Source organism: Vespa mandarinia, unplaced genomic scaffold (assembly GCF_050613455.1).
Source record: "Vespa mandarinia isolate Hongniang unplaced genomic scaffold, ASM5061345v1 scaffold_35, whole genome shotgun sequence".
In the NCBI taxonomy this organism is placed as follows: domain Eukaryota; kingdom Metazoa; phylum Arthropoda; class Insecta; order Hymenoptera; family Vespidae; genus Vespa; species Vespa mandarinia.
Genome location: NW_028197169.1, coordinates 1 through 54451, shown reverse-complemented (window position 1 = coordinate 54451; position 54451 = coordinate 1). Strand labels below are relative to the sequence as shown.

At 29.6% G+C, this 54451-nt stretch overlaps 4 protein-coding genes, 1 long non-coding RNA gene and 1 pseudogene across 9 annotated transcripts; 5 read left to right on the top strand and 1 right to left on the bottom strand.

Moving 5' to 3' along the window:
* Nucleotides 1-11727: 11727 nt before the first annotated feature.
* LOC146872156 (fatty acyl-CoA reductase wat-like) lies at nt 11728-14212 on the top strand (the record flags this gene model as incomplete). Its single annotated transcript, XM_085664303.1, has 8 exons — nt 11728-11958; nt 12192-12440; nt 12533-12678; nt 12789-12898; nt 12969-13164; nt 13259-13498; nt 13591-13848; nt 13935-14212. Coding segments are annotated over 8 exons (1536 nt in total), but the record flags the coding sequence as incomplete, so codon positions are not given.
* Nucleotides 14213-32237: 18025 nt separating this feature from the next.
* Nucleotides 32238-37380, bottom strand: LOC146872155 (fatty acyl-CoA reductase wat-like; annotated as a pseudogene).
* Nucleotides 37381-38845: 1465 nt separating this feature from the next.
* Nucleotides 38846-42604, top strand: LOC146872154 (putative fatty acyl-CoA reductase CG5065). 2 transcript variants are annotated; one of them, XM_085664306.1, is made up of 5 exons: nt 38846-39936; nt 40004-40391; nt 41567-41898; nt 42132-42372; nt 42465-42604. In XM_085664306.1, exons 2-4 carry the CDS (start codon nt 40373-40375, stop codon nt 42279-42281), a joined length of 501 nt encoding a protein of 166 aa, XP_085520432.1. In that variant the 5' UTR covers nt 38846-39936; nt 40004-40372; the 3' UTR covers nt 42282-42372; nt 42465-42604. The 2 variants fall into 2 exon arrangements, with proteins under 2 accessions (XP_085520432.1, XP_085520433.1); XM_085664307.1 differs by lacking the exons at nt 38846-39936; nt 40004-40391 and adding an exon at nt 40422-40563.
* A 120-nt stretch (nt 42605-42724) lies between these two features.
* LOC146872153 (fatty acyl-CoA reductase wat-like) lies at nt 42725-44080 on the top strand. Of its 2 annotated transcripts, none has more exons than XM_085664305.1 (5): nt 42725-42834; nt 42905-43090; nt 43192-43431; nt 43524-43781; nt 43868-44080. In XM_085664305.1, exons 2-5 carry the CDS (start codon nt 42936-42938, stop codon nt 43971-43973), a joined length of 759 nt encoding a protein of 252 aa, XP_085520431.1. In that variant the 5' UTR covers nt 42725-42834; nt 42905-42935; the 3' UTR covers nt 43974-44080. The 2 variants fall into 2 exon arrangements, with proteins under 2 accessions (XP_085520431.1, XP_085520430.1); XM_085664304.1 differs by having other exon boundaries at nt 43503-43781.
* Nucleotides 44081-44644: 564 nt separating this feature from the next.
* Nucleotides 44645-47145, top strand: LOC146872152 (uncharacterized). Of its 3 annotated transcripts, none has more exons than XR_014983647.1 (6): nt 44645-44871; nt 44979-45182; nt 45390-45549; nt 46085-46360; nt 46452-46533; nt 46760-47145. It is a non-coding gene; the product is annotated as an uncharacterized LOC146872152 (long non-coding RNA). The 3 variants fall into 3 exon arrangements; XR_014983645.1 differs by having other exon boundaries at nt 44645-44849; nt 46760-47142; XR_014983646.1 differs by having other exon boundaries at nt 44645-44849; nt 46203-46360; nt 46760-47138.
* A 3537-nt stretch (nt 47146-50682) lies between these two features.
* Nucleotides 50683-51527, top strand: LOC146872151 (histone-lysine N-methyltransferase SETMAR-like). Its single transcript, XM_085664302.1, has 3 exons — nt 50683-50713; nt 50752-50973; nt 51223-51527. The coding sequence occupies exons 1-3, from the start codon at nt 50683-50685 to the stop codon at nt 51525-51527; spliced, it is 558 nt and encodes a 185-aa protein (XP_085520428.1).
* Nucleotides 51528-54451: the final 2924 nt, after the last annotated feature.

Below are 54451 nucleotides of genomic sequence, written 5' to 3'. Positions count from 1 at the left end.
ACATCCGTGATTTGCTTCTCAAACGTCACGAAAATGATCCATTTTTAAAGCATACCATTACTGGCGACGAAAAATGAGTTGTATATAACAATGTCAAACGCAAGAGATCGTGTAGCAAAAAAGATGAACCGGCTCAAAGCATTTCCAAAGCCAATATCCATTAAAAAATGGAGATTCTATCTTTTTGGTGAGATTTTAAAGGAATCGTTCTTCTTCGAGACTTTACCGGATAATACAACAATTAATTCGCAAGTCTACTGTCATCAGCTGGACAATCTGAATGATGCACTTCAACAGAAAAGGCCAGAATTAATCAACAGAAAAGTAGTAGTGTTTCACCAAGATAATGCGAGACCTCATACCTCATTTGCTCACTCGCCAAATGCTTTTATAGCTTGAATGGGATACAATGCCATACCCACCATATTCTCAAGATCTGGCACCTTCGGATTATTATTTGCCCGATCACTGCAAAATTTTTTAGACGATAAAACCTTCACTTCGAATGAGGAAGTCAAAAACCACCTCGATCAGTTTTTTGCCAGCAAAGACCAAAAATTTTATGTGCCGATGGATACAGGCCTTATCAAGGCCATGCTTGATGAAAATCCACGATATAGTATGCGGGAGATAGTGAACGCCACTAGGATTCTCAAAACAACAGTACATAATCACCTAACTAAGATGGGATATGTTAATCTCTGCGAAGTTTGAGTTCCGCACTTACTAACGAAAACTAGTCTTATGAATCGCAACTCTACATGCGACTTGCTTCTCCAGCGACATGAAGAAGATCCGTTTCTAAAGAGGCTTGTCGCTTGAGACAAAACTTCGATTTTATATGAAAATGTCCATAGAAAACGCACTTGGTATAAGGACAATACAACTTCAACTGTCGCAAAGCAGGGATTACAGCCCAAAAAGTTCTTTTATCCATTTGGTGAGATTGGAAAGGTGTAATTTTCTACGAGCTCCTTCCTCAAGGTGAAACAATAAATTCTACGATTAACTGAATCAATTGAAAGCTGCTATAACAAGAAATAGCCATAATAAATGAACCGACGAGGCATTATTTTTCATTATGACAACGTGAGACCACATATTGCATTAGCGGTAAGAGAAAAGCTCTTACAATTTGATTGGGATGTTTTACCGCATCTGCATACTCTCAATAATTTCGCTCCATCTGATTATTACTTCTTTCTGTCCTCAAAAAATTCTCTTCGCGATAAGCATTTTAAATCCATTCAGCGAAAAAGTGCACCACCGGGATTATTTCTTGTCCAAAACACAACAATTTTGGAAAGAAGGCATAATGAGGCTTCCTGAGAGATGGAAAAAGGTAATAGAGCAAAAGGGTTCTTATATAACAAAATAAATAATAACTTAAACAGTAAACATTGTATATTCATTTCATATTAGAAAAAAGAAACAAACTTATGGGATACCCTAATATATGCAGAAACAGTGTAACGAAATGGCTTATCGCTTGGAAATTGACGATAGTAAAATGCGCGAGAATGATTCTTGCAAGTATGTGTGTGTAGGAGAGGTATGTGCAGGCGAGGACGCAGTAGAAAAAACTTAATCGTCAACACTTCATCGTCAGGACATCATCATCCACAGTCGTCTAGATAAATTCATCACAGTTAGCCGTTAAGATCATTTTGTTGGAGTCAGTCGCTAAGCACAGTTCTTTACAATTAGCAGTTACAATACTTAAGACTTATATTATTATTCATTGTAAATTTCCATCACCGATTTTATACTAAATAAATCAATTCGTAAAAGAGAAGAAAAGTGTGCGGAATACCAAGCATCGCTTAACCCTATTATTCCTCAGCTATCGTTAGCAAGAGAAAACCAATTCAAGGATCAGTACCAGAGTCAGGAACACACGAAAGAAGTATAGACGCGAGGAACGATATTCGGAGCCTCTATCATCGTTTCATCGAATAAGTAAGTTAAAGTAAATCTTTCCTGGCGTAGTTCGATTGCCCTATTGTGAAGAAAAAGAGGAAAAAAGAGCCTCGCTCCCGTGTAAGATTTCGAAACGATTGACCGAAAAAGAGGCGTGTGATTAGGTTGGTGTAATTGGAAGGCTGCAGGCACTTCGGTTACTCTACAGCCATTCAAGACACAACATCAAGTTGATGTCACAATAGCGAGACGAAGTTGAACTATCTTTTGAAAAGATTAAAATCTCTCGAAGTCGTTTTTCGTAACGACTACTTCTTGTCCATCCTCTTCTAAGAGTAATTCCATCATTTCTACTGTTCCAGATCAATCTGCGAACGTGTTCGTATAGATAAACTTGTAAGTCTTTTTTACTTCTTCATCGTACGAGAAAGGTTCTTTCACTTTTCTTTTGCTCGATTTTTTTCATCCGTATTATGCAGTTGTGGAGAATTCTGCGCGAGGAGAGATTGACCTATGTTTCATTTAGGTAATGTCCGTGTGACATAAATATAAATACAAATATAGATATCTCTCTCAACCTGGCAAATAACTGGAAAGCACTCATTCAAAGATATTCTAAACCTTTTCTGCACTGGACGTATATATTATAATTACATATTAATTCAAGAAATTAATACATAGCTTTTATATATTAGTTCAAAACATTATTTATCAATTTCTTTTTTTCTTTTATGTCTACAAAATACTAAATTTTTAATATTATAATAAACTAATAAATAATATATTTTACAATAAAATAATTACATTATATATAATTCATTATTACAAATAATTTCATATATTTTATACTATATTTAAACTAAATTATTAATTTTTAATATTCCTTTTTTTTTAATTCTAAAAATACTTCATATTTTTATTTCTCACTACCTCCAAAATTAATTTAAAAGAATTAATTTAAAAGAATTAATTTAAAAAAAAAGACTAATTTAAAAGAATAGAATCGTAGAAGAACCTGTTAAATTGGATAAGTTCTCATCTGTGATGGAATATCGAATATTTCTTATGAATTATATAATATTCGCTATTCCGGATAGTTTTGCTTTTTTTGTCTCCTTTGACATTGATTTTGAAAAACATAAATATTCATTAACAATTTGTACATATGTAGATTAAATATATTCCAAGCTGTAGTTGTTGCTGTACTTCGTGCAAGTAAATAAACAAGCCAATATATCGTCTGCGCGAGATAAATATAGATATATGTTTAGTTCTAGGAATATGTATAGGTATACGAATGTAAATGTTTCCATTGAAATGATTATTTTCCATTGCCGACGGACTATAAAATGGATTTATGGGAATATTATTCAAATAAGAGATCACTCAGCTTTCAATGCAGAGACTTTTGCGAGCAAAAACATGAATTATAATTCACACGTAAAGCATATGACTCGGTCGTGATGTATTAATTATTTTTTTTTTTTAGAATTTATAATCCTTCCTACTTTTCTTGATTTATTTTTGTTCAATATGATCAAACGGCACGAGATTCTGCAAATAATAGTCTGCTTCAGTAAATTTCAAATCGACTTAAGTAAACATTCAGACATTTTGATAAATAATTTACAGAAGAACAATAGTGAAATGGACTATCAGAGGTAAATAAAGTTTAGGTGATAAATTTAATTGAAAATGAGTGGGCGAATTTTGTCGAGTTATTTGATTTAGGTACAAACCAATTTCATTCGCTAGATCGATTAACTACATGAAACAAATTGTAAAGAAAATTGGTATAGTAACCTTATTTATTATTCAGAGGCAATGAAATTGTAGATCATTTAGTGGCGTTAAGCTTAATTATTTATTTTTAATTTAAAATTTATCTTTAATATAAAAATAATAAATTTTAATCAAGTCCATTGTCATGAAAATTTAAAAAGAATTCTATAGTAGAGTTAATCCTTATTGGCCTGTGAACAGATCACACAAGTTCATTGATACACTCATGCTATCGAAAGCAAATAATTTAATATTTTCCAATCTTGATTATTTATTCCATGTCCAGTCCTAACTGTTTTGTAATATAGAATATTTTGAAAAAAACTGTTTCCCGTAATATTGTACTTACTTCCCATTTTCACTTCTGTGAAATAATGATAATTTTTAAAAATAAATATCCATATAAATTTTTACTTACTTTTTGAAAATATATTCCATTTTGCACAATTAAAATTGATGCACTTTTATCGAAATCATAAACATTTGAAACAGCATTCTTTCCTTGTGCTCACGTAGTATAGATGTTGCTCTGACTGAAGGTTTCGATTTAACTGTAAAGTAGTTAACATTACAACCTCTTACATTTCAAAAGCTTAAACTAACGGAAATCAAAATGATAAAAGATTCTACATTCACAGATTAATTTTTGACGTTTTGGTCAAATTCTTGAAATATACTACGATGATGGCAGATATCATGGGTTGTTCCGGAAAATAATTTCGTTTTTTTTTTCGTGAAAATTATAGACAATTTTCGTATAATGAACAAATATTTTATTAAATTATATATTGGCCATTCTGGTCCAATACCTTTTGCCATCTTTCTGGTAATAGTATGATTCCACGCACATAAAATTTTTGGTCTTTGCTGGCAAAAAACTGATCGAGGTGGTTTTTGACTTCCTCATTCGAAGTGAAGGTTTTATCGTCTAAAAAATTTTGCAGTGATCGGGACAAATAATAATCCGAAGGTGCCAGATCTGGAGAATATGGTGGATGTGGCATTGTACCCCATTCAAGCTGTAAAAGGTTTTGGTGAGTGACCAAACTTGTATGAGGTCTCACATTATCTTGATGAAACACTACAACTTTTCTTTTGATTAATTCTAGCATTTTCTGTTGAAGTGCATCATTCAGTTTGTTCAGCTGATGACAGTAGACTTCCGAATTAATTGTTGTATTATCCCAGGTAAAATCACAAAAAAGACGATTCCTTTAAAATCCCGCCAAACGGACAGCATCACCTTTTTTTTAATGGATATTGACTTTGGAAATGCTTTGACCCGGTTCATCTTTTTTGCTCCATGATCTCTTGCGTTTTATGCAACATTTATGCACATTGTTATATGCAACCCATTTTTCGTTCCCAGTAATGATGCGCTTCAAAAATTGTAGTTATTTTCGTGACGTTTTAGAAGCGAATCACAGACATCAAAGCGACGACACAAATTTTCTCTCCGTGAGAACATGGGGAACCAATATATCGAGCTTCGAGGTTAAACTCAGGTCTTTCAAGTGATCATAAACAATTGAATTTGATAAATTTGACTCTCTTACGAATTTCACGTGTTGTTATTCGTCAGTTTGCATCAACTAATGCCTTTATCGTGTCTTTATCAGCTATAACCGGCCTTCCAGAACGTAGTGCACCTTCGACATCAAAATTGACGGATCGAAATTTTGCAAACCAGCTCTTGCACTGGCGTACTGTCGACACATCTTCTCCATACACATTGGTTAATTTCTTTTTATCTTGAACAGTATTTTTACCTTTTCTATAGTAAAAAAAGTAAAATATGACGAAAATGGTGCTTATTATTCTCCATATTTAAAGGAGCACCAACCAAAAACTACTGCGTAGAATCAATTGGACTTTTTCACTTACAATCCTTGCCATATCAGCTTTCTGATTTTTAATGATTATACGGCTTAAGTAGGTTGCAAAAAAAATACAATTAAATCTTTTGTCGGGAAAAAACAGAAATTACTTTCCGAATAACCCACATAACAGATAAATGTAAAACGAATTTATCAGAAAAAAGATACGGAATTTATGATAAGTACTTTATCTGCGAAACTAGTTGTTTATGACTTCAATGTATGTATGTGTCGTTACAACGGTGAATTATTGTATCATACCTTTCAAATTGCTTTGCAATAACTATCGAAGAACAAATCATATAATAGCGATAAATTTGCTTCGAAAAATATACATTTTTAAGGTTTATGAACTTAAACTTGCAATGAATCATTCGTACTCAATAACAAAAACAGTAATGGTAATATAAGTATATTTTCTATATCTAATAACAAACAATATATCCATATTTGTCAGAGATTTTACGAATAAAGTTCTCCAGAATCGTATTTTAATTCCTCTTTCACACCATGTTTCGATTTAGATACCTTGAATAAGAGAAAACATTGATTCGTAGATAGAGGAAATCATGATTATTATTTTTTTAGAGTAGCAAATGTAATTCCTTCCTGTTCATATGTTCATATTTTTGTTATCAATCTTTAATAAGTATTTGAAACATGAATATCTCTGGGAATAGAGATATATACTATAGTAATTAATATATACTATTTATTGTAAATATTTTTGAGACAATTTTATTCAATTATTTAAGTCGACCTTATCAATATTATTTAAATTGGTAAATGTTAAACTTCTAATTAGTGTGTGTATGTACATATATACATACATATATATATATATATATATATATATATATATATACATTGTAGAAAAGATAATTTCTGCCTAGAATTTAAACATAACGGTTCAGCGTTTATAAATCTTTCCTATTATTTGTACGCTAGTGTTTTTATTGGTATCATTTCATTTTTGCATTGAATAACCTTATCGACAAAACGTTGTAAAAAAAATTTATCCAATATCTGGTTGCATTTCTTTTCAGTTAAGTATATATGATCGTTCAGACTAACATATGGTAATAATAAAACAAGGTAGAATGAAAATATAATGACGTAATGATAAATAAAAAAATAATATACGCGAAATAGATCCGTATTTGTTTTGCATATTAAACTATGATAATTGTTTTTTTTGTATTCTCGCATTAAAACTCCATTTATTCATCGGGTATATATCGTGCTCAACGTATTAGATCATATGAAATTTGTCAAGTTTCAATTTTGAAATCTTCAATGGGTTTTTATCTGTCTATCTTTTTGTTAATGGTAACATTAAAATTAATATTGAATACATATTCTCTATTTAGTTATCTAATAATTCGCCTTGATGGAAGTGTTGTAAAAAATTTCAGTGAAATACATTTTCAAATTTACGAAGAATAATCAAAAGAATGGTTTAGGAAAAGTGTTCCAAAGTCGGATACACAGCTTCTCGTATATTAAAACATTCATGCCTAAATGTGTAAAGCGAGACGAATAGTTGGATACTACGTTTAATTTCCAAAAGACTATACTTGAATACCTCAATGTTCTGTTATTTCAATATGTATGAATATTGGAAATATTGTTTCTTGATATAATTTTTATAATAATTTTTTGTTTAAAATTTAAACAAGAAGTATCAAATATAGTTGAGAACAAAATATTACTGGAAATATTAAATTTAGAAAGAATTACTTAAGCTGATTAAATATATTTCTTGAAAACGAATATAATGAATTTACGGTATTAACTCACGTAAAACTAAATAACCTATTTACAGATTTGTTTTATGTAATAATTTTACGTTGTATCAAATAATAATTACAAATTTTGTATATGTTTTATAACAAAATTAAATCAAATTAAACGAAATTGAACGAACAAATTATCAATAGAAGTTTAATATTTTAATTGTAATGTTCATTTACATGCTATTCGATAAAATATTTATTTTTACATTTATGGTTCTCTACAAAATCTACAAATAAAAGTTGCGTCATTGCGTATCCAATTTTTTGCTCACAATCATGACATAAGATTAAGCTATCGAACTCGAATCATAAAAACTGCCTAATAGAAATGCATTTTTTATGAATAAATAAATCAGACTTTGATTATGTAAAAGAACGTAGGCATATTTGAAAACAAAAATATTTAAGCTTAATTGAGTATGATAATATTTATTAATTTTCTTATCATAAGCCAAATAAATATATACTGTTTTCCTCAGCGTTTATTATTGGATACGTGCATTAAAGTTATTTCAGGCACTGTATCAGATTTCTTGAATTACACTTTCTTTTTTCTCATTGATACTACCGTAATTGTTCTCCATTTATAAGACGGCGATTTTCTGTATCTCCCATTACTTATAATCTAAACATAATATGGAATAATTTCACAGGATGAAAATATTTAATGAAAAATGTCCTGATTTCTAGTGCGTTAGGATACAACCCTCATTCGCTGGCGAGAGAATTGATTTAGAAACACGTCGATGTTTATAATTACCTTTAAGACACAATAGAAACTGCGTATAAGTTTTCATTTGTAATTTATTTTTATAAATTAGAAATGGAAAATGAGTAATCATGAGTTTAAAAATCATGTAATACGGAAAAAAAGACGCATATACGTACGGAAAAATTTATAGATTTAACAATGTCCGCTTTCCACTTATTTTCCATGCTGTTAAAGATGCAATCAGAATTCTGAAAATTTATGCCTATTTCTAAACTAGTAGACTTTTTGGTGATCTAATACCTATCGAGAGCAACTGAAATTATAGATTTTAGATTGATACTAAAAAAAAATTTCAAACGGATTCTTAATCTGTCAGAGTTACTATCCACTATTAAAATCACTAAAATAAAAAATCAGCGAAATTTAAATCGAAAAAAATCAAACGCTCCATAGAAGATTCAATATCGATTTTAATAGAATTTTTCTACAGTTTGCTGATGTTCGAATTAAGAATTTACAAGAAGAAAGAAAACTGAGTCTAATCAATTCAAAAGGAATAAATAATAGATTTTAAATAAAGTAGAATAATTTTTAAATCGAACGGCGATACAACTTTTTTTTCTTTCCTTTTTCCATTTCCTTATCTTGATGAAAATATGTTATTGCAGCTTGTTATTTTTATTAATGTGATTCTATAATAGATGTATTTTTATTATTCCGGTTATTCTTATATTATATGTTATGAGTTTATATTTTTTTTGTGAATGAATTGCAATACTATGGAAACGATTAGATTGAAATTTATGTTAATTACGTTTGAAAACACAAATGATATATTTTTTCAGACGATCAATTGTTAAGCTTTTTTAATATGTAAAAATTGAAATGTTACAACTGCGTATGTGATAATTTTGCAAACCGTTTAGTATTAATGTTAAAAGATTATTGCCATTCGACAACATTAACAATTCTTCAGTAACTTTACTTAGATTGTTATTTACAATTAATAGAATGTTCAGCAATTTCCTGACTTTTATGAAGATTCCATTCGTCAAGTTCAATATAATCACGTAGAAGTTTTGAAAATATTAAGTACGAAGATTTTCAAAGTTTTAATCTTTTTGTATATTTAATATGTATATATAAAAATTTTTTTCATTTTATCGACACAAAATCTTAATTATTGCTTTACTTCGTATCAGAAATATTTATTGTTTTTTAAATATAGATTATGATTCTTATATTGTAATAATATTAATACAAATAATATTGAGATATTTTTCTATATAAACCCAGTACAAAATATTACACATTGCCCCTGGAAAGTAGGCTTTCCTCCCTTACACAATATTGAAAATTAGGATTATATACTCTATTATAATATGAGATTAAATAAAAAAATTATTAAATTTAAAAGATTTGGAGGTGCTTTTTTTTGTTAGGGGAATCGGTATAATAACTGATAATTCACAATAAGATGAACAATAAAATTTTAATTTATGTATGCTATTTTTGATATTTAATTAATATTAAATTAAATTAAATTTTTTTTTCATAAAACTAATTCAAGTCAAAAAATATATAGTATTAAAAGTTAAGATTTTTATACAAATTACATTTATATTAATTAATTGGATTATAAAGTTTCATTTTTAGATAAAACCAAATTAGACAGTAAAAATTAAATAAATTAATTAACTTAAATAAAAATTAAAATATGTGCGAATTACCTGTCAATTTTAATAAAGAATATTCTATCTAAGAAATTTTAAATAATTTCTATTGCAGGTAGGTATTACAAAATGTTTTCTAATTCAACATCGAGCTAACAATCATTAAGTTAATTTATTAAATTAATTAAACAGTTTTTATTTAATGCATTTAAGAATCCATTCATAAAAAAATAAAAAAAAACACGAAAAGGAGTAGAAAAAGAAATAATTGCAAAAGAAGTTGAAGTTTGCTCGCTGAAAGCCCTGTTTCCAGTTAGATACAAAGATTTATCCATACAAGATGGATAGAAAAATTCGCGTCTCGAACACATCGAAAAACTTAGCTTTGACCAATAGACTCTCGCCCAATCTCGAAAAAGATCAGTCATAAAGGCTTCCTCTATTCTATAATCGAGAAAGACGGCGAAGAAAAGCTTATAAAAACACAGCTAAAAAAGTTACACAACACACTCACTCTGCTGTGGTCCACAGGTGGGACTTTCCTCAAAACAAGTTGAGAGTTACTGACGAACTCCGCTAGTGGCTCCGAAGTGACGCACAAAGAAATTTTATTACTGTTAACCTTGGAAGTTTATTATATAGGAATAGCAGGCCATCTAAGCACTTGCGAGAAACATAACAGTGACTCTCGATTCCTACCTAACTTTGCATTTTATTCGAACAACCATAAAATATAAATTTTAATTTAATACAAAATGATTTATAATTTTAATATATTTCATTACTTATGACTGACTTTATAATATATATATATACTTTGTAAAATTTTAAATAACTATTTACAAATCACAAAACCCCTATTTTTTCTATATTCAGATACAAAATTAGAAATATTTCAAAGAACTTAATCAACAAATGTACGAGAAAATAAAGTAATACATTAATAATCATTAAGATACTTTTCAAATGACTTACATCGAAATATATCTGCACAGAAAAAATACAATTCGAATATAATTAGTATGAAATACTATAAAATAAAAGAAATTACCTGAAGGTTTGAAATAAAAAATTATTTACGCTTCTTTTCTGATAATCTAAACATTCTCATAGTTTATTTCTCTTCCTACATATTTGTAAGAAATAGAATAGGTCAATCGTTAGCAATTAATATAATTTAAGGAGTAAAAATTGATTAAATATGATACAAATATGTATATATTAATAGATTTACAGGGTTATGAACCGATTGGAAAGATTCATTTCAGACATTTTCTAATTAAGATTGCTGACAACTGAATTAAAACTGACTGCCTTTTCCTTCTTCTTCTTCTTCAGCGATAAAACACTATTCCTTTAAAAGAAGCAATTGCACAATAGAAACACAGAGGAAAAGTGTGAGATATATCAAGATGCGGCAATATCACATCAGTACCAAGAATTTATCGTAATATGGAAGAGCGTGTCAGCAGAGGTATAGATGCATATAACTGAAGATATTTACTAAGACTACAACGGAAATACTATCATATAATATTGTATTTAATAGTTTTCGAATTAACGAGGATACCAATTATCGAGCACTTTCTATCATAACGAAATTGTCTATTTTAAATTATAGAAATGTATTAGGATGAATAATAGGTGCCATGAATGCTTTTTAATAATCGATATTAAGATAGAAAGAGCAAACTCATCGGAATAAAAATTGTGTTAATGATAATCAAACGTTTGATTATAATATCTTCGACTGACTCATGAACTTGTTTACATTATCCTTTAAACGATTAAAATAAATAAATACGATAGAGAAACAGAAAAGATTTCTACATTTACGTTTATGTTTATGTTTTCAGATCAATTGAGAGAAGCAAATATGATAGACGTACTGCCAGAAATAGACGAACAAGAAACAGCCCTACCGGAAAGTTCTTTGAGAGATGCTAAATCTCTCTAAATAAACTAAATATGCACCTGTATATATTCAACCCATCGAGGATAATGACAAACTTACACCCATTCAAAAATTTTACAGTGGTCAAAGTATTTTTATAACTGGTGGAACAGGATTCATAGGAAAGTTATTGATCGAAAAATTGTTAAGAGAATGTCCCGATATCACTTGCATTTATCTTTTGATACGTACAAAAAAAGGAAAAAGTGTGCATCAACGCATGGAAGAACTAATCGAAAATTCTGTGAGTTATTACATCTATTACAGGGATTGGTAAATTATTATTTCACCTTTGACCCAACTTTAAAATTATCTCTTTCTATTAAATAATATAATTAGTATATAAAATAAAGAAAATTGAGAAACAAAGTACTGATCTATCATAACCAGTGGAAAAAATCGCAAAAAGTCGTTTTCCTGTCATTTATCATAATGAACGTGAGAGAGAAAATAATTACAACTCTGTCAACTTTCCAGTTATTTTCGACTTTGAGAGAGAAACAACCAACATTCCAGAATCGTATAGTCCCAATCAAGGGCGATTGTACTTTGCCGAATCTCGATATCTCAATGGTCGATAGAGCTACATTAATACGCGAGGTCTCAATTATTTTTCATGTCGCCGCAACCGTTAAGTTCAATGAGAAAATAAAATTGGCGACAGAAATCAACGTTCGAAGTGTAAAGGATATAATAAATTTGTCCAAAGAAATGTCAAAACTAAAGGTGCCAACTTTGTCCTTTGTATACGTATTAATAACAATCAGGGTTTTTCAAAATCTGACTGTAACAAATCTTTGTTATCCTTAAATTTTCAGAGTGTTGTGCATGTATCTACGGCTTATGCCAATTGTTTTCATATTCCACTCGAGGAGAAATTTTATGACCCACCGATAGATTCCGATAAGTTGATAAATTTAGTGAACTGTTTAAATGAAAAATTGCTCGACGATATTACCCCAGAGTACGTTTATATCTCGGAGTATCGATTGCTTAGTTTCATATTTAGTCACAGAAAATATGAAATGAATAGTTAGAGCACTTAGTTACACTTACACAATTGTTTAATTGTAGATTAATCGGAATATGTCCAAATACTTATGTTTATACGAAAACAGTCGCAGAGAATTTTATAAAAAAGCATGCTGACTCTATACCGATTGGAATATTTCGTCCAGGAATTGGTCGGTAGTAATGTAATCCTTACAGAATAAAACAATAAATGGTGTATGATAATCAATTTAATATTCCTAGTTACATCCACTTATCGAGAACCTATTCAAGGATGGATCGACAATGTGTACGGACCAACAGGAATTACAACAAGTATTCTAATGGGATTAATGCGAATTCTCTATTGCGATGGGTCGATAAATATGTACTTGGTACCTGGTGATTTAACCGCCAATGGAATAATCGCTAGCGCATGGGAGATTGCAAATAAACGAAAGTAACGACAAATACTCGAAACAATATTTTTAGGATCAAATTAAATAATGATATTAGAAAATATTGAATTAATTCGTCTGTATGAATCTTTTTAGATTCAACGAAGATATTCCCATTTACAATTACGTATCAAATGGCAATCCATTAACTTACGGCAGATATATAGAAATGATACTTACATATGGAGAATTGGTACCGTCTGAAAAGGCAATTTGGTGCCACATCTTTGAAGTAACAAAATATCGGCCGATCTATCTTTTCTACGTATATTTTTTACATTTACTACCAGCTCTTATAATTGATACACTCTCTTTTTGCAGAGGTAAAAACCCAAGGTAAATTTTTCTTATCTAATTTTCTGAAGGGAGCGTATTAGAACGATAAAGAAGCGGAAACTTTCATCTGGCGATAATCCTTTTCGTTCAAGGTTACTCAGAATGTATAATAAAATTCACGAAATGTCAGATCTACTTAGTTATTTTTGTATGAACGAAAAAAAATTTACGAATGAAAGATGGAACGAATTGTTGAGGAAGTTGACACCCGAAGATCGTGAATTATTCTTTTGTGATATGAAGGATCTCGTTTGGAATACTTATTTTGAAACATATTTCACAGGTATAAGAAAATATATCTTAAAGGATCCTATTGAGACACTTCCACAAGCTCGTATAAAATGGCGAAGGTATCTTTCTTATTGCATTTTTACTTCATTTTCCCTCTGTTATTGATAATCACTTTCAAATAATATTGATTTTTCAAATTTTCAAGGTTTTATTTGATGCATCAAACGTTGAAACTTCTTATCGCATGTGTTCTATTTATCATCACATGGGCTATGATTTCCAGACTGCTTGTAAAGTTTGGATCTCCGTAAAAGAAGCAAAAATAAGCAAAAGAATGAAGGATGTAAGAATCAATAATTTCTTGAATGAAAATAAATCGATATTAAACGGTTTTTATTCGTGAAATCTCGGACAGATGTTGGGGTTAGAACTTTTTCCTTATATACTATACCATCTTTTTCATATAATATATAATTATTTTTTTATATTTAATTTTTATTAAATGTTAAATTGTGGCCAAATGCTTAGCCATGAGTTTCATTGTTAATCTCCTTTGAAACAATGTATCACTTTTACTGGATACTCTCTTTCTTAGTGAAAATTAAGATAAGACGAATAAGACAATAATTCAAAGTTTGTTCGACAAATACGTATTTTGAAATCGTAACTACTGAGATTTGTTGCCGAAATACTTACTAATTCCGTATCATTTTTACTGGTATATTCATTACTTTTTTGTGAAATGTATTCGCCATACTGACCTCAAATCCCAAAAATTTAACCGAAACATTGAAAATTAATTTCTAAATGTATAGTTTTTGATGGTTATGGATTGCGTACACTGATAGTTTAAACCTTCCGTGATTGAGGGGAAAAGGCTATCTACTTCTACTAAACATTATAGTTCGGTGTTACAGTGAGTACATTCGATAACAATATCTGTATGTGACATGAGCATAAGGGAAGAATGTTTGCTTCAAACGTTTATAATTGCGATGAAAGTACATCAATTTGAATTATGCAAAATGGAAAATACTTCTACAAATAAGTAAAATATATATTGATTTACATACAGTAATATCATAATTGTATAATAAATATGTTATACAAATTTAGTCATATTCCTCTATGATAATATAAGTTACGAATTGTGTATACATTGTAAAAAGTATAAAAAAAATGCAATTAACTTCTCTTCAGAATTTTTACATAAGCTTTTCTTCAACGCTTATATTACATGAGCTTTCTTTTATCTTATTATCTATCATAGTATTTTTCAAAATGACAATTCGAAATGTCCGATTGCTCACTTAAGTCGACTTGTAATTTATCGATCATGATTATAATTTGCATACTCTCATGTTTCGTCATATTATTAAACAACGATAAATCAAGATGAGGAGGAAAGATTGTAAGTCAATTATTTCCCTTTCGAATTATATAATACTATATATATTTCCAAGCTACAAATACAAGAATTCGCGGATTTTTTTTTCTCAATTCCACTTTCCACATTTTTGACAAAGACAATTATTCTGTAATACAGTTTCGATTATAAATAACCATTTTAATTTCTATTGTCATTAGAAATTTTTATGCTTAACGTCGAAAAATAAACAAAGTAAAAAAAATTAAGGATAGGTTAGGCATCACCGTGCGCTACATAGCGAGTTGAATGTACTCATTTTTTTTTAATCGTTTTGTGTATAAATCTATTTAAACACAATAAATTATTTCATATTCATCCTGTTCCTTTACAAATGAGTGTAAAATAAGGTATATTTATATCTATTATAAATAGATTTTATCGAACGAAACTAATCAAGTACACCATCGACTTTCACTCGCCTCATTAAAACAAATCATGACAATTAATTTTACGATTAATTAAACGATGAACGCTTGCCATTGAAAATCATTGTTCTTATCCCGTAACAGATAAAAAAAAAATATAATTATTCAATGCAAATTTTTTCATTAATCTTCTAAATAATCTAAACTTCTCTTTGTTCCCCTAACTCATCACTATTCTTTATAACTAAAAATATCTGACTGTTTAATTAAGTCGATTTGTTATTTACCGATTCTAATTATTATTCGAATAATCCCACAGTTCATGATTTTCTTACACGAAGATAAGATAAAAGATAAAGTAAAAAGAAATTATAAGATATGCCAAAAAAGAATAATAAAAAAATAATAAACGCACATGATATTTTTGACCTTTTTTTCATGACCATTCATTTCGGAAGGCGACTTCATTATGACATTAATGCATAATGTTAATATCGACTTATTATTATATATGCGTTAGACTATATGGTTTATTAACAAGAAGTTATAAATTTGATTTTCTTAACAAAACATAATTACGTATTCTAGAATGGATATGACTTTAAAGTAAAGGAAAGGGCCTGAACCATAAGCCAAAAAGTTACGCTCCTTTTTACATTCGCACGAAACTGATCGACAAATATAATTTGAAATGTACATTTATGCATATACGTACAGCTTTCGAATGAATAATTATATTTTCACAATATGAACAACAAAGGGAAAAATAAAAGCAACGGAAAAGTGGAAGAGTGAATGTTTAGGTAAATGAATGACTGTTATCTAAACGACGTAACTAGACTAAATTCGTCCACTTATGCTCAACTAGTTATATTACATAAGCTTTCCTTCCTTCGTTGTTCTTTTCTGAATAACCATTGAAAATATTCGACTGCTTATTTAAATCGAAATGAAATTTATCGTATCTGATTATATGTAAATCACGTTATCTCATATTTCGTGATTGAATTAAATAACCTTAGTAATGTATGCGTCATTTTTTTTTAGATAATCATCAATTCTCAAAGATTAATTTATTATGGTATACATAAGATTACAATAAATCAGGTTATACGATATATTAGCAAGAACTTATAGAATATCATTTTCTTAATGAAACATATTTATTTAATTGGATGTTGGGAGAAGTGAGATAGAAAAGACGAAATAAGAATTTATAGTGCATCTGTTTTGTTTGAGACCCCTAATTCGAAATGTAAAAATGGGTCCTACATTGCAAGCTAAATGGTTTCTTATCTAAATGATATTTATATGTCTTGTCGTAGTTTGTCAATGATAAATATTCATTCTAAAAGCGATATTTATATACCGTAGGATAATGAGCTTTAGCCAAAAAAACAACAAATTCTTTTATTTAAATAAAAGATATAAATAGATTCTCTATTCTCTTGGATACTCGATAAAACTTAACTATTTTGTTCTCCTTTGCTCTTTTCTTTTATACTTTTCAGTGTATATTACTCTATTCTCTATTTTGATCTACTCTGTACTATTCTAATCTCTCCGCACTAATGCCTTATTCTTTATACTAATTATCGTTTCTTTCTTTCGTTCGCCCATTATTGTTTTCTTCTCATTATCGTATATCTTTTAGGATACGGATCTATGAACTATGTGTTTAGACAAAGTCCTAAACGTCACTTAATCTTCACACGTCACCACTCCATCGCTTATATACTCTCGCTTATAAATCGTTCGTAACACTCATATCTACATGTCTATCTTTTACCATATCTACATCAGGTCTACATCTCTATCTTACTAACATCATTCCCAGCACTTTTTCGACACTCGTACATATATACATGAATATTTTCTTAATTCTACAATACCTACAACTAAACCTATTGTATACATCTATATCGCACAAAGTTACATAAGCTTGTTTTTCTACTCGTATGAATTTTATCAATAACTTCAACTTGAAAATGCGAAGTCTACAGTTTACGTACAGTTATGTACAGAATGTACAGTTTACGAATGAACATGAATATTTTGCGATTTCAAGAGTAAAGAGAAAAATAAAAACAAAGAGATGTAGAAGAGCAAATGTTACATACAAAATTGGGGAGCATTATTCGATAGAGATCAAAACTGAAAATTTATCAAATTTAATAGGATTTAATTTCTTCTTCCACACATTTAAAAGAAAACAAACTATTGGTAATATTTACTATAGGTGATTTCAGTTATGATTTTCAAAATCATAACAATCTGCAACGAGAAAACGATTATTATGTACGAATGAAAGAGATATAACCAACACAAGTTTAAGAGGAAAGGATGATGAACTAATTTTTTTGGATCCGAGGTTACAACGATTTTATGTTTAATTCATCACTCGCCGTCTCATTTGTATACGATCTGTCGTATTCATGATCTACGTCACTATCGTCACACGATCTAATTAGCATTTTATCGAACGGCAGCTTAATTAATCAGTTTTTTGTCCTCAACACTTACCAAAGTGAATAATATAGTAAGAAAAAATTTGGTTTAACATTCCATGAATAAGAAATAGCATAATTAAGTATTCAGGCGCCACAATCTAAATCGAAGTCTGTTTTGATTTTGATAGAGAAGTATTTATGATCGAAATGAACGTATGTAGGACATTCAACCGCTAACAGTAGATAAAGTACGTGTGACTGCTTTGCGAAATAGAATTAAGAGGCAGTGTTTTCTTCTATTTTTATCAACTAAACTCGGTTTCCTTCCCTAAAAGTATATTCCAATTCTGCACGTACTGACTCTATCGAATTTTTTAAATAGTCGAAAAATAAACAAATATAGTGAACTCAATCGTAACATTTCATTTTTAAACTTTATATGAAAATATTTCAAATTGACGGAAAAATTAAAAGATAATTATAACAAATAACAAACTGTAGGTATCATTATCCATCGTTGTATATTAACTTACGGTGTAACGAATAATTTTTCTTTCACATTTTAAGATCATATATGACTTTTAAGCATTAAGAAGCAATATATTTTTACTACAATTTTTTTCTTTGACAAATCTGTATAATTATACAAATATAACTAAATTTAGTTATATTTTGGTGGAGGGAAGCTGGAAGTTTGAGGAGTATACAAAATGACTGAGTTAACATTTATCAATTCCAAACAATTTATTTATCAATTTAAAACAAATATTTTGAGCAAATGATAGAATCGAAATTTGAAACAAGTGTTTAATTATTGATAAAATCAGTGGAAGCCAAAATTTTATTGTGGTGAAATAAATTTTTTCAGTTGCATACTGCCAGTGGAATGTTATAAATTTTTAATAAGAAAACTAATTAACCTTTAAACTATAACATTACTATTAGAATGATATTTTAAAGCAAAATTCATTATTTTAATAGTTACAGTAGCTGACGCGTTATGTCTGTACTGTATGTGTATGAGTGTAACAACATGTGACAAGTTTCCTGAATATATTGGGTTATTCGAAATGTAATTTCGTTTTGTCCCGACAGAAGATTTTTATTTTCAAAGTGACCTAACTCCATTTATCTTCAAATTGAGATATTTAAGGGTTTGCGTTTCAATGAATTAAAAAATATACGTATAGGATACTAATGAGTCATACTACTTAAGTATATCTAAGGGTGTTAAATTTATAGTTCCTATTAAAATAGTGGCAATTATTAAGTGAATAATATCCGTTTTCTTATCAAGAGTGAAATTAGACAACTTTCAAAATTAACAATCAGATTCATTATAAAATTTAAAAGTGCCCAAGTCCATTCAACATAATTTAAGATGCTTCAAATTGAAAACAACAATACTTAATTTATTTTACATATCTTTAGAACACTTTGAAAACAAAATTTATGCGATTCAAAACATTTTTTAACTACATAACGTACAAAATTACAAATATAAATTTATTACAGAACAATTTACTACTCATCTAGATTTTGTGTGTGTGAAAGGGATTTGAAGAAATCATGATGTTCCGGTAATATACATCGTAATAGGTCAATCATGTCCTTGAATTTTGCTGTTGTAATTTGTCTGATATTTTTATACAGTGGTGTCAATACAATATTTTCGAACTTTCTTGGTCTACCCCGACGTGGTAACAAATTCAGGACTTTAAAATTTTCATTTTCATTCATTAATATCTTATAGAAAATTTTATACGGTTTATTTCTGACAAAACGCATCCAACATATTTTTAACCAGTTTATTGATTCTCCATCAGAATTCTTTACTCTTTTAAAAATTGCGTCTTCTAATAATTTTGTTCATACAAAATCTTCTTTTCTCATTTCATTTACAATAAAGTTATTACCTTTCCGACACTTTTTAATAACCTTGTAATAATCTTCGGGAACGAACAGTAAATTATTTTTTTAATGACATTTCTATCACGCCAAAATCTTTATCATTTGGTAAAAACGAATGTCCTGATATTAAAAATTTGTGGTCTATGATTTCCACATTATTTTTCAAAGTTTTTACCACATTAAAGCTACTTTAATGTTCCTTTTGCCCGGTGCACATGTCACTGTACGCTATAATTTGTCTTTCATTTCTTAAATTTTTAATATGTTTTAGGATGCATGAAACAATTTCTTGAGCACCTCTGGATGCAATAGTTTCATCCCAAACGTACATGTAAACATTATCGTTATGAAAATTGTTAATAATCCAAATTTAGAACATTCATATTGCGTTTGTAATATGCTACTGTGGTAGTCAACTTGGAATACGGTAATGCTTTTTGCAAGTCGAACGAGAAAGCGAAATAATAATCTGAATTACGTGATACTTGCCCTTGATCTTGTTTTAGTGAATTCCTAGCTGATTCTGCTAGTTTTAAATGGACTTCGTGTTCTTCTGTAAGTTTATTCTTTTCTTCATCATCATTTGATGCTTTAATTTTGATGTTTAATAAGTCGCATTTTTGACATGTATCTTTGCGCGATTGGTGGAAATGTAAATCAAAATCTTTTATAAATATTTTTCTGTAAGTTCGCTCATTAACGGCATTTATTTTATTTTCCTCGCAATGAAGCTTGTATAAATCGAACATTTTCCTGAGAGTTAGATCAGGATGTAGATATCTTCTATTAGGATTATGAGATCTGGTATAATGGGATTCAAATTTATCATACTACTACCAGAAAGATGGCAAAGATATTGGATCAGAATGGCCAATATATAATTTAATAAAATATTTGTTCATTATACGAAAATTGTCTTTTATTTTCACAAAAAAAAACGAAATTACTTTCCGAACAACACATTAGTAGATAATACAATTAATATAACGTTGATAGTGTCACGTCTTCGTGCGTTAGTCAACCAGAAACTATAAAAGACACCTCAAAGAAGAGAAACTCTTATAGGCACGAATACGTGTGCATATGGAGAGATATCATTTTTTCAATTGTTTCTCCTCTATCTTTCCCATAAGAATAACCATCGGCAGCTTGTAGTTGATAAGTAATTTAGATCTATAAGACACGTAGTAAAGAAATACGAGAAGACAAAGAAGGACAAAAAGTATGTGCAGGAATGCAGATGCGTCATACCTCTTTCACCTTTGGCAACGGAGCACTCCCAAGAGCCACGCGTGCAGAGATAAAGCTGACCAAGGAAGTATTAGGTGTCCCAAAAGTTTCTCATTATCCGTCTATGTCATCGGTTTCAGTCGTCCCAAAGCTATTTTATAGTACGTTTCGTTTGCGCCACAGTCTCTTTTCAAACTTTCATCCACAGTGTTAAACATGGATAGAGAGAGACGACATTTACGTCATCTTATGTTTCATTGTTTCAAAAAAGGTGATAGTATAAAGAATACTGTCGAAGAGATTTATATCATATACGGAGATGGTGCTATAATTATTACAAACGTTTGTAATTGGTTTAAAAAATTTAAAGGGGGAAATTTTAATCTGGAAGATGAAGACCGCAACGGCCGCCCAAAGACGATGGATACGGGCCTTATCAAGGGCATGCTTGATGAAAATCCGCGATATAGTATGCGCGAGATAGTGAACGCCACTAGGATTCTCAAAACAACAGTACATAATCACCTAACTAAGATGGGATATGTTAATCTCTGCGAATTTTGAGTTCCGCACTTACTAATGAAAACTAGTCTTATGAATCGCAACTCTACATGCGACTTGCTTCTCCAGCGACATGAAGAAGATCCGTTTCTAAAGAGGCTTGTCGCTGGAGACAAAACTTGGATTTTATATGAAAATGTCCATAGAAAACGCACTTGGTATAAGGACAATACAACTTCAACTGTTGCAAAGCAGGGATTACAGCCCAAAAAAGTTCTTTTATCCATTTGGTGAGATTGGAAAGGTGTAATTTTCTACGAGCTCCTTCCTCAAGGTGAAACAATAAATTCTACGATCAACTGAATCAATTGAAAGCTGCTATAACAAGAAATAGCCATAATAAATGAACCGACGAGGCATTATTTTTCATTATGACAACGTGAGACCACATATTGCATTAGCGGTAAGAGAAAAGCTCTTACAATTTGATTGGGATGTTTTACCGCATCTGCATACTCTCAATGATCTCGCTCCATCTGATTATTACTTCTTTCTGTCCTCAAAAATTCTCTTCGCGATAAGCATTTTAAATCCAGTCAGCGAAAAAGTGCACCACCGGGATTATTTTTTGTCCAAAACACAACAATTTCGGAATGAAGGCATAATGAGGCTTCCTGAGAGATGGAAGAAGATAATAGAGCAAAAGGGTTCTTATATAACAAAATAAATAATAACTTAAACAGTAAACATTGTATATTCCTTTCACATTAGAAAAAAGAAACAAACTTATGGGATACCCTAATATATGCAGCAACAGTGTAACGAAATGGCTTATCGCTTGGAAATTGACGATAGTAAAATGCGCGAGAATGATTCTTGCAAGTATGTATGTGTAGGAGAGGCATGTGCAGGCGAGGACGCAGCAGAAAAAACTTAATCGTCAACACTTCATCGTCAGGACATCATCATCCACAGTCGTCTAGATAAATTCATCACAGTTAGCCGTTAAGATCATTTTGTTGGAGTCAGTCGCTAAGCACAGTTCTTTACAATTAGCAGTTACAATACTTAAGACTTATATTATATTAAGACTTATATTATTATTCATTGTAAATTTCCATCATCGATTTTATACTAAATAAATCAATTCGTAAAAGAGAAGAAAAGTGTGCGGAATACCAAGCATCGCTTAGCCCTATTATTCCTCAGCTATCGTTAGCAAGAGAAAACCAATTCAAGGATCAGTACCAGAGTCAGGAACACACGAAAGAAGTATAGACGCGAGGAACGATATTCGGAGCCTCTATCATCGTTTCATCGAATAAGTAAGTTAAAGTAAATCTTTCCTGGCGTAGTTCGATTGCCCTATTGTGAAGAAAAAAGAGGAAAGAAGAGCCTCGCTCCCGTGTAAGATTTCGAAACGATTGACCGAAAAAGAGGCGTGTGATTAGGTTGGTGTAATTGGAAGGCTGCAGGCACTTCGGTTACTCTACAGCCATTCAAGACACAACATCAAGTTGATGTCACAATAGCGAGACGAAGTTGAACTATCTTTTGAAAAGATTAAAATCTCTCGAAGTCGTTTTCCGTAACGACTACTTCTTGTCCATCCTCTTCTAAGAGTAATTCCATCATTTCTACTGTTCCAGATCAATCTGCGAACGTGTTCGTATAGATAAACTTGTAAGTCTTTTTTACTTCTTCATCGTACGAGAAAGGTTCTTTCACTTTTCTTTTGCTCGATTTTTTTCATCCGTATTATGCAGTTGTGGAGAATTCTGCGCGAGGAGAGATTGACCTATGTTTCATTTAGGTAATGTCCGTGTGACATAAATATAAATACAAATATAGATATCTCTCTCAACCTGGCAAATAACTGGAAAGCACTCATTCAAAGATATTCTAAACCTTTTCTGCACCATGGACATATATATTATAATTACATATTAATTCAAGAAATTAATACATAGCTTTTATATATTAGTTCAAAACATTATTTATCAATTTCTTTTTTTCTTTTATGTCTACAAAATACTAAATATTTAATATTATAATAAACTAATAAATAATATATTTTACAATAAAATAATTACATTATATATAATTCATTATTACAAATAATTTCATATACTTTATACTATATTTAAACTAAATTATTAATTTTTAATATTCCTTTTTTTTTTAATTCTAAAAATACTTCATATTTTTATTTCTCACTACCTTCAAAATTAATTTAAAAGAATTAATTTAAAAGAATTAATTTAAAAAAAAAAAGACTAATTTAAAAGAATAGAATCGTAGAAGAACCTGTTAAATTGGATAAGTTCTCATCTGTGATGGAATATCGAATATTTCTTATGAATTATATAATATTCGCTATTCCGGATAGTTTTGCTTTTTTTGTCTCCTTTGACATTGATTTTGAAAAACATAAATATTCATTAACAATTTGTACATATGTAGATTAAATATATTCCAAGCTGTAGTTGTTGCTGTACTTCGTGCAAGTAAATAAACAAGCCAATATATCGTCTGCGCGAGATAAATATAGATATATGTTTAGTTCTAGGAATATGTATAGGTATACGAATGTAAATGTTTCCATTAAAATGATTATTTTTCATTGCCGACGGACTATAAAATGGATTTATGGGAATATTATTCAAATAAGAGATCACTCAGCTTTCAATGCAGAGATTTTTGCGAGCAAAAACATGAATTATAATTCACACGTAAAGCATATGACTCGGTCGTGATGTATTAATTATTTTTTTTTTTAGAATTTATAATCCTTCCTACTTTTCTTGATTTATTTTTGTTCAATATGATCAAACGGCACGAGATTCTGCAAATAATAGTCTGCTTCAGTAAATTTCAAATCGACTTAAGTAAACATTCAGACATTTTGATAAATAATTTACAGAAGAACAATAGTGAAATGGACTATCAGAGGTAAATAAAGTTTAGGTGATAAATTTAATTGAAAATGAGTGGGCGAATTTTGTCGAGTTATTTGATTTAGGTACAAACCAATTTCATTCGCTAGATCGATTAACTACATGAAACAAATCGTAAAGAAAATTGGTATAGTAACATTATTTATTATTCAGAGGCAATAAAATTGTTGATCATTTAGTGGTGTTAAGCTTAATTATTTATTTTTAATTTAAAATTTATTTTTAATATAAAAAAATAAATTTTAATCAAGTCCATTGTCATGAAAATTTAAAAAGAATTCTATAGTAGAGTTAATCATATTGGCCTGTGAACAGATCACACAAGTTCGTTGATATACTCATGCTATCGAAAGCAAATAATTTAATATTTTCCAATCTTGATTATTTATTCCATGTCCAGTCCTAACTGTTTTGTAATATAGAATATTTTGAAAAAAACTGTTTCCCGTAATATTGTACTTACTTCCATTTCACTTCCGCGAAATAATGATAATTTTTAAAAATGAATATCCATATAATTTTATTTACTTTTAAAAATATTTTCCATTTTGCACAATTAAAATTGATGCACTTTTATCGAAATCATAAACATTTGAAACAGCATTTTTTCCTTGTACTCACGTAGTGTAGATGTTGCTCGACCGAAGGTTTCGAATTAACTGTAAAGTAGTTAACATTACAACCTCTTACATTTCAAAGCTTAAACTAACGGAAATCAAAATGATAAAAGATTCTACATTCACAGATTAATTTTTGACGTTTTCAAATTCTTAAAATATACTACGATGATGGCAGATATCATGGGTTGTTCGGAAAGTAATTTCGTTTTTTTTTTGTGAAAATGATAGACAATTTTCGTATAATGAACAAATATTTTATTAAATTCTATACTGGCCATTCTGGTCCAATACCTTTTGCCATCTTTCTGGTAATAGTATGATTCCATGCACATAAAATTATTGGTCTTTGCTGACAAAAATAGATCGAGGTGATTTTTGACTTCCTCATTCGAAGTGAAGGTTTTACCGTCTAAAAAATTTTGCAGTGACCGAAATAAATAATAATCCGAAGGTGCCAAATCTGAAGATTATGGTGGGTGTGGCATTATATCCCATTCAAGCTGTAAAAGCTTTTAGCGAGAGACCAAACTTGTATGAGGTCTCGCATTATCTTAGTGGAACACTATACCTTTTCTGTTGTCAATCATTCAGTTCGTTCAGCTGATGACAGTAGACTTCCGAATTAATTGTTGTGTTATCCGGTAAAATCACAAAAAAAAATGATTCCTTTATAATCCCACCAAACAGACAGCATCACCTTTTATTGATGGATATTGGCTTTGGAAATGCTTTGAGCCGTTTTGCTCCATAATCTCTTGCGTTTGACGTTGTTATATACAACCCTTTTGTCGTCCCCAGTAATGACGCGCTTCAAAAATGGATCATTTTCGTGACATTTGAGAAGCGAATCTCAGACGTCAACGCGACGACACAAATTTCTCTCCGTGAGAACATGGAGATTCCATATATCAACCTTCGGGGTTAAACCCAGGCCTTTCAAGTGGTCCTAAACAGTTGAATTTGATAAATTTAACCTCTCACCGACGTGTTGTTACTCGCCGGTTTGCATCAACTAATGCCTTTATCGTGTCTTTATCAGCTACAAACGGCCTTCCAGAACGTGATGCAACTTCGACATCAAAATTGCCGGATCGAAATTTTGCAAACCTCTGGCACTAGCGTACTGTCAACACATCTTTTCCATACACATCGGTTAATTTCTTTCTAGCTTGAACAGCATTTTTACCTTTTCTATAGTAAAAAAGTAAAATATGACGAAAATGCTGCTTATTGCTCCCTATATTTAATATGGCACCAACCAAAAACTACTGCGTAGAATAAATTAGACTTTTTCACACACAAGCCTTGTTATATCAGCCCTCAAAACATATGATTACGCGGCTTAAATGTAAAGTTGGTTGCAAAAAATACAATTAAATGTTCTGTCGGGAAGAAACGAAATTACTTTCCGAACAACCCAATAAATTTATAAATATGTACATTCTATAAAGCAGTAGTTATTTTTAAATATGGTTACAATTTTTTCTTTCTCTCTCTCTCTCTCTTTTTTTTAGATCAATGCAATGTAATTTTGGGAATATTTTCTATTTTGAAATTAACTGTCTCTATAGATAGGTAAGATAGGGACTAAATGTCTTAATGTTGAGAAAACATACAAAAGACAATAAAATATATTATAGTTCATACCATACATCATTTTGTGATAACATTGGAAGTAACAAAAATAACTAATCTAAAGAAAATTAACAACTTCAACTATGTTAAAATATAGGATTGGTAGGAAATAGAAGAAAGGGAGATAATAGGCGTGGCCAAATGGCGGTGTATAGACGAATGTTGGCTTATGTTCTTCGCCCAAAGTAATCTTACTGGTCCTGCTGTGTCACCATAGCGTAACATTAGCGTCATTTTTACGCGTTACTGCCATCAAATCCGAGAAGCACGAAGACATTTGCTATGAAGAACATATACAAATACGCCCTCGGAAAATGAATGTTGTAATACGAAGAATGTACAATACAATGGCTCACGAAAGTATTCGAATGCTCACTATTGAAACTTTACATGTATAATGAAAATGTTACACTTAAGCTCGGGAAGTAATATTGCAGTTATTATAGAGCATAACTATCCAGATTATGTATACTAAATTTGAAGCGAATCGAATAATATTAGTAAAAGTTATGAAACATTCATTGTAATGATCACAAAAGTATTTGAATGCTTAGATAACAAGTGGTCGAAAAATGTTTTCGTAGAGAAAACATGTGGAAAATCCAATTAATGAGTAATTTCATTAAAGTGCATATAATTAATACCGTTGAAATACTTTTGTGACCCTGTTTCAATACATCTTTGCAATGAATGTTTTATATGTACTATAAATATTATACGATTCATTTCAAAGTTTGTACATATAATTTCGATAGTTATGCTTTATAGTGGTTGCATTACTTCCAAAATTTAAGTCTAACATGTACGATTTTATTATTTTAAGATTTAATACCGAGCGTTCGAATACTTTTGTTAGTCATTATGTATGTATATATATGACTTCGGAAAATAAAAACGTTATTTATAAAAGACATAAAATAATTTCAAGTGAGATAAGTAATAACGCATGAGAAAATTCGATCTAATATTTTCTAAATACAGTCCAATTTTCGAATATTTGTTGGATGATAGGATTGACCATTATTAATAATTTTCAGGAACAATACACTTTGTTTATTTTCAATAAAAGAATTTATTTATAATATAAAAATTAAATTAAATCTAAAAAATTTTTCTCTTGATCGTTAAATCATAATTTATTAACGATTTATCAAAAAATGATGTCTTTTTCTGAATAGGGTGCATTAACATAGTATCTAAAAATTATATTTGCATTTATTATAAAATATTGACGTGGGATTTGTGAAAAAACAAATACAGATTACTCCCTGACTTTCCAATTAAATGGTTGGGATTTTTTCGAGGATTTTTTCGAAGTACACTCGGCTGCTTACAGAGATGAAAAGATTTTTATTCTTTGTCTTAATCATTTTTAATGACAAAAATCTATTATGATCTTTTTTAAATGCAGAACAATAAACAGAACGATATGTCTCATGTATTTAGAGAAGATACAAAAAATCAGAAGTAAAGAAGCAGAACCTATCTGACCTGGTTGTTATGTAAGAAACACAAGAAACGAGTACAAAAGCAATCGGCAAGTGACAATGTAATAGAAAACGTAGATAATAATGTTAATGCCTAAGTTACTGATAGTTTCATATTACCCTACTTTTCGTACAGACGTGAATGATTTAATACAATAAGACAATGTAATAGCACGTTAATAACCTTCGTAATAATTTGATCTATAAAGTTGATCGAATGAATTGAGATTAGATGAGGGTGAAAAGATTAAGGGGACTGGTTACTCTAGAAGATTAAAAAAATTGTATTTTTTTTTTTTTTACATTTTCATTGACTTTGAAATTTTGTGAGGAATTTAAGCCAAGATCAATAAATTCGAAAAATTGACGAAGTTATAGGTGTTCATAGCTTGAGCCACTGCAAGTAGTGTATCGCGCGGTACGGTCCGTACATACTCGTCGTGTATGACTGTTCCATTGTGTCCTTTCGTATGCGTACAGTGAAGAAAAAGTGACAAAAAAGAATGCACTAATCACGTGCAGAAAAGAGTGGCCAAACGACTTTGCAACGCAAAAGAGCAAGCAAAATTTTCGATGGAAGAAGAAAACTATCTGATAAGCTAATCAACTAGTTAAGAGCATACTACAGTTTTACTATTCGAAGGTCTTCTTATTCCAAAGACGAAATGAAGCCACGACATGAAAAGCCGCAAGATGAAAATTGTTCTTCTGGAGAAAACACGTGATCTTCTTGGCAAAAATCGAAAGCAATCGGCACTTTGGATGAATATGAGTACGAAAATTTTCTACCTTCAATCGTTCACGGTGCCATTTGACCAATTTTTAAGGATCTCATTTGGGATGAATTGTTGGTGCGGTGTGAAGGAGGTTTCATTAAAAATAATCAGAGCCTCTGTTGTTTGGTCGATGACTTCTAAAAGCAATTCATCAACGATGGCTACAAAAACATCCTATAGATGATGAATTTGATGCATCTGCAAATCGGGCATCGCTACTATAAATTATGAATGTTGACAAGCAATGTTGCGAAACCGCTGAGATCCAAATACAAGAAAATACGAAAGACGCTCACCAAGCTCGAAGATCATCCGAGAGAAAATTTCAAGATACCCTATCTGCTGCTGAAGGAACATCATATGGACCAGGAATCTCTGAGTAAATATGAGCAAAAAAAAATCACTGTATCAACCAAATAACCGGGCACATTTTCTTTTGCGTTTTTCTCGAATCTACATTTTTCGATATAACCGAAAAGAAATTTCGAAAACTACAGGACTAATCGACTTGAAATTTGGACACAATACTCCCAGATACATTATCTATAAAGTAACGTATGATTTTTGCGATATGTTAATTAGTTTTTTTAATATTAATTTTTTTGTTGTCAAATATTCGTGCAAAAACAATATTTCATTTACTTATTACCCATTTCTCAAGACAGGAAAAAATCTGTATGCTAATTTATACCCATAATATTCACGAATAAGAAAATAATTTTTTTCTTCAAATGCGCCATTACGGAGATCCACTTCCGGTCAGCAACGAGCGTTCCAGCGTTCCAAATTTCTACGGCATCACCTGCAATGCCGCTATTTTTAAATACTTTAAAATAATTTTTGTATGACAAATTGTTTAAGCTACAAATCACCATGTAGCAAAAAATAATAAATGTTCGTTTGATACTTTTGAGTTTGATTTTTAAAAATAAACCCATTTTTCGAGCGCTCTGGATGGCCTGACCCATTAATATAAGCTAGTTGTCAAGCGAGAAACAGTATGCTGATATTTGTACAAAATAAAAATCAAAGAAAAATTTATTATAGTGCTTGAATATGTATATATAAAAAAGAAATATATAAAAAGGAAATAATTAAATAGGGAAGTATTGATTATCACCTTGTATATAGTGACGTTTGTGACATCAGTCTAATGAGAGTTAATTAAACTTTGTTCTTTCTTTGAGAATAAAATAAATACTCAAATGGTCGTTTCAAAACATACAATTATTTTCTAGTACAAAAATATCTTATTTTGAGAACAAAAAAAATACTCATTAATTCCATCAATCTCCATTATTTTCAGTATTTTTTTTTTCATTCATTTAATTGAAATTACCATACATACAATCTCTTATCTCTACAAAGAGCTATAAAAAAAGAAATTACAGTAAAAAAATAATAAAATGTTTACTCGTGACCGATTAACTGAACAATGAATAACTCAAAGTGATGCTTATGGCAAATTGGGCGTCTATATGAGGGACATTCAATCTTAGTTTTCCCGTCTTTCGAACGTGGACAAATCATAAGGGTGTTGCTTTTCATATACTATAATTCGAGAGAATTCATTTGCCCAATACCAAGTTCGAGTATGCTCTTAATTCCTAATTTAAAATCAAATCAAAGAAATAGCATATAGAAACGCTCTAATATAAAGTTCTATCAGACAAGATTGAGAATTTGAACATATTAATATTTCTATTTATTATAGAATTTTGACATTTCTATCAGCATTTTTACTTTTCAGTAATATTCTGGCATTTATAGCAACTGTATCCAACATCCCGATGAAAATTCTTATAGGCCAACGATTAATGTTACTATTAACAGTGACTGAATGACTTAACTGATCAAAAGATTCGATTTCTCCTTTATTTTCATCATATCATTCATTAATGTATAATAACTTGTTTTTCCTTCTCATTGATTGCATTTGATTCTGAAATATAACGAGACATAAGGTTAGAAAATAACTTTTACCATACTTATATATATAGGATCACGCATGACGGTAAAAAGCATGAATGGACTAAAAATCTTTAATAATAGAAAATCAAAAATTAACGCAAAACAAATTTACTGTACTCAGGAGGAATAGTACACCCAAGATTTTGCGAACTTCAATATTACTCCACCAAAATACAGCGACTGTCACAATGCGCACTGTTCTGGCAATATAAAGATACATATCTCATCTACTGACAAATGGCGGCGCTAGTCCTATTTACAAACATTTATTTGTTTTAAATTGTGTTTATAGTTGGTCTGTGATGTCCTGCACCCCAAACAGGTACAACAAAAAGGATAAAAAAAACGAGTAAAACTGCCAAAAAAGAAATAAAAATTAGCTATTGAAAAACGAATTCGAAATTTCAAGAGGACTCAGTTCTCGGAGCTGGAATTTTATATCAATTGTAAATATATTAAATATACTTAATAAAAATTTACCATAGAAGCTTACATTTCAAGTTTTAACAATATATTTCTCAAATCTAATCGCAAAAATTACAAAAAGAAAAATTACTGAATCAATTGATTTAAAACCAATGTACGTTTAAAGTATATTGAACATTTATTAATTTGTTGAAATAATTAAATTACATTTTTTTATCTCAAAGATTTGTCATTTGGAAAGTCAGCAAACTATTGAAATAATTGATATTTGATTTTCCAGAGAATAATAGAATATTTTAAATCCACGTCTCGTACATTTGTTATTTTGTGCATTTTGTACAACGTACATTTCAATAGCAACATTCGAACAGATTGAGAATTCGTTTGAAATTTATATCATTTTCTTTTTTTTTTCAATTTGCGACCAGCGACAGATGGTCGCCATCAAGAGGGGTAGAAGAGTATCAGAATCTTAAAACTTCCATACCAGAGTTTATTGACAAAAAAACCAAAACATCTTAAAGAATGACATTTATACACTAAAAACTCGTTCGGTAAAATATATCCAAGCAAGTGAAGCCTATTTAAATTAAATAAACATTTAAAAAAAAATATAATGTTTTTAATATTCATTAAAAATCCGTCACTTCATAAAGACCAAACTATTATATTCGAATAAGGATGAATTAATTTAATTTGTTCTAAAATCATTATTTTATTCAATCGTGAACGATATCATTTAACGCTACCTTAGATTATTAGCAATGCCCAGGCACTAGGAATTAATCCATTAATCGTCAGATCTCCGGGAACAAGTTCACTTTCATCGATACATCGCAATGATGAATTCGCATTATTCCCATTAAAACACTTGCTGTAATTCCTATAGGTCCGTACATATTATCTACTCATCCTTGAATAGGTTCTCGATACGTGGATATCACTGGATATCAGGAATATTAAATTGATTAACATACACCATTTATTGTTTTATTTTATAATTTATTACATATATTACATTACTACCAATTAATTCCAGGACAAAATATTCCAATCGGTATAGAGTCAGCATGCTTTTTTACCACATTCTCAGCAAGTGATTTCGTATACACATAACAATTTGGCCATCTTCCAAGTAAAGTAAAATAAAAAAATTGTACGAGTGTATTATCAATCAACGTGCACCACCTATTTCTTTAATATCTTCGTTATAAAAAAATATGAAACGTACTGCGGTGTAATATCGTTAAGTAATTTGTCAGCATCTATCGGTGGATCATAAATCTTTTCCTCGATTTGATTGTAAAGGCAGTTGGCATAAGCCGTGGATACGTGGACGAAACTCTGACATATTAAAAATAACAAACATTTATTATAATCAGAGCTTTCATTAAAAGATCTTGATAGTTATCAGTAAGTATCTATAGGATAAAGATGATACCTTCAAATTCGGCATTTCTTTGGACAAATTTATCAAATCCCTTAGACTTTGGACGTTAATAGCTACCGCCGCTTTCATTGCTTCATTGAATCTCACGGTCGCGGCGACATTGAAAACAATTGATACTTCGCGTATGAGTGTAGCTCTATCAATTTTGGAAATACCGAGATTTGGCAAGCTACAATCTCCCTTGATCGCGACTATTCGTTTTCGGAAATTTGGTTCTACCTTCCTCAACTTGGAAAATAACTAGAAAACGCACAGAGTTGTAAATTTTGTCTACTTCGTTTAAATAAATGTCATAAAAAAATAAATAGCATTCGAAGACTTTGTACATGTTCAAAGTACACTAAACCAATAATTTATTTATTAATTTCTTGTTTCTTATATCTAGCAAGTATATACAAGGTATTCAATTTATCTCAAATAATTAAAACTTGAGAGACTGAAGAAAGCAAAAAAATTTTTGAAGAGATTTGTTTGATATGATCGGAAACATTAGATGATGCCAAATTTATTTATTGTAATTCGAACGATATGGAAAATTCTACTGTTAAGTTCATTTTTTTAATAGAAATATATATTCTTTTTTCACGGTGAAATGATTTTTTGAGACGAATTCGACGACTTTCTATATGAAGTCATTTATTATTATAAAATACTACAAATTACATTATAAATTCGTAAGATCTTAAATAGTAAGGAATACAAACATATATCACTAGTTCCTGACTGTTATACTCCATACAATTCAACATGAACATGATTTAAAAAAATGAATTTGACTTTGAAATTCTCCTAACGTTTAACACATTTAAAAAGAAATTGAAACATTATGTATCCCTTCACATTAAACAAATCCATAGAAAAACTTTCTTTTTTAAGTTCGACCTCTCATAAGATATTCTCATTTTTCAAAATAAATAAGACACGCTGTATACATTATTTAATAAATACAGAATCTCATAGATAAAGAATCAAAGAAAATATAGAAATAATAAACAACTAACCGAATCTTCCATAAATTCATCCAAGCGTTCAAGAACATTTTTCCCTTTTTTCGAACGTATCAAAATATAAATGCATCTGATGCCAGGACATCCTCTTAACAATTTCTCGATTAATAATTTTCCCATGAATCAAGTTCCGCCAGTTAAAAATACACTTTCATCGTCGTAAAACTTTTGAATAGGTGTAAGATTGTCGATTATTTCGACGGATGATTCTATAGTTGATGTTCCAACTGTTGAATCAAGGGCCACTTCTTGACCATACTCTTCTAACAGCGGTTTCATCATTTCTACTCTTCCAAATTGATCTATAAAAGTAAGCGCGAATTAGAAATTTTTTTAAATTCTATATCATAATTTTCTCTTTCGAACGAGTTTTTTTAATCTGCTTCTGAAAAGAAAACTGATAATTTTATAACCTTAACGTCAGAGTATATATGCTAACGCGACGAAGCTGAAATGTCTTCTGAAAAAATTATAAATTGTACTGTCGATTATTATTGACGCATTTTTTTATTCTAACGCATTTTATTCTAACTGCGTCTTTTCTTTTATCTTCATATTCATCTGACTATCACTTTCAATTATAAAATATATATTCATGGTAAGCACGTTTGTGTATATATACCTACATACTACTTTTCTGAGATGCGAACGTACAAAAAGTAATAATGCGAAATAAAGAATGTTAAATACGGTTGACAAAATATTCTCGAAAAAATCTACTTTTTAATTGATTATTACAATATATTTTCTTCTATAATCTGTTACGATTATGATCAAAGAAACAATTTTTCGTGGGAAGAATTTCATCTTTTTGGCTTGTCTTGAAATTATTCGAAAAAAATCAATTAACACAATGCGTTATGAGGGCAGTGAGGAGTCGATTGTGACATTGGTTCGTCGAAATTTATCCACAATAAGTATGTAGCCAATATAAAATACATATCTATATCTATAATAAATAGGTATCTTATTTTCAGCCTACCGTTTTGAGACATTGTTCGACAAAAAAAAAAACAACCGCTAAGGTTATGCATTCATTATCTTTTTTTTTAAATCTTACGCCGAATTTTACGATAGTTTTCTCTCTATTCTTGATTTATCATTACACAATTCAATTAAGAAATATAACGTTTAGATAACAATCAGGGTTCGATAAATTCCAAATCGATGTAATTAAACAGTCGAACTGTCGATTTAATAGAGAAATAAAAAAAAAAAGCAATAGTGGCATATAATGGGAAAAAAGAAAAGTTTATGTAACTCATTTAATTGAGAAAACTATCTTTCTACAATAATGTCGTTTATATATTATAATATACAATATTGAATACATAATCTTGAATAGAACATAATATTGAATATTCGTTTCGAAAATGCGATTCTATGCTTGTTTTTTATACTGTATTCCCTGTCAAATGTTAAATATATAGTTTATATTTGTATTATATTTAATGCTACTTGCAAATTAATATAATAAAATTATATGATATAATATTTTATAATAATGTATAATTTCAGAAAAGAAATGTTCATAAAAGTATAATATGTTATGAAATAATATAATAAAAAAGATACGAAACATATAAACGAAGTATCGTGATTGTTTCTCTCACACTGACTATTATTTTCGCGTAATATCACGCATAATTGTAAATATAATCTTTAATAATTAAAATATTTTTCTTTTTTCATAAATACACAAATTTTACTCTCTTTCACACATATTTTCCAATTATGGATTGAAATGGCGTATGTGCTTAAAAAAATTATTAACGTAATTAATAACTTTATCACTAATGTACTTTCCTTCCGCACTCACTATAAGAGTATATATTCAAACAGAGTTCACTTTCACACTAAACTATAAAATCAGATAGAAGCAGCTTAATATTATTCCCCTTTACTATTTATTCAGCATATCCAACACGATCTGAAGGTGTAACAATTCTAAAGGTCAAAACTTCATTTTTAAGTTTTTGCTCGAATTATTGAAATCTAAAATAACTGTAAACAAAAAATGCAAATCAATTTATCATGATGAAAATGATAAGGAATATTCGAAATCAAAACTCGCCAATAATAACCTCAATATACTTATGTATTTATTGACCTGACGCATAATTATTGCATTATTAATTTCATGCTAATTTTCATTGCTTTCCAATAAATATCGAAGAACAAATTATCTAACAGTAATATATTGTTTTCAAAAAATATTTGCTTTTATGTGATTTACGATTTAAATTTATGCAGGAAATATTTTTATATAAGTACATAAAAATATTTAATTACTTTATACAAGTTTTTAAAATTATAGCGGGATATCTTTTTATCAGTAATAAATAAGTTAATTAATAAGAAAAAAAATATCCGACCAAATTTTTATGAATAAAAATATCCAAATAATTATAATTTCTGGCTTCCTTCCGTGCCATCCGAAAAGAAGGCTAAAGTTATAATTTTTCATAAAATTTACATTTTAGAATCCCTTAAATATGAGAACTCATTGATCCGCATTTTGACAAGAACGTGAATTAAAATTATTCTTTCCTCTTCATCTTCATTGACAATCTTGTTTCTTTTACGAAAAATCTGAACATTACGATAAGACGTGAAATCATGTAATTATAAAGAAGATACAGGCAATAACGAATTTCAATATTTGATGCTTCCATTAAAGCATTGAAAATTCGAAAAATAAATATTATTAGAAAGCGATAGTGAACGTAAAATGCAAGAAAGAAGATATCTCTGTTGTTTTACACAAACATGTAGATGCATTTCAATGAAATTCTTTAAGAGTTTGAAAATAAATATCCTTCAAAAATAAAGTCCTTCATAAAAGGAAAAAGAAGTATTTACGATCTTTGGATGCTAATTTATGCGATATATCAACCACTAATGACTAGCGGTTTGAACATCAGAACTCCGGACATTAAGTTCACTTTTACCAATCCATCCTGATGATTAGTTTCTATTAATCCCATTCCAGCACCTGCTGTAATTCCTATTGGCCCGTATATATTATAAATCCATCCTTAAATAGATTCTTAATATATGAATGTTATTAAGAATATTATATTAATTTTTTCGCTATCATGGGTGACTATAGTTAATCACTATAAAATTTTCCTAATACATTATGATCGACTAAAGTGGTTTACGTTCAAAATCCTTCATATATACCAGAGACGACTAAAGTCACGAATAATTAAGTTCACGAAAATCAGTGAAAAAAATCAAATCAAGTAAAAGAAATTTAGATAGCCTATATATATATATATATTATATATACTATATATATATATATATATATATATATAATTTTATAATATATATAATTATATAATACTAAATGGTAATAACTATATATATATATATAAAGTATACTTTCTTCAGGTAGATTTGCCGCGCTTCTCATAGCCCGCCCTTGCATTGTCTTCTGTTATTTACAAATTCTTTTGTTACCTACAAATCGAGCCGTTAAGATTTGGAAGAAAAACGTGCAGTAAGAAATAGAACTTAGAAGAGAGAAGTAGTATAAGAGTTTACAAAGAAATTTATAAAAGATAATATATTAAATAAAATTTAAGTAGTGTGAATAATAAACGTAAATTATCGTTTCTTTGTTCACAGGTAAGACTGTAAATAACAAATAAGTATTATTTAACAAATAAAGATTTATTCCTTTGTTCACAGAGAAACATATTTTCGTTTATCACCTCACATAATCAATTCGAGATATTATAAAACGACAATTTTTGGTTTATAATCGAAAAAAAACTACAATTCGCATTTAAATGTGTGGCATCACCGAGCGACAGAAAGACAAACGTGATTGCCATAACCTCTATCACAACTGAGGACAATGAAAAATATATGTTGCCAGAAAATGAAAAATTTGCAAGTAACCACAGCGAACTAATAAAAACAGAAAGTTATAAGAGAATAAAAAAAAGCTTCAATCAAAGAGGCCAAGAAAAAAAATATGGATTAAATGCACACAGGAAATGGACAGTACGTATTTGGATGAAAATGGCAATTTAATGTTTAATGATCTATACCTAGAAGAAATAGTAGAAACAAACATAGTAGAACCCGTACAGAAGAAAGAATAGATTAAAAGTAATACCAAATAGATTTAAAGTGTATATCGGAAAAATTCATGATTGAAAAATTTGGATGTAAACACTCAAATGTAGAACAATGGTTGGAGATATTTGAAAAAGATTGTCAAAGAATCGAAATTAAAGAAGATAAAACAAAAATTGAAATTCTAAGATTATTCCTTGACAGGGCATGTTTAGACTGGCACTCAGCAACACTAACAGCGTTGACAATAGAGGCTGGTTGGAACGAATGGAAACAGAGATTCTTGAAATCATTTGCTGATAGGGGATGGAATACAAGTATATACGCTATATCTTACAGATATAAATAAGGTTCACTAATGCAATACGCTATGAGAAAAAAAACCTACTATATATACCAGAATTCATAAGAGATAAAATAGACAGCGAAAATTGTCAAAACTCAACAGAACTATTACAGGAGATAAAGCAATGTGAAAATCTAGTAAGTAAGAACAATTTAAAAAAAAAGAAAGAGGAAAGACAAGATAATAAGAAGAAATTTGAAGAAAAGAAACCATGTAAGAATTGTGAAAAACTAAACAAAGGCATTAGATATCATTCAGAGGACTCCTGTTGGTTTAAAAAGGAAAATAGAAAGGAAACCAGAATAAATTGAAGCAATTCAATGATAGAAGTGGACCTATGTAAGGAATAAAAAACCACACTTTTTGATCAAAGTGAAGTTAATATTAGAAGAGAAGTTAGAGGTAAACGGAACATATGACCCAGGTTCCCAAATCTCTCTAATAAATTCGAGACTAGTCAAAATCAAAAAAAGAGACAGAAGATAAAAATAAAATATTTTTAAAGATGGTCAATGGTGTGACACAAACAAAAGGTTTAGTAACCATTAAAGTAAAAATTTTCGGTAAAGAGGAATACGTTGATGTATTTATTGTAGAAAGAAATAACTTGGATGATTTCATTATTGGGTTAGATATGGTAAAGAAATTCAAACTAATTCAGGATGAAAACTTACAGATATCTCAAAAGAAAGAAACACAAACAAAACAAAAATATAAATACATTGGATAGAAATGAAGAAATAAAAGAAGTTAAAGTAAATTTTAACAAACATGTGAATGAAAACAAATTTAGATTGGATCTGAATCAGACCCTAGTAAACAAAATAAGATGCAGGATAAATGAGAAAGAAAAAAAAGAGCTTGGACAACGATCGCTAAAGAATGTTTGGATAAATATAATGAAACAGAACATACAGTAACCGGCTTTACGCCTAAGTATTTGTTAGATGGCACAAACACTAGCATTTTACCCGAAGAAATAAAAAGAAGAAACAGTAAAGAAAATTGGATAAGAGATAAAGAACTAGCTCTAGAAAGAACAAAAAAATCACACAAATATAATAAAAAGATATTTAATAGGTTGAATAGAATAGGTTGAATAGAAATAAATTAGACGAATTGAGAATTGGTCCTTTCCAAATAGTAAAAAAAATATCAGAATCAATATACAAAATAAAAACAGGAAAACGAAAACAAGAAACTGGATTCTTCCACATAACAAAATTACTTCCAATATCAGAAGATGGAGACGAGGACTAAAAATTGTAGGAATTTTATCCTAGGGGGGAGATTTAAAGAAAGTATATTTTCTTCAGGTAGATTTTGCCACGGTTCTCATGGCCCGCCCTTCCATTGTCTTTTGTTATCTACAAATTCTTTTGTTATCTACAAATCGAGCCGTTAAGATTCGGAAGAGAAGCGGGCAGTAAGAAATAGAACTTAGACGAGAGAAGGAGCACGAGAGTGTATAAAGAAATTCATAAAAGATAATATATTAAATAAAATTTAAGTAGTGTGAATAATAAACGTAAATTGGCGTTTCTTTGTTCACAGGTAAGTAAGACTATAAATAACAAATAAGTATTAATTAACAAATAAAGATTTATTCCTTTGTTCACAGAGAAACATATTTTCGTTTATAACCACACATAATCAATTCGATGTATATATATATAATACATTATTATACAAACAATAACCTGTGTGTGCTGATCGCTTCTTTTGGAACACATGTGTTTTCCAGGATATATGTTTTCCACGAAATATATTCGAATATGAGGAAAAAAAGCAAGAGTGTCGAAGAAGATCAAAAATTGATCAGTGAAACGTGGTAGGAGAAAATGGTTAAATACTTTTGATCGTTTTTATATTTCAGTGCAAAAGTGAGCATCGTTCAATTAACATCTACTACTGTCCTAAGGAATAGAAAAAATCTCTACTACGAATGATCATAACTTTACTGTAAGCCCGTTTATTTTAATTCTGCAATATGGAAAATAATTCTGAAAGTAAGTAAATTTTATAGAAGTATACACTTAAAAAGAATCAGAATCATAAGGTGTGTTATAAAAATTAAGTAACATTTTTTACGAAAATTCAAATAAATAATTACGTAAAAATTTTAAGAAGCATAAAAAGGTTTGTGAGTTACATGAAATTACGGAAAAATAAGAAATTAAGGTATTCGGTTAATATTACAATTCAACAAAATATAGAAGAATTAGTTAGCAACTACCATAATTAATACGATAAATAGAACGCGAAAATTTTTTTTTTAATTTTCGAAATATTCCTTAGTGTAAACTCGGAATGTGATCAGCTTTGATTATTCTTTTGTTAATGGACCGATCAAAAATATTTTTATTTGACATAAACATTGTTGAGACGAAATATGTAATGTAATTATCTACAGTAAATTTCCTGACACTCTTTTTTGTCGGTTTTTATATAGTCCCCTTTAGTTTTACATAGACCAATATTTAACTTTTATTGCACTTATCTTTTAACAAATATTGAAAAGATTTCTCTAAGAACCGTAATAAATATTTTTTTCCTGTCTGAACGAAGTGAAGATTAAAAAATTTGTCTAGTAGAAAGAATTTCGTATCATTTTATTAACGAGGAATATCACACGTTGTTCTGTTTGCGTAGTACCCGAAAAATTATAGGTAGACTAGTACAGAAAAATGATCGCATTCGAAGACTCAATTAATTTTTCTTCTATAACTTGTTCTATGATGTTAACTAATTACATATTATTCTGAGATAGGTTGAACGATACATTTGCAAGTGAAAAGTTTTTCATACTTTTTTATACGAGGTCATTTCATTCTTATAGTAGACAAAAACCAATATGAAACAATTATTATTACGTGTTTATTAATATTATTACATACGTACATGTTTCTTTCTTACTTCTTTGTTATTTATCCCTTTCCAATTCAGGACACCAATTATCGATCATTTTCTATTATAACGAGATTGTCTATTTTAAATTATAAATATCTATTAGGACGAGTAATAGATGCCATGAATGCCTTTTAATGATAATCAAACGTTCGATTATAATATTTTCAACGGACACTTGAACTTACTTGCATTATCGTTTAAACGATTAATATAAATAAATACGATAGAGAAACAGAAAAGATTTCTACATTTACGTTTATGTTTATGTTTTCAGATCAATTTAGAAAAGCAAATATGATAGACGTACTGCCAGAAAGAGGTGAACAAGAAAGAGCCCTACCAGAAAGTTCTTTGAGAAATGCTACGGAAACTAAATATGCTCCTGTATATATTCAACCCATCGAGGATAATGACGAACTTACACCCATTCAAAAATTTTACAGTGGTCAAAGTATTTTTATAACTGGTGGAACAGGATTCGTAGGAAAGTTATTGATCGAGAAATTGTTAAGAGAATGTCCCGGTATCACTTGCATTTATCTTTTGATACGTACAAAAAAAGGAAAAAGTGTGCATCAACGCATGAAAGACCTAATTGAAAATTCTGTGAGTTATTATATCTATTACAGGGATTAGTAAATTATTATTTCACCTTTGACCCAACTTTGAAATTATCTCTTTTTATTAAATAATATAATAGATATATAAAATAAAGAAAATTGAGAGACAAAGTAGTGGTCTATCATAACCAGTGGAAAAAATCGCAAAAAGTCGTTTTCCTGTTATTTATCATAACGAACGTGAGAGAGAAAATATTTACAACTCTATCAATTTTCCAGTTATTTTCCACTTTGAGAGAGAAACAACCAACATTCCAGAATCGTATAGTCCCAATCAAGGGCGATTGTACCTTGCAGAATCTCGATATCTCAATGGCCGATAGAGCTACGCGAGGTCTCAATTATTTTTCATGTCGCCGCAACCGTTAAGTTCAACGAGAGAATAAAATTGGCGACAGAAATCAACGTTCGAATTGTAAAGGATATAATAAATTTGTCGAAAGAAATGTCAAAACTGAAGGTGCCACCTTTGTCCTCTGTATACCTATTAATAACAATTAGAGTCTTTCAAAATCTGCCTTTAACAAATCTTTGTTATCCTTAACATTTCAGAGTGCTGTGCAGGTATCAGCGATTTATTCCAATTGTTTTCATATTACACTTGAGGAGAAATTTTATGATCCACCGATATATCCCGATAAGTTGATAAATTTGGTGAACAATATAAATGAAAAATTGCTCGACGATATTACCCCACAGTATGTTTATATCTCGGAGTATCGATTGCTTAGTTTATAATATATTTAGTTATAAAAAATATAAAATAAATAGATAGTGCATTTAATTACACTCAGACAATTGCTTGATTGTAGATTACTCGGAATATGGCCAAATACTTATGTTTATAAGAAAACAGCCGCAGAGAATTTTATAAAAAAGCATGCTGACTCTATACCGATTGGAATATTTTGTCCAGGAATTGGTTGGTAGTAATATAATCCTTACAGAATAAAACAATAAATGGTGTATGATAATCAATTTAATATTCCTAGTAATATCCACTTATCGAGAACCTATTCAAGGATGGATCGACAACGTGTACGGATCATAAAAAATGTTTTTATGGGATTAATGCGAATTCACTACTGTGGTAAATCGAAAAATGCGGACATCGTACCTGGTGATTTGACCGCCAATGGAGTAATCGCTAGCGCATGGGAAATTGCAAATAATCGGAAGTAACGACAAATACTTCAAACAATATTTTTAGGTTCAAATTAAATAATGACATTAGATAATATTGAATTAATTAGTCTGTATGAATACATAATCTTTTTAGATCCAATGAAGATATTTCCATTTACAATTACGTATCAAAGGATAATCCATTGACTTACGGCAGATTTATAGAAATGATAGTTTCGTATGGAGAATTGATATCATCTGAAAAGGCAATTTGGTGCCCCACCTTTAAAATAACAAAATATCGGTCGATTTATGTTTTCTACATATATTTTGTACATTTACTACCAGCTCTTATAATTGATACACTCTATTTGTGCAGAGGTAAAAACCTAAGGTAAATTTCTCTTATCTTATTTTCTAAAGGGAGCATATTAGAACGATAAAGAAACGAAAAATTTCATCTAGCGATGATCCTTTTCGTTCAAGGTTACTCAGAATGTATAATAAAATTCACGAAATGTCAGATCTACTTAATTATTTTTGTATAAACGAAAAAAAATTTACGAATGAAAGATGGAACGAATTGTTGAGGAAGTTGACGCCGGAAGATCGTGAATTATTCTTTTGTGGTATGAAGGTTCTCGTTTGGAATATTTATTTTGAAACATACTTCTCAGGTATAAGAAAATATATCTTAAAGGATCCTATTGAGACACTTCCACAAGCTCGTATAAAATGGCGAAGGTATCTCTCTTATTGCATTTTTACTTCATTTTCCCTCTGTTATTGATAATCACTTTCAAATAATATTGATTTTTCAAATTTTCAAGGTTTTATTTGATGCATCAAGCATTGGAATTTCTTATCGCCTGTGTTCTATTTATCATCACATGTGCTGTGATTTCCTGGCTGCTTGTAACGTTTGTATCTCCGTAAAAGAAGCAAAGATAAGCAAAAGAATGAAGAATAAAAATAATCATAATTTAGACTATCGCCTATGTACGAATCAATAATTTCTTGAATAAAATATATCAAAGTTAAACGGTTTTTATTCGTGAAATCAAGGACAAATATTTGGGTTAGAACAAGTTTCATTCCTAAACTTCACTGAAATCATGTATCACTTTTTCTGCATTTTCTCTTTCTTACTAAAAATTAAAGTAAAATGAATAAGACAATAATTCAAAATCCGTTCGATAAGTACATATTTCGGAATCATAACTGGTGAGATTTGTTCTTGAAATACATATTAATGTCGTATCATTTTTATTGGTAAATTTATTATTTTGGATTTTTTTGTGAAGTGCATTTATTATACTGATCCCAAATCCCATAAATTTAACCAAAACGTCGAAAATTAATTTCTAAATATAAAGTTTCTGATCGTTGAGTTGCGTATCATTATCGAGCTTAGTATATCGTTCAGCGATTCTATTTTTAAACATGGCTGATACCATAGTGTCGATAAATAAGGAAGCAATATTTCGAGATAACTTATGGTTTGATAGTCCAGTAAAAACTACAAACGCGAACGCCGCCAAAATAAGCTTACACATTACTACCGCAAGGTGTCGCCTAAGTTATTCTTTGATTCTTCCACTCTTCTACTAACCAAAATAAAAGTTTTTTAACTAAGATGTACGTTCAACTTAATATAAGTTCTGGTTGTAAAAAAATCCATTGTTACCAATTAATTAGTAAAGTTGATGACGTAAAATATTATTAAAATTAAAATCATTGAATGCAGTTTTGAAATATTATATTAAAATGAAGAACAGATCAACACGTCATAAATGGAAAGATACATTTTAGGTTATATTATATTATTAATAATGTAATAATTTTTGAGAAAATTAAACGTTATTTAATAATATACCCTAATGTTATAATTTAAATCGTTCTTTTGAAAAAGTACATGACACAAGTATTTTCTTTGTGTAGCTTGCAAAAGGGAAGAAAACGACGAGGAAGTGGAAATGTATTTTTATGAAGCGACACAAAAATGGAATCTCATGAAATTAACATATGACTATTGCAGTTCTAAAATATAAATGAGAAAAATTATTATACTTTCGTAATCGCTCGATAAGGAACAATTAATCATCGAACGTTCCTAAAATATATATAGTTAAAAATTAAAGAAGAGTAAGTATTACAATTTCTTTTTAGAAAAAATTGCAAGATAATAAACATTAACTTACTCGCATTTAAAAGTTAATGTCTGAAGATTTAATAGACTATATCGATATTATTTCTTTCTAAAACAGACATTATAACCTTATTCCAATAAAAAAATTAATTCTTAAATCAAAATTTTATTTATACCAATTAAAAAGAAATATTCAATTTCAGCTACAAATTATCCAGGAAAACTCGGAATTATCAGCAAATGAAAATAAGCTTATCTCTAAAAACAATGAAAAAGAAAACGAAGATGGTAATGACGATAATGAAAACGTGATGATAAAAATAATACTTTAGTTGAGCAAGACAAAGAAGAAAGAATGGAATGGTATGAAATTAAATAATGAAAATATTGTATATATTTAGAAGATAAAGATGAAACGACAGATGCACATTTGTTTGACATACGAAGACATATTGAATTTTCGTATATTTATTCATATATTATTTTCATAATCTAGACCAAACTATAATTCGATAGATATGCAACATTGGAGAATTATGGTTATGCTAATCTGATTGCTACTTTCAAGATTTTAACTTGGATTGTAATCGAGCGATTACAAATTAGCGATTAAAAATTTTCATTCATAAAATTCATAAAATTAGTAAATATATTTTTCAAAAATTTAATTTTCTTCGCATGGATTTCGAAATAAGTTAAAAGTCATATTGTTTACTCAGATAACGATTATTGATTATATAAAAAGAGTAATACTTTACCTCTTACTTCACTGATGAAATGATAAAGAAAAACTGTAGCTATAGAAATAATTGAGGCACTTAATTTGTTCTCAGTGGTATCATTCCATTTAATATTAATTAGGATCTCTATTCTAAGTATACAAATTTATTATGTTCAGAGAAATACAATATTCAAATGGGCCACTGATATAATGGGTACTATATAAATGCGAAGATTAAATAAAATACTTTTTAATGTAAAGTCTCTTCTGATACAAGAAACGTCCACGATTATAGAATCATCTACTTTTGAAAAAATTGACAAAGGAGGTAACTTCTGTGACAAAGAAATAAATGCGTAAGGAAGAAAATACCAAATTCTATAGTAAAAGACAACAAAACTACAACAAGAGATATATAAGCTGCATGTAAAGTGTCGTAATTAGTTCTACAAAGTATGTCATCCATATATATGGTTCTTTTTATTTGTAATACGATTACCAACATTTATATTTCCTTATACATTTAATAAATTTATAATTGTAGTTTGTGGGAGAATTGAAATTAGCAATAGAGGAAGAAACCTAAAATTATGCAATAAAGGAAGAAAGTAAAAAAGAAGAAAAACGTAAGTAGTGAAATGTCTATAAGAAAGAGAGTGTCAAACGAAAGATCGACTTTGAAATTCTCTAATTATGCGTTTTATATATATATACATATATTATTACTTTTTAATTTAATGATATAGCACTGTCGGTATTAAAAGTAATAATATCACTCATTAAAAGACTTTAAAAAATTAATATACTTAAAACTATTAAATACAATTTTATATAATAATATTTCTGTTGTAGGCTTAGTAAACATCTTCAGTTATATGCACCTGCACCTCTGCTGACACGCTTTTCCAAATTACAGTAAATACATGGTACTGATGTGATATTGCCGCATCGTGATATATCTCACACTTTTCCTCTGTGTTTCTACCATGCAATTGCTTCTTTTAAAGGAATAGTGTTTTATCGCTAAGGAAGAAGAAGAAGGAAAAAGCAGTCAGTTTTAATTCAGTAGTCAAAAATCTTAATTAGAGAATGTCTGAAATTAATCTTTCCAATCGGTTCATAACCCTGTAAATCTATTAATATATACATATTTGTGTCATATTTAATCAATTTTTACTCCTTAAATTATATTAATTTCTAACGATTGATCTATATTATTTCTTATAAATATGTAAGAAGAGAAATAAACTATGAGAATGTTTGGATTGTCAGAAAACAAGTGTAAATAATTTTTTATTTCAGACCTACAGGTAATTTCTTAATAAACGTAATTAACATAAACTTCAATCTAATCGTTTCATAGTATTGCAATTCATTCACAAAAAAAATATAAATTTATAACAAATAATATTGAATAACTGGAATAATAAAAATACATATATCATAAAATTCATTCATTTATAAAAATAACAAGCTGCAATAATATATTTACATCAAGGTAAGAAAATTAAAAAAGGAAAAAAAAAGTTGTATCGCCGTTCGATTGAAAAAAATCTCACTTTTGCAATGACTAAACTCAGTTTCCTTTCTTTTTGTAAATTTTTAATTGGAATGTTAGCAAACTGTAGAAAAATTCTAATAAAATCAATGTTGAATCATCTATGGAGCGTTTGATTTTTTTCGATTTAAATTTCGTCGATCTTTTATTTTAGTGATTTTAATAGTAGCTAGTAACTCTGACAGATTAAGAATTGAAATATTTTTTTTAGTATCAATCTAAAATCTATAATTTCAGTTGCTCTCGATAAGTATTAGATCACCAAAAAGTCTACTAGTTTAAAAATAGGCGTAAATTTTCAGAATTCTGATTGCATCTTTAACAGCATGGAAAATAAGTAGAAAGCGGACATTGTTAAATTTATAAATTTTTCCGTACGTATATGCATCTTTTTTTCCGTATTACATGATTTTTAAACTCATGATTATTCATTTTCCATTTCTAATTTATAAAAATAAATTACAAGTGAAAACTTATACGCAGTTTCTATTGTGTCTTAAAGGTAATTATAAACATCGACGTGTTTCTAAATCAATTCTCTCGCCAGCGAATGAGGGTTGTATCCTAACGCATTAAAAATCAGGACATTTTTCATTAAATATTTTCATCCTGTGAAATTATTCCATATTATGTTTAGATTATAAGTAATGGGAGATACAGAAAATCGCCGTCTTATAAATGGAGAACAATTACGGTAGTATCAATGAGAAAAAGAAAGTGTAATTCAAGAAATCTGATACAGTGCCTGAAATAACTTTAATGCACGTATCCAATAATAAACGCTGAGGAAAACAGTATATATTTATTTGGCTTATGATAAGAAAATTAATAAATATTATCATACTCAATTGCTTAAATATTTTTGTTTTCAAATATGCCTACGTTCTTTTACATAATCAAAGTCTGATTTATTTATTCATAAAAAATGCATTTCTATTAGGCAGTTTTTATGATTCGAGTTCGATAGCTTAATCTTATGTCATGATTGTGAGCAAAAAATTGGATACGCAATGACGCAACTTTTATTTGGAGATTTTGTAGAGAATCATAAATGTAAAAATAAATATTTTATCGAATAGCATGTAAATGAACATTACAATTAAAATATTAAACTTCTATTGATAATTTGTTCGTTCAATTTCGTTTAATTTGATTTAATTTTGTTATAAAACATATACAAAATTTGTAATTATTATTTGATACAACGTAAAATTATTATATAAAACAAATCTGTAAATAGGTTATTTAGTTTTACGTGAGTTAATACCGTAAATTCATTATATTCATTTTCAAGAAATATATTTAATCAGTTTAAGTAATTCTTTCTAAATTTAATATTTCCAGTAATATTTTGTTCTCAATTATATTTGATACTTCTTGTTTAAATTTTAAACAAAAAATTATTGTAAAAATTATATCAAGAAACAATATTTCCAATATTCATACATATTGAAATAACAGAACATTGAGGTATTCAAGTATAGTCTTTTGGAAATTAGACGTAGTATCCAACTATTCGTCTCGCTTTACACATTTAGGCATGAATGTTTTAATATACGAGAAGCTGTGTATCCGACTTTGGAACACTTTTCCTAAACCATTCTTTTGATTATTCTTCGTAAATTTGAAAATTTATTTCACTGAAATTTTTTACAACACTTCCATCAAGGCGAATTATTAGATAACTAAATAGAGAATATGTGTTCAATATTAATTTTAATGTTACCATTAACAAAAAGATAGACAGAAAAAAACCCATTGAAGATTTCAAAATTGAAACTTGACAAATTTCATATGATCTAATACGTTGAGCACGATATATACCCGATGAATAAATGGAGTTTTAATGCGAGAATACAAAAAGAAACAATTATCATAGTTTAATATGCAAAACAAATACGGATCTATTTCGCGTATATTATTTTTTTATTTATCATTACGTCATTATATTTTCATTCTACCTTGTTTTATTATTACCATATGTTAGTCTGAACGATCATATATACTTAACTGAAAAGAAATGCAACCAGATATTGGATAAATTTTTTACAACGTTTTGTCGATGAGGTTATTCAATGCAAATGAAATGATACCAATAAAAACACTAGCGTACAAATAATAGGAAAGATTTATAAACGCTGAACCGTTATGTTTACATTCTAGGCAAAAATTATCTTTCTACAATGTATATATATATATATATATATATATATATATATATATATATATGTATGGATATATGTACATACACACTAATTAGAAGTTTAACATTTACCAATTTAAATAATATTGATAAAAAGTCGACTTAAGTAATTGAATAAAATTGTCTCAAAAATATTTACCATAAATAGTATACATTAATTATTGTAATATTCCTAGAGATATTCATGTTTCAAATACTTATTAAAGATTGATAACAAAAATATGAACATATGAACAGGAAGGAATTACATTTGCTACTCTAAAAAAATAATAATCATGATTTCCTCTATCTACGAATCAATGTTTTCTCTTATTCAAGGTATCTAAATCGAAACATGGTATGAAAGAGGAATTAAAATACGATTCTGGAGAACTTTATTCGTAAAATCTCTGACAAATATGGATATATTGTTTGTTATTTATTAAGTTACTTATTAGATATAGAAAATATACTTATATTACCATTACTGTTTTTGTTATTGAGTACGAATGATTCGTTGCAAGTTTAAGTTCATAAACCTTAAAAATGTATACTTTTCGAAGCAAATTTATAGCTATTATATGATTTGTTCTTCGATATATATTGCAAAGCAATTTGAAAGGAATGATACAATAATTCACCGTTGTAACGACACACATACATTGAAGTCATAAACAACTAGTTTCGCAGATAAAGTACTTATCATAAGTTCCGTATCTTTTTTCTGATAAATTCGTCTTACATTTATCTGTTATGTGGGTTATTCGGAAAGTAATTTCGTTTTTTCCCGACAAAGGATTTAATTGTATTTTTTTTGCACTCTACTTAAGCCGTATAATCATTAAAAATCAGAAAGCTGATATGGCAAGGTTTGTGTGTGAAAAAGTCCAATTGATTCTACGCAGTAGTTTTTGGTTGGTGCCCTTTTAAATATGGAGAGCAATAAGCAGCATTTTCGTCATATTTTACTTTTTTACTATAGAAAAGGTAAAAATACTGTTCGAGATAAAAAGAAATTAACCAATGTGTATGGAGATGTGTCGACAGTACGCCAGTGCCAGAGCAGGTTTGCAAAATTTCGATCCGTCAATTTTGATGTCGAAGGTGCACTACGTTCTGGAAGGCCGGTTATAGCTGATAAAGACACGATAAAGGCATTAGTTGATGCAAATCGGCGAATAACAACACGTGAAATTGGTAAGAGATTAAATTTATTAAATTCAACTGTTTATGATCACTTGAAAGGCCTGAGTTTAACCTCGAAGCTCGATATAGTGGTTCCCCATGTTCTCACGGAGAGAAATTTGTGTCGTCGCTTTGATGTCTGTGATTCGCTTCTAACACGTCACGAAAATAATTGCAATTTTTGAAGCGCATCATTACCGGGAACGAAAAAATGGGTTGTATATAAGAATGTCAAACGCAAGAGATCATGGAGCAAAAAAGATGAACCGGGTCAAAGCATTTCCAAAGCCAATATCCATTAAAAAAAGGTGATGCTGTCTGTTTGGTGGGATTTTAAAGGAATCATCTTTTTTGTGATTTTAACGGATAACACAACAATTAATTCGGAAGTCTACTGTCATCAGCTGGACAAACTGAATGATGCACTTCAACAGAAAAGGTTAGAATTAATCAAAAGAAAAGTTGTAGTGTTTCACCAAGATAATGTGAGACCTCATACAAGTTTGGTCACTCACCAAAACCTTTTACAGCTTGAATGGGGTACAATGCCACATCCACCATATTCTCCAGATCTGGTACCTTCGGATTATTATTTGTCCCGATCACTGCAAAATTTTTTAGACGATAAAACCTTCACTTCGAATGAGGAAATCAATAATCACCTCGATCAGCTTTTTACCAGCAAAGACCAATAATGTTATGTGCGTGGAATCATACTATTATCAGAAAGATGGCAAAAGATATTGGATCAGAATGACCAATATATAATTTAATAAAATATTTGTTCATTATACGAAAATTGTCTTTTATTTTCACAAAAAAAAAACGAAATTACTTTCCGAACAACCCATTAGTAGATAATACTATTAATATAACGTTGATAGTGTCATGTCTTCGTGCATTAGTCAACCAGAAACTATAAAGGACACCTAAAAGAAGAGAAACCCTTATAGGCACGAATACGTGTGCATATGGAGCGATATCATTTTTTCAATTGTTTCTCCTCTATCTTTCCCATAAGAATAATCATCGACAGCTAGCCATAGTTGAAATGTAATTTAGAACTATCTATAAGACACGTAGTAAAGAAATACGAGAAGACAAAGAAGGACAAAAAGTACGTGCAGGAATGCAGATGCGTCATACCTCTTTCACCCTTGACAGCGGAGCGCTCCCAAGAGCCACGCGTGCAGAGATAAAGCTGACCAAGGAAGTATTAGGTGTCCCAAAAGTTTCTCATTATCCGTCTATGTCATCGGTTTCAGTCGTCCCAAAGCTATTTTATAGTACGTTTCGTTTGCGCCACAGTCTCTTTTCAAACTTTCATCCACAGTGTTAAACATGGATAGAGAGAGGCGACATTTACGTCATCTTATGTTTCATTGTTTCAAAAAGGTGATAGTATAAAGAATACTGTCGACGAGATTTGTATCATATACGGAGATGGTGCTATAATTATTACAACCGTTCAATTTTAATCTATTTGAAAGACGATTCCGCTTCGTCGCGTAACCTAACGTTTGGTTAAACAATTGTTAATTTCATCTCATTTTCAGGAATGAATGAAAAAAACAGTTTACAGTTACGCTTATGTTTACAAATCGATTTGGAAAAAGTAGAATTGATAGAAGCTCTTAGGAGGAGGTGGAACAATAGTAGTTGTTGGGGAAAGTACTTTGACAGGTGGTATGACGACGAAATATACGCCTGCAAAAATGCAATCATCCAAGGCAACTGTCTTTAGGCTTACCCCACATTCAAAAGTTCTACGACGGTCAAAGTATATTTTTAACCAGTAGAACAGGAATATTATAAATTGTTTTCCATGCACAAGTCTTGGAATTTGTGGGTTTCATGACCTAATGAATAATTTAAATCGTGAAATATTTTATTAACACATAATGGACCAATGCCGCCATATGAAAGGCCTTGTACTTTACTTACTGGATCCAATCCCGCGCATATGGTGGCAAGAACGGATTTATTATTTTTATTGCTGTGATTGTTGTTATATGTACTAGTAATGCGTTCAATATCGTGCCATGTCATTTTTGTGAATTATCTATGTTCCGTTATCTTTTATCTTCTCCTGAAATACTTCCGGACCGTTAAGGGTTAATTATTAAACTATAAAACAAAGAACAAGCAGAAAGTTTTTTTTTATTGAATTTAACCTCTATATTGCAAACAAAGCACATAATTTCTTAATTGAAAACAAATAAATAGTATTGTTCATGAGTCCTGTTAAAAATTTTCATCCCTTCTGCTAATGATATCAGAAATATGTTATATAAAATATAAGATAGTCGACTGACCATCATGGCCATCTTATCTAGAGTTTCTCTATAATTAAATATTTAGTATTTTGTAGACATAAAAGAAAAAAAGAAATTGATAAATAATGTTTTGAACTAATATATAAAAGCTATGTATTAATTTCTTGAATTAATATGTAATTATAATATATACGTCCATGGTACAGAAAAGGTTTAGAATATCTTTGAATGAGTGCTTTCCAGTTATTTTCCAGATTGAGAGAGATATCTATATTTGTATTTATATTTATGTCACACGGACATTACCTAAATGAAACATAGGTCAATCTCTCTTCGCGCAGAATTCTCCACAACTGCATAATACGGATGAAAAAAATCGAGCAAAAGAAAAGTGAAAGAACCTTTCTCGTACGATGAAGAAGTAAAAAAGACTTACAAGTTTATCTATACGAACACGTTCTGCAGATTGATCTGGAACAGTAGAAATGATGGAATTACTCTTAGAAGAGGATGGACAAGAAGTAGTCGTTACGAAGAAGAAACGACTTCGAGAGATTTTAATCTTTTCAAAAGATAGTTCAACTTCGTCTCGCTATTGTGACATCGAACTTGATGTTTGTCTTTAGAATGGCTGTAGAGTAACCGTAAGTGCCTGCAGCCTTTCAATTACACCAACCTAATCACACGCCTCTTTTTCGGTCAATCGTTTCGAAATCTTACACGGGAGCGAGGCTCTTTTTTCCTCTTTTTTCTTCACAACAGGGGCAATCGAACTACGCCAGGAAAGATTTACTTTAACTTTACTTATTCGATGAAACGATGATAGAGGCTCCTGAATATCGTTCCTCGCGTCTATACTTCTTTCGTGTGTTCCGACTCTGGTACTGATCCTTGAATTGGTTTTCTCTTGCCTAACGATAGCTGAGGAATAATAGGGCTAAGCGATGCTTGGTATTCCGCACACTTTTCTTCTCTTTTACGAATTGATTTATTTAGTATAAAATCGGTGATGGAAATTTAAGTAATAAATAATAATATAAGTCTTAATATAATATAAGTTCTTAAGTATTGTTAACTGCTAATTGTAAAGAACTGTGCTTAGCGACTGACTCCAACAAAAATTATCTTAACGGCTAACTGTGATGAATTTATCTAGCACGACTGTGGATGATGATGTCCTGACGATGAAGTGTTGACGATTAAGTTTTTTCTACTGCGTCCTCTGCCTGCACATACCTCTCCTACACACACATACTTGCAAGAATCATTCTCGCGCTTTATTTTTTACTATCGTCAATTTCCAAGCGATAAGCCATTTCGTTACACTGTTTCTGCATATATTA

Coding starts and splice junctions, on each gene's coding strand:
- LOC146872154 (XM_085664306.1), top strand. Junction 41,899..42,131: donor AAGACCTAATTGAAAATTCT/GTGAGTTATTAT, acceptor TCAATTTTCCAG/TTATTTTCCACTTTGAGAGA.
- LOC146872153 (XM_085664304.1), top strand. CDS start 42,936: ATGGATCGACAACGTGTACGGATCATAAAAAATGTTTTTATGGGATTA. Junction 43,432..43,502: donor TGCAGAGGTAAAAACCTAAG/GTAAATTTCTCT, acceptor AATTTCATCTAG/CGATGATCCTTTTCGTTCAA. Junction 43,782..43,867: donor GCTCGTATAAAATGGCGAAG/GTATCTCTCTTA, acceptor CAAATTTTCAAG/GTTTTATTTGATGCATCAAG.
- LOC146872151 (XM_085664302.1), top strand. CDS start 50,683: ATGTGTCGACAGTACGCCAGTGCCAGAGCAG. Junction 50,714..50,751: donor GTACGCCAGTGCCAGAGCAG/GTTTGCAAAATT, acceptor TTGATGTCGAAG/GTGCACTACGTTCTGGAAGG. Junction 50,974..51,222: donor GTGTCGTCGCTTTGATGTCT/GTGATTCGCTTC, acceptor TTAATTCGGAAG/TCTACTGTCATCAGCTGGAC.